The sequence below is a fragment of the Scyliorhinus torazame genome, chromosome 3, assembly GCF_047496885.1.
Source record: "Scyliorhinus torazame isolate Kashiwa2021f chromosome 3, sScyTor2.1, whole genome shotgun sequence".
NCBI lineage: Eukaryota > Metazoa > Chordata > Chondrichthyes > Carcharhiniformes > Scyliorhinidae > Scyliorhinus > Scyliorhinus torazame.
Window position 1 is genome coordinate 205,992,544 of NC_092709.1, and position 65,299 is coordinate 206,057,842.

The 65,299-nt window shown below is 44.0% G+C and overlaps 2 protein-coding genes across 2 annotated transcripts in view; both read left to right on the forward strand.

Moving 5' to 3' along the window:
- Positions 1 to 2,221, forward strand: part of srd5a3 (steroid 5 alpha-reductase 3) — a 26,845-nt gene extending 24,624 nt beyond the window's left edge. Inside the window, exon 5 of the mRNA XM_072496782.1 lies at positions 1,121 to 2,221. Coding sequence (XP_072352883.1) covers positions 1,121 to 1,380 — 260 coding nt within the window. The 3' untranslated portion in view covers positions 1,381 to 2,221. The remainder of the gene's footprint in view (positions 1 to 1,120) is intronic.
- Positions 2,222 to 9,800: 7,579 nt separating this feature from the next.
- tmem165 (transmembrane protein 165) lies at positions 9,801 to 59,413 on the forward strand. The gene is made up of 6 exons (XM_072496783.1): positions 9,801 to 10,055; positions 29,460 to 29,685; positions 41,173 to 41,348; positions 50,417 to 50,599; positions 51,973 to 52,078; positions 56,408 to 59,413. Exons 1-6 carry the CDS (start codon positions 9,927 to 9,929, stop codon positions 56,482 to 56,484), a joined length of 897 nt encoding a protein of 298 aa, XP_072352884.1. The 5' UTR covers positions 9,801 to 9,926; the 3' UTR covers positions 56,485 to 59,413.
- Positions 59,414 to 65,299: the final 5,886 nt, after the last annotated feature.

Consider the following 65,299-nt stretch of genomic DNA (forward strand, 5'->3'; position numbering starts at 1 on the left):
GATGAATACACTCCAATTTCCTTGACGGGTGCAGCTCCAACAGACCTCTGGAAGCTCAACATCATCCAGGACAAAGCAGCCCATTTCATTGGCACCCCTTCCAAAAGCATTCGCTCTCTGTCTCACCGACGCACAGTAACAGCAGTGTCATATGTTTCATCTACAAGATGCACTGCAAGAACTCACCAACACTCTTTACATTGCACTTTCCTAACCCACAACTGCTACCATCTAGAAGGACAAGCACGGCAGACACACCACTTGGAAGTCCACTTCCAAGCCACACACCATCCTGACTTGGAAATATGTCACTGTTCCTTCAGTGTTGCTTGGTCAAAATCCTGGAAATCCCTCCGAACAGCACTGTGGGTATATCTATACCAAATGGACTATAGTGGTCCAAGAAGGCAGCTCACCATTATCTTCTTGAGGGCAGTAAGGGGTGGGAAATAAATGGTGGCCTTGCCCGTGACGTCCACATCCCATAAATGAACAATAAAAAATTCTGTTATTTTTGATTGCCCCTCCTATCAATGCAAAAATCTCTAACTTTCACTGGGTCCTAATGATGTGGACAGGAGAAGAAATTCAATGCTCTGGGAACCACAAATAAAAAAACACATTCTATTACATGGAATGGAAGTTGAAGTACGAGCATGCTTGCTGCCCAGTTGCGGAAACTAACAGAAACAGCGTAGTCACAGGAAGAGATTCTGTGCAGTAATTAGAGAGTTAAATTCGGTCACTGAGATTTGCGTTTGATGTTTACAGATTGTATTTTCATCAGTTTTAACTGCATAGATGTAGATTTTCAGTAGAAATATACAATAGTAGTTTTGTAGGATGTAGCCAATCGGCTTTCCAAAAAGAAAAACCTCTTTACTGTCTCCAAATATCGTGGCACATATTCTATATTCAGACAATCAAAAATGTAACTATTAAATTTTTTACTCTGAATCTGTCAGATGATAATTTGCCTCAATGTATGTTTGTTTTCATTTCCCCTTTGATGACGCTAAAGTTATGAAGCAATTATCAAGGTGTATGGAATAATTTTTAAATTGAAATAATGAGCTGTACTAAAATTTGCTTGATGTATTTTTCTGTTGTTAATATACAGGTGAAGTGATAAACTTCCGGCATAGCATTCCCTATGGTGACTGGTTTGAAGTCGTTTCCTGCCCACATTACTTGGCTGAATTGCTGATCTACCTTGCTATAAGTATGACCTTTGAAGGACGACACCTTACTTGGTGGTTTCTTGTGCTATACGTGTTATTGAGTCATGCAATGATGGCCATTCTATGTCATGAATTCTATGTGAAAAAGTTTGATACATACCCCAAAAAACGGAAAGCATTCATACCTTTTATATTTTAATACTTTCATTCACAGTGCTATACTATATTTTGATGCTTCTCCTGTCATTGTACTGTATTTGATAGTATAAAATTCACTAAAGTCAACTGTAAAACATGTTGCATACTCTTTCTACCAGTTAATCCTTTAATGAAGTAAAGCTTTGTCATTGATCATTTTTTTTAATATGCCTGAATTTGTGTAATAATGCGCTTTGAGGAAAACATCTTGGGCAGGATTCTCTGGTGTCCCAGCCACGTGTTTCACAGCAGTGCGCCATTCACTGGTGGTGGGATTCTCAGCTCCTGCTGCTGTCAATGGGATTTCCCATTGAAGCCACCCCACGCTGCCAAGAATTTCGCAGGCGGGGGTGTGCTGTCAGGGGAACAGAGAATCCCAACAGCTGGAGAATTCTGGCTCTTGTTCCTATAATTGACAAGCTAAACTTTTACATGATGGAAATCTTCAAAAGGATCTGTTTTAAATTAGCTTATAATTACATTAATATTTTTTCAGTTGAGCTTTAGTGTTGGAACTCCAATAGCTCTCTTGCTTTTCTTAACTATGATGCTGTTACCAAGCAAAAATGTGGAATGAGAACAGACCATTCAGTCTATCATGAGCAATCCTCTCAGATCATACATTTATTATCTTCCAGATTATCAGTTTGCTGTAATTCTGTACCACGTATACTTTTATAACATTTATCATGATTACAACAATGCACAATTCACTCAGTATATTGTCCAAATGCTCCAAATAGTTTTTGTATGTGTATTTTGTACTATGATTGTCACTTAATGATGAAATGTTTGTGCATATTAATAACTGGTTTTCTATAAAATAAATGTATTACATATTTCCTGTAAGTGTCATACATATTTCTGGTGTAGTTTTCTGTAATTTTTGCCTCAGAGTCAAATGTAATTATACTTGTCACCCATTGAGAATTCCCAGCTCTTTAAAGGTCAGGGAATCATGGTAGTGTGCTCTCCTACACGTCTCTCATGAGCTCTATAATGCCTGATAATTCTCACCCGCTGCATTTGCTTCCTTTCTCCTAATTGTGTGGTCTCCTATCACTGCCGCTGTCTACCTCATTCATGCCTGTCTTTTCTGCTCCTAAAATGATCCTAAGAGGGATTTTATTTCTGCTCCCCCACTCCCTTTGTCTAAACTGACCACTAGTTTCCCTCTGCAAAAGACAAATGTGAAAAGCAATGTTCCGGCATGATCTGAACAATATCCTCTGGATCATAGGATTTAGGAGCAGAAGCATTACGCTGGTCAAGGAGACACAGACAGAGTGAGAATTTGGTAGTTTGGTGCAGTGAGGTAACCAGGAAAGGCAAGTGGTTAATCTAATTTTGCTGTTTTTCCGTTAAAAGTGCAGTGTAGATTAGTGTCTGATTGTCTGAAGCTGCCCCCACCCTAATTGCTGAGAGGCAGTTATCTGGCAGTCACCTGAGGCCTGTTAAGGGGCACAAAGGTACACATTGTTTTCTTCTCTTTGAAGTTTTAGTGTGAGTCATCCTAAAGTCAGTATAAAAGACAGACAGAAAGCGCACATTAGTAAGCATTGCGCTGGTCAAGGAGACACAGCCTGAGTGAGTGAGACACAGACAGAGTGAAAATTTGGTGCAGTGAGGTAATTCGGTGAAGAGTGGGAGAAGGTGCTTTTTCCCTACTGTTTTGTTCTCTCTCTTCGGGCCTAATTTCGGGAGCCGGTCGGAGGAGGAGGAGCAGTCTCTGTGAGTATAAAAACCTAACGGTAACTTCCTGTTTTCCAGTTTTTGTTCCAAAAGTAATGTCAGAGGGAAGCTGTGATCTGATTGGTTGATAGCAAATCTGCCCCAAATTTAAAAAAAAAAAAACACAGCTAAACTCAAACTTAAATTAAACTAATTAATTAATTAGTGATGGCTGGTCAGTGATGTGCTTGAGCTGCTTTATGTGGGAACTGGCAGATCCCATTGCGAGCTGCAGCGACCACATCTGCAGTAAGTGTTGACTGCTCGAAGTGCTCCGGCTCAGAGTTGATGAGCTGGAGTCTGAGCTTCAAACACTGAGGCACATCCGGGAGGGGGAGACTTAGCTGGACACTCTGTTTCAGGAGGCAGTCACACCTGTCAGAGTAAGTAGTTTAAATCCTGCCAGTGGCCAGGGACAGCAGGGTGTGACTGCAAGTCAGGCAGGTAAAGGGAACCAGCAGTCAGGAACTCAGGAGCTTCAGCCCTTGACTCTGTCCAACAGGTATGAGGCACTTGCTCCCTGTGTGGATGGTGAACAGGGCTGCAGGAAGGATGAGCTAGCTGACCAAGGCATCATGGTTCAGCAGGCCATTCAAGGGGAGGGAGTAAATAGGCAAGTTGTAGTTGTAGGGGATTCTATTATCAGGGGGATAGATAGTATCCTTTGTGAGCAGGATAAAGAGTCCCGCATGGTATGTTGCCTGCCCGGTGCTAGGGTGCGGGACATCTCTGACCGACTTGAAAGGATACTGGAGAGGGAGGGGGAGGATCCAGTTGTTGTGGTCCATGTCGGTACCAACAACATAGGCAAGTCTAGGAAAGAGGACCTGTTTAGAGATTATAAAGAGCTAGGATTCAAATTAAAAAAAAAACAGGTCCTCAAGGGTCATAATCTCCGGATTACTGCCCGAGCCACGTGCAAATTGGCATAGGGAGGCAAGAATAAGGGAAGTTAACACGTGGCTGAAAGAGTGGTGTGGGAAAGAGGGGTTCCTTTTCATGGGACACTGGCATCAGTTTTGGGACAGGGGGGACTTATACCGTTGGGATGGTCTCCACCTGAACCGAGCTGGGACCAGTGTTCTGGCGAAAAGAGTAAATACGGTGGTCAATAGGACTTTAAACTAAAGATTGGGGGGGAAGGGAAAGTCAGGGAACCAAGAGGTGAAGTAATCAGTGGGAAGCGTAGCTGCTTAGGAATACAAAAAAGCACGAAAAGACAGAACTCAGGAGAGGTTACGATAGTCCCCATCCCACAAAATATGACACAGTGTATGGAAAGGCTCAGTAAACCAAGGTCCACCACACTAAGAAAACAAAAAGGGACGGTCAATAGAGAATTAAAGGTGCTATATTTAAATGCGCGCAGTGTACGGAACAAGGTAGATGAGCTTGTGGCCCAGATTGTGACTGGCAGGTATGATGTGGTAGGCATCACAGAGACATGGTTGCAGGGGGTTCAGGACTGGCATTTAAACATCCAGCGATTCACAACCTATCGAAAAGACAGAGGGGGCGGGGTTGCCTTGTTAATTAGGAATGAAATTAAATCAATAGCACTAAACGACATAGGGTCAGATGATGTGGAGTCTGTGTGGGTAGAGTTGAGGAACCACAAAGGCAAAAAAACCATAATGGGAGTTATGTACAGGCCTCCTAACAGTGGTCAGGACCGGGGGCACAAAATGCACCACGAAATAGAAAGTACATGTCAGAAAGGCAAGGTCACAGTGATCATGGGGGACTTCAATATGCAGGTGGACTGGGTAAATGATGCTGCCAGTGGACCCAAGGAAAGGGAATTCATTGAATGTTTACAGGAGGGCTTTTTGGAACAGCTTGTGATGGAGCCCACGAGGGAACAGGCCATTCTGGACTTAGTGTTATGTAATGAGCCAGACTTGATTAAAGATCTTAAAGTAAGGGAGCACTTAGGCAGTGATCATAATATGGTAGAATTCAATCTCCAATTTGAAAGAAAGAAGGTAGAATCAGATGTAAAGGTGTTACAGTTAAATAAAGGTAACTACAGGGGCATGAGGGAGGAACTGACGAAAATCGACTGGGAGCAGAGCCTAGTGGGAAAGACAGTAGAATAGCAATGGCAGGAGTTTCTGGGAGTAATTGAGGACACAGTACAGAGGTTCATCCCAAAGAAAAGAAAGGTTATCAGAGGGGGGATTAGGCAGCCATGGCTGACAAAGGAAGTTAGGGAACGCATCAAAGCAAAAGAGAAAGCCTATAATGTGGCAAAGAGTAGTGGGAAGTCAGAAGATTGGGAAGGTTACAAAAACAAACTGAGGATAATAAAGAGAGAAATAAGGAAAGAGAGGATCAAATGTGAAGGTAGGCTAGCCAGTAACATTAGGAATGATAGTAAAAGTTTATTTAAATACATTAAAAACAAACGGGAGGCAAAAGTTGACATTGGGCCGCTCCAAAATGACGCTGGTAATTTTGTGATGGGAGACAAGGAAATAGCTGAGGAACTAAATAAGTACTTTGCGTCAGTCTTCACAGTAGAAGACATGAGTAATATCCCAACAATTCCGGAGAGTCAGGCGACAGAGTTGAATATGGTAGCCATCACAAAGGAGAAAGTGCTAGAGAAACTAAGAGGTCTAAAAATTGATAAATCTCCGGGCCCAGATGGGCTACATCCTAGAGTTCTAAAGGAGATAGCTGAAGAAATAGTGGAGGCGTTAGTTATGATCTTTCAAAAGTCACTGGAGTCGGGGAAAGTCCCAGAGGATTGGAAAATTGCTGTTGTAACCCCCCTGTTCAAGAATGGAACAAGGAAAAAGATGGAAAATTATAGGCCAATTAGCCTAACCTCGGTTGTTGGCAAGATTCTAGAATCCATTGTTAAGGATGAGATTTCTAAATTCTTGGAAATGCAGGGTCGGAATAGGACAAGTCAGCATGGATTTCGTAAGGGGAGGTCGTGCCTGACAAACCTGTTAGAGTTCTTTGAAGAGATAACAAATAGGTTAGACCAAGGAGAGCAAATGGATGTTATCTATCTTGACTTCCAAAAGGCCTTTGATAAGGTGCCTCACGGGAGACTGCTGAGTAAAATAAGGGTCCATGGTATTCGAGGCAAGGTACTAACATGGATTGACGATTGGTTGCCAGGCAGAAGGCAGAGAGTTGGGACAAAAGGTTATTTTTCGGAATGGCAACCAGTGACGAGTGGTGTCCCGCAGGGTTCAGTGTTGGGGCCACAGCTGTTCTCTTTATATATTAACGATCTAGATGACGGGACTGGGGGCATTCTGGCTAAGTTTGCCGATGATACAAAGATAGGTGGAGGGGCAGGTAGTATGGAGGAGGTGGGGAGGCTGCAGAAAGATTTAGACAGTTTAGGAGAGTGGTCCAAGAAATGGCTGATGAAATTCAACGTGGGCAAGTGCGAGGTCTTGCACTTTGGAAAAAAGAATAGAGGCATGGACTATTTTCTAAACGGTGACAAAATTCATAATGCTGAAGTGCAAAGGGACTTGGGAGTCCTAGTCCAGGATTCTCTAAAGGTAAACTTGCAGGTTGAGTCCGTAATTAAGAAAGCAAATGCAATGTTGTCATTTATCTCAAGAGGCTTGGAATATAAAAGCAGGGATGTACTTCTGAAGCTTTATAAAGCATTAGTTAGGCCCCATTTAGAATACTGTGAGCAATTTTGGGCCCCACACCTCAGGAAGGACATACTGGCACTGGAGCGGGTCCAGCGGAGATTCACACGGATGATCCCAGGAATGGTAGGCCTAACATACGATGAACGTCTGAGGATCCTGGGATTATATTCATTGGAGTTTAGGAGGTTGAGGGGAGATCTATTAGAAACTTACAAGATAATGAATGGCTTAGATAGGGTGGATGTAGGGAAGTTGTTTCCATTAGCAGGGGAGACTAGGACCCGGGGGCACAGTCTTAGAATAAAAGGGAGTCACTTTAGAACAGCGATGAGGAGAAATTTCTTCAGCCAGAGAGTGGTGGGTCTGTGGAATTCATTGCCACAGAGGGCGGTGGAGGCCGGGACGTTGAGTGTCTTTAAGACAGAAGTTGATAACTTCTTGATTTCTCAAGGAATTAAGGGCTATGGAGAGAGAGCGGTTAAATGGAGTTGAAATCAGCCATGATTGAATGGTGGAGTGGACCCGATGGGCCGAATGGCCTTACTTCCGCTCCTATGTCTTATGGTCAGTAGGCAATTCAGCCCTTCGATCCGCCATTCAATCAGATCACGGCTGATCTCTTTCTGGTCTCAAAGCCACCTCCTTACCTGATCCCCATAATGCCTTTAACTTGTTTTTTTATCAGAAATATATCTATCTCCCTCTTGAAACCATTGAATAGTTCGGACTCCACCGCACTATGGGGCAGCGAGTTCACAAATTCACCACCTTCTGCGAGAAGTAGTGCCTCCTCATCTTTACTGCATCTCAACCTATATCTGCAATCTCTTGTTCCAGACTGCCCCACAGGGGGGAATATTTGGTGTACATTTACTTTATCAATCCCTTTTAGTATTTTATATACCTTGATCAGATTACCTTTCCCTGCTTGCAGATCATTTTTATAGATTGTAAAGAGTTGAGGTCCGAGGACTGAATCCTACGGCACCCCAGTTACAGTTTGCCAGCCAGAGAAGGAACCATTTAACCCGAACCTCTGCTTTCTGTCAGACAGCCAATCCTTAATCCAATCTAGTATTGTACCGCTAACCCCCTGTAATCTCACCTTCTGGATCAATCTGTTATAATAATGTAATCTTTATTGTCACAAGTAGGCTTGCATTAACACTGCAATGAAGTTACTGTGAAAAGCCCCTAGTCACCACATCCCAGCGTTTGTTCAGGTAAATGGAGGGAGAATTCAGAATGTCCAAATTACCTAACAACAGTACAAAAATGATTTTTTTGAGGGATGGGTTTATTAATTGTGCCACTGCAAATCAGGATGCAAAGGTCATGTGTGTTATATGCACGAAAGTACTGGAAAATGAAAGATTAAAACCCTCAAAACTTCAGACATTTGAAGACTACGTGTGGCGAGAACGAGGCCAAACCTCTTGATTTTTTTCAATGTAGTGAAATCTTAAATTATCAGCTGAAGTCCTGAGCAGAAATGTAACATTGATTGACAAAGTGAGATCGTAACGACCAAGCAGGCTCATGTGTCACATGAAAGGTAACTGAAAATGGTGGATCATGAAGTTTGGGCAGTGTAGATCATAAAATGCCTGATAATTCTCACCCGCTGCATTTGCTTCCTTTCTCCTAATTGTGTGGTCTTCTCCTATCACTGCTGCTGTCTACCTCATGCCTGTCTTTTCTGCCCCTAAAATTATCCTAAGAGGGTTTTTATTTCTGCTCCCCACTCCCTTTGTCTAAACTGATCCCGTAGGATAGCCGGTTAGTAAAAATGGGTCCAGGGCAAAGTTTGAAAAACACTGCTCTAACCTATACAGTTTGACATGGGGAGTTAGGAGGCATTGGAGGTTTTGGCAGGTTTAAAAGTGACAAATCCCAGCTCCAAATGAGTTGCATCCCAGGCTGCTGTGGGAGGCAAGGGATCTCCCGTTCAAAATATACCACATTGGACTTGAAATATTAATCTGTTCTCTCCACAAATGCTCCAGCACTTTGTTTTACTTCATTATCTGAGAATGTAATTGAGGGGCTGTTTAGCACAGGGCTAAATCGCTGGCTTTTAGAGCAGGACAGCAGCACCGTTCAATTCCCGTACTAGCCTCCCTGAAGATGTGGCAGAATGTGGCGACTAGGGGTTTTTCACAGGAACTTCATTTGAAGTCTACTTGTGACAATATGCAATTTTAATTTTATTTCATTATCGTGACTTGGCCTAACATTGCCCTGAGAAATTACTCTATGTCTTGTGGCTGAGATAATTGGTCTCTAACAAACATTTTTCTTTGGGCTAGGTATGATCCCAAACGGAGTTTCCACCCTCCCCATCAGATTAATTTCACTTCAACTGGACTTCTTGATGCCACACTCGTTCCATTGTGTCTTGATTGCAAGGGCAATGACTCTCACCTCAGGTCTCCAAATCTTTTGTCCACGTTTGGACAAAGCCTGTAATGGGGGGTCTGGAGCCAAGTTGGCAGAAACCAAACAGCTGTGGTGAGCAGTAGAATCATGCTTATGCTACTGGATGGTGCAGTATCATAGAATCCCTACAGTACAGAAGGACGCCATTTAGCCCATCGTGTCTGCACTGACCCTCTGACAGCATTTTTGGACTGTAAACCGGGGACATGAGAAAGTGCAAACTCCACACAGAGCCCGGGGAACCGTGGTGGTTCAGAATCGAACCTGGATCCTTGGCGCTGTGAGGCAGCAGTGCTAACTACTGTGGCACCGTGCTGCCCCAATACTTTGCAGTTAAAGGTACAAGGCTCCGTCGGGAGAGCTGAGTCTAAGACTTCTCCAGATTTCCATCGGTAGGTAAACTTGCACAGCCAGAGAGCGGCTGCTCATGTGTGTCCGCCTGCAGACGGGCGCATGCGCAGTCCTGCCCATTCCTCCGCGCCGGTTGGAACGTCACAAGGGAATGTGCAACCAAACCTGGATTGGAAAAGTCCAATCAGCTGTGAGGAGGGAGAGGCAGGCGCCAATGGGAATGTGGGACGGGATGTGAAGTTTGTATGACCGTTGGTCACTTCCGGCATCGCCGCCACTGTCTGAGTGCTGGGCTGTGGGGATCGTGGTTCCGGCCTCCCGCTGCTGCCCGAGTGCTGGGCTGTGGGGATCGTGGCCCCGGCCTCCCGCTGCTGTTCCAGCTCCCCGCGCCGCCATGCCGGCACCGTACCGGGCGGCGGCAGCTGCCGCTGCACTTTTCTGGCTGAGTCTCTGCTACATGACGGCGACGGCAACCGGAGTGCAAGAAGAAGAGAAAGTGGCCAAAGCGGAGAGCGGGCAGCAGGTGAGGCTCCGGGGGTGGCCGGCTGGGGGGGAATCGCGGATCGCTCCTCCACCCACAGCTCGCTGAAGAACCGAGGGGAAGCTGCGCCGTTCCCCGGGCTCTCATTAACCGGGAAGGTTGTGGGTCAACACTGCTGCTGCTGTCCGGTGAATGCTGGGCTGTCACCAGCCAGAGGCTTTCAACCCAGCAATCCGGCTGAGTAAAATTCCGCATCACAGAATCCCCAGTGCAAAAGAGGCCATTCGGCCCATCGGGTCTGCACCGACCCTCTGAAAGAGCACCCTAACTAGGCCCACTCCCCCACTGTATCCCTGTAACCACACCTAACCATTGGACACTAAGGGGCAATTGATCATGGCCTGCCCACCTAACCTGCACATCTTTGGACTGTGGGAGGAAACCGGAGCACCCGGAGGAAACCCATGCAGACACGGGGAGAAAGTGCAAATTACATACAGACACCCGAGGCTGGAATGGAACCTGGTCCGGTGCTCTGAGGCAGCAGTGCTAACCACTATGCCACCAAGTTAAACCATTATAACCTTCGTATTCGTTTAAAAAAAACCAACTAAAATGTAGGCAATAAAATAGAATTCACTAAGTTCATATTTTAAAGGCTCTGAAGGTGCTGTTCAATCAAGAAGCTGGATTATTGGATTAGATTTGTTTATTGTCGCGTGTACAGAGGTACAGTGAAAAGTATTTTTCTGTGAGCAGCTCAACAGATCATTAAATACATGGGAAGAAAAGAAAATACATAATAGGGCAACACAACATATACAATGTAACTACAGTAGCACTGGCATCGGATGAAGCATACAGGGTGCAGTGTTAATGAGGTCAGTCCATAAGATGGTCATTTAGGCATCTGGTGACAGTGGGAAGAAGCTGTTTTTGAGTCTGTGCGTGTTCTCAGACTTCTGTATCTCCTGCCCGATGGAAGAAGTTGGAAGAGTGAGTAAGCTGGGTGGGAGGGATCTTTGATTATGCTGCCCGCTTTCCCCAGGCAGCGGGAGGTGTAGATGGAGTCAATGGATGGGAGGCAGGTTCGTGTGATGGACTGGGCGGTGTTCACGACTCTCTGAAGTTTCTTGCGGTCTTGGCATAGTTGCCATACCAGGCTGTGATGCAACCCGATAGGATGCTTTCTATGATGCATCTGTAAAAGTTGGTAAGGGTTAATGTGGACATGCCGAATTTCCTTAGTTTCCTGAGGAAGTATAGGCGCTGTTGTGCTTTCTTTAACTTTGCAAATGATTATCATTAACTTTGCAAATGTTCCCATTGGCAAAAGGGTCAGGAATCAGGATACTGAATTTTGGTGGAAGAGCGAGAGAACCGGAGTTGCTCATGCATAGAGCTGGCACGAATATGAATATTTCAATATTCTAGTCAAATACTTAAGAGAGAGAGTCAAACTAGCCTGGTGCTTGGAGTTCCTGCAATTTGAAGAATTGTCATTGCGTATTATCCTTTCAATGCAATAATAGTGGAACTAATTTCACTTTCTATGTAACCTTGCACGTGCAAACATTCTCCTATTTGCACCTGCAATTGCATTGCATTTGCAATTCAGAATTCATTATTTAATTGTGAAGCACTTGGGAATGTCTTAAGGATGTGAAAAGTGCTATGTGCACGCAAGTTTGCCACCTCTTTTGACCTGGGTTCGATCCTAACCTGGGGTCACTGTTTGTGTGGGGTTTGCACATTTCTCCCAGTGGGTCTCACCCCCGTAACCCAAAGATATGCAGGGTAGGTGGATTGGCCATGCCTAATTGTGCTTAATTGGAAAAATGTTTTTAAAAAAAAGTTTGCTCACATTTACAAAGGATTGCTGATTAAAGCTCTAAATATTCAAACAGATATTCTTAAAAATAAGACATGTAGATTTGGCATAAGAACTAGGAGTAGGCCTCTGGCTCCTCGAGCCTGCTCCGCCATTCAGATCATGGCTGATCTTTTGTGGACTCAGCTCCACTTTCCGGCCCGAACACCATAACCCTCAATCCCTTTATTCTTCAAAAAACTATCTATCTTTATCTTAAAAACATTTAATGAAGGAGTCTCTACTGCTTCACTGGGCAAGGAATTCCACAGATTCACAGCCCTTTGGGTGAAGAAGTTCCTCCTAAACTCAATCCTAAATCTACTTCCCCTTATTTTGAGGCTATTCTGCTTTCACCCGCCAGTGGACACGACCTGCCCGCATCTATCCTATCTATCCCCTTCATAGTCCCTTCATAAGGGAAGTAAGAGACTGCTGTGTGCTCGGTTTCACAGAGACATGGCTCACCCCTGCCTCACCGGACTGTGCCATACAACCTGAAGGCTTCTCAATTCACCTGGCGGACTGCACGGCATCATCAGGCAAAGCAAAGGGTGGAGGGGTTTGCCTCCTCATCAACTCCTCCTGGTGCTTGGATGTGGCGACCTACTGCTCCCAGACCTGGAATACCTGACCGTGAAGTGCTGCCCATATTATCTTCCACGTGAGTTCACTTCAGCCATTATCACAGCGGTCTACATCCCACCCCAAGCAGTAGTGAGGAAGGCGCTGGACGAACTACGCACAGTAATAACCAACTACGAAACAGAACACCCGGAGACCTTGTTCATCGTGGCCGGAGACTTCAACAAGGCCAACCTCGAGTGTACCGCCAAAATTCCACCAGCACATCTCCTGTCCCACCAGAGGCGACAACACTCTTGACCACTGCTACTCAAAAATCAAGGGCGCCTACCGTTCCAGCCCCCGACCGCACTTTGGGAAATCAGCACGGTAGCCTTGTGGATAGCACAATTGCTTCACAGCTCCAGGATCCCAGGTTCAATTCCAGCTTGGGTCACTGTCTGTGCGGAGTCTGCACATCCTCCCCGTGTGTGCGTGGGTTTCCTCCGGGTACTCCGGTTTCCTCCCACAGTCCAAAGATGTGCAGGTTAGGTGGATTGGCCATGATAAATTGCCCTTAGTGTCCAAAATTGCCCTTAGTGTTGGGTGGGGTTACTGGGTTATGGGGTTACTGGGTTATGGGGATAGGGTGGCGGTGTTGACCTTGGGTAGGGTGCTCTTTCTAAGAGCCGGTGCAGACTCGATGGGCCGAATGGCCTCCTTCTGCACTGTAAATTCTATGAAAGCCTACGGTGCTCCTTCTCCCGGCATACAAGCAGAAACTCAAGCGGGAGAATCCAGCTAAGAAGGTTGTGCAGTGCTGGTCCGAGGAGACAGAAGAGCTCTTACGTGACTGCTTAGAGACAGTGGACTGGTCCATATTTAAGAACTCAGCGACCAACTTAAATGAGTATGCCACCACCGTCACAGACTTCATCAGCAAATGTGTGGACGACTGTGTGCCAAAGAAAGCAGTACATGCGTTCCCCAACCGGAAACCATGGCTCAATCGCGAGATTGGCTCCCTACTGAAGGACAGATCTGAGACGTTCAAGGCAGACGACCCTGACCTATACAAGAAATCCAGGTATGACCTCCGCAAAGCCATCCGGAATGCCAAGAGAGAATATCAAACCAAGCTAGAGTCACAGACAGACTCTCGGCGGTTGTGGCAAGGACTAAACAACATAACGGGCTACAAAGTGAAGCCGAACAGTAACTCTGGCAGCACCCCTCCCCGATGAACTCAATGCATTCTATGCTCGGTTCGAGCAGGTAACCAACAATCCGCTGGCGAGTGCCCCAGCAGCCCATAATTCACCCATACCCACCATCACAGCTTCCGAAGTCAGATTGGCCTTCCTGAAAGTGAACCCTCGGAAGGCGACGGGCCCAGACGGGATCCCTGGTCGTGCACTCAGAGCCTGCGCGGACCAGCTGGCAGAGGTATTCACGGACACCTTTAACCTGTCCCTACTCCACTCCGAGGTCCCTACCTGCTTCAAGAAGACCACCATCATACCGGTACCAAAGAAGAACCAGGCAACGTGCCTCAATGACTACCGACCAATGGCCCTGACTTCAGTCGTAATGAAGTGCTTCGAGAGGTTGATCATGAAGCGCATCACCTCCATACTCCCAGAATGCCTTGATCCACTGCAATTCGCACACCGCTGCAACCGGTCAACATCAGACACCATTTCCCTGGCCGTCCCTACACTCATCCCTAGAGCATCTTGAAAACAAGGACTCCTACATTAGACTCCTATTTATTGACTACAGCTCCGCCTTCAACACCATAATCCCAGCCAAGCTCATATCAAAGCTCCAAAATCTAGGACTTGGCTCCCCACTCTGCAACTGGATCCTCGATTTTCTGACCAACAGACCACAATCAGTAAGAATGAACAACAACACCTCCTCCACAATAGTCCTCAACACCGGCACCCTGCAAGGCTGCGTACTTAGCCCCCTACTCTACTCCCTATACACACACGACTGCGTGGCAAAACTTGGTTCCAACTCCATCTACAAGTTTGCTGACGATACGACCCTAGTGGGCCGGATCTCAAATAATGATGAGTCCGAATACAGGAGGGAGATAGAGAACCTAGTGGAGTGGTGTAGCGACAACAATCTCTCCCTCAATGCCAGCAAAACTAAAGGTAATTGACTTCAGGAAGCAAAGTACTGTACACACCCCTGTCAGCATCAACGGGGCCGAGGTGGAGATGGTTAGCAGTTTCAAATTCGCACATCTCCAAAAATCTGTCCTGGTCCACCCACATCGACGCTATCACCAAGAACGCACAACAGCGCCTATACTTCCTCAGGAAACTAAGGAAATTCGGCATGTCCACATTGACTCTTACCAACTTTTACAGATGCATCATAGAAAGCATCCTATCGGGCTGCATCATAGCTTGGTATGGCAACTGCTCAGCCCAGGACCGCAAGAAACTTCAGAGAGTCGTGAACACCGCCCAGTCCATCACACGAACCTGCCTCCCATCCATTGACTCCATCTACACCTCCCGCTGCCTGGGGAAAGCGGGCAGTATAATCAAAGATCCCTCCCACCCGGCTTACTCACTCTTCCAACTTCTTCCATCAGGCAGGAGATACCGAAGTCTGAGAACACGCACGAACAGACTCAAAAACAGCTTCTTCCCCACTGTCACCAGACTCCTAAATGACCCTCTTATGGACTGACTTCATTAACACTGCACCCTGTATTCTTCATCCGATGCCAGTGCTTATGTAGTTACATTGTATATGTTGTGTTGCCCTATTATGTATTTTCTTTTATTCCCTTTTCTTCTCATGTACTTAATGATCTGTTGAGCTGCTCGCAGAAAAATACTTTTCACTGTACCTCGGTACACGTGACAATAAACAAATCCAATCCAATTTTATATGTTTCTATAAGATCCCCCCCTCATCCTTCTAAATTCCAACGAGTACAGTCCCAGTCTACTCAACCTCTCGTAATCCAACCCCTTCAGCTCTGGGATTAACCTAGTGAATCTCCTCTGCACACCCACCAGTGCCAGTACGTCCTTTCTCAAGTAAGGAGACCAAAACTGAACACAATACTCCAGGTGTGGCCTCACTAACACCTTATACAATTGCAGCATAACCTCCTTAGTCTTAAACTCCATCCCTCTAGCAATGACGGACAAAATTCCATTTGCCTTCTTAATCACCTGTGCACCTATAAACCAACTTTTTGCGACTCATGCACTAGCTCACCCAGGTCTCTCTGCACAGCAGCGTGTTTTAATATTTTATCATTTAAATAATAATCTCTTTTGCTGTTATTCCTACCAAAATGGATAACCTCACATTTGTCAACATTGTATTCCATCTGCCAGACCCTAGCCCATTCACTTAGCCTATCCAAATCCCTCTGCAGACTTCCAGTAATCCTCTGCACTTTTTGCTTTACCACTCATCTTAGTGTCGTCTGCAAACTTGGACACATTGCCCTTGGTCCCCAACTCCAAATCATCCGTGTAAATTGTGAACAATTGTGGGCCCAACACTGATCCCTGAGGGACACCACTAGCTACTGATTGCCAACCAGAGAAACACCCATTAATCCCCACTCTTTGCTTTCTATTAATTAACCAACCCTCTCTCCATGCTACTACTTTACCCTTAATGCCATGCATCTTTATCTTATGCAGCAACCTTTTGTGTGGCACCTTGTCAAAATCAAGTAATTAGGAAAGCTATAGATTTTTATTGCAAGGAGAATTGAATATAAAAGCAGGGGGGGGGGCTAAACTTTAGCTGGAATTGCATCACAATGATTTCCAACCACAATGATGGCATAGATTTTCTGATGAAATTAGAAATGAAATACAAGGACGTAATAATGTACAAATAGCCAGGGCTTGTTCCTAGAGTCTAAAAGCTGTGATTTATTTTTTTTAGGTTACAAGGTTGCAGTGACTCTGGTGATCAAAACATTCTCCCATCAGTTTAAAGATTTGGAATAAAAAGAGATTTTATTTTGGTTAAATTGCTGCCCCCTTGCTTAACAAGAAACTTCTCAGCACAGTAGCACAAGTGGATAGCACTGTGGCTTCACAGCCCAGGGATCCCAGGTTCGATTCCCCGCTGGGTCACTGTCTGTGTCCGGAGTCTGCACGTTCTCCCCGTGTCTGCGTGGGTTTCCTCCGGGTGCTCCAGTTTCCTCCCACAGTCCAAAGACGTGCAGGTTCAGTGGATTGGCCATGCTAAATTGCCCTTATTGACCAAAAAGGTTAGGGGGGTTATTCGGTTACGGGGATCAGGTGGAAGTGAGGGCTTAAGTGGGTCGGTGCAAACTCGATGGGCCGAATGGCCTGCTTCTGCACTGTATGTTCTATGTTCTAAATGTCCTGTTAATATGATTTATCCAAGTAAGCTTCTGGTTGTTCGTGACTTCCAAGAAGTAAGTAAGATGTGACTTCATTGAAACATCCAAGATTCTGGGGAGGTTTGACATGAATGCTAAAAGGATGTTTCCTCTTGAGGGAGTCTTTTGAATGTTTTCAAGGCAGAGATAGATTCTTGATAAACAAGGGGATGGAAGGTTACTGAGGAGTTACAGTCCGATCAGCCATGATCTTATCAAATGGTGAGCAGTCAGGTCTGCGTGACCTACTCCTCTTAGTTTGGATGTTTGCGGTTTTTAGTCCTCTAGATATGAAACAAAGCGGTTGTACTGGTCCAACCTGCTTAAAAAAGGAATGAGATAATAAACTGCAATGAACAAATACATCACTTTGCTGTATTTGGCTGATGGTGAAAGATAAAATTAGTTTTCAGGATTGAAACAAGCTGCTGTTGAACAGCTGTGACAATATGCAAACAGCCAGATAATGCTTTATGGACAATTTTATCTATAAAAATGAAGCTGTTGGCTTGGATTCTGAGAAACTACAGAAGCAAAACATTGCAGATATTGGAAATCTGAACTAATAATACTAGAAATACCTAAGCAGTCAGTAACTCTGCAGAGAGAAATTTTGTCAGCATCCTCCCATTTAATCAGGGCTCCTTCATCTTTACTGAGTTAATATTGTGGAGTTGTTTGCCTGAAAGCAATGTAGGTATACCATTACCACAAGGACTGCAATAGTTTAAGAAGGTTCACTGATCACTGCAAGTGGATTGGCAAAATAAGCAACCTTTCCAATGCAATGAAGATTTTTCTTTTGTTCAAAGGCATTCTGTGCCAATTGAAGAAATGATGTCCTATTAATATAATTTGCCCAAGTAAGCTTCAGGTTGTTCGGGACTTCCAAAAAGTTAATAATAAGAGATACTCTTGATAAGTTTGGGGTGAAGTGGTGGATTTCTTGTTGGTGATGGACATTGCTTACCAGTTATTGGTCTAACCACCAATGGCAGATGGTGAAGAGGTGCAGATCAGGAGGTGAGCCACACAAAACAGGAGCAGGACATTCAGTCCCTCGAATCTTAACCGTTCAATAAGATTGTGGCTATTTTGATTGTAATCTGACCCCCCCCCCCCCCCCCCAAGTAATCCTTGATTCCATTGTCAATCAAAGACCTGTGTAACGTAGCCTTGAGTAAATTCAGTGAGCTATGCTCACTGTTTGTTCGGGAAGAGAATTCCAAATACTGTTGCTAGATCAAGATCCTGGAACTACTTTAACAGCACTATGGATGTTTCTGCAACAAAGTTCAAGAAGGCAGCTCGCCACCACATCCTCAAGGGCAATTGGGGATGGCCAATAAATACTGACCTGGCCGGCAACACCCACATCCCGTGGACAAATAAAAAAAATTAATCACCAGAGAAGAAATTCTTGATCTCCGTCTTAAATGTGGTGTTCACTTATTCTTAGGATGTGTGACGTGTTTCTAGATTCTCCGTGAGAGAAAACATTCTGTCAGTATCGACCGTGTCAAGTCCCCTCTACTATTCAATGAGATCACTTCTCATCCTAATTCAAAGTAGGCTACGGCCAACCTGCTTGACCTTGCCGCATAAGACAGCTCCTCACCCCAGAAATCAACCTAGTGAACCTTCTCTGAATAGCTTCCAATACAAGTATTCCCTCGAGTTTCGTGACCAAAACTGTACACGGTGCTCTGTGTGGTCCCAACAATGTCCTTTACAGTTGTAGCAAGACTTCCCTACTTTTAGGCTCCATTCCCTTTGCAATAAAGGCCAGCATTCTGATTTTGTCTTCCTAATTACTTTCTGTATCTGCACACTGACCTTTTGTTATTCATGTAGATCACCTACAGCAGCATTCTGCAGTCTCTCTCTATTTAAATAGTATTCTGCTTTTCCAATCTTCCTGCCAAAGTGGACAATCTCATATGTTCCCACATTATATTCCATCTATCAAATGTTTGCCCACTCACAACCATCTTATAGACCTTTTTGTATCATCACAACTTGCTTTCCTATCTATTTTTGTATTGTCAGGGTAATGTGGTTACAATACAGTTAGTCCCTTCATCCAAGTCATTAACGTAGGTCAGAAAGGGCTGAGACCCCGGTCCTGATCTCTGTGACACTCCCACTAGTTGCAGTTTGCCATCCTGAAAATGATCCATTTATCCTGACTCTTGCCCTGTTAGCTCGACGTCTATTCATGCTAATGCATCACCTCAAACCTATGATCTTTTATCTTGTGCGGTAACCTTTTATGTGGCACTTTATTAAGTAACTTTTGGAAATCCAAATATATCTTGTCGAATAACTGCCTGTTCCCTGCCCTGCAGTTTGTAGGTCATTAATGTTGATAGCTGTTGCAGTTAGGTTCCTGGTCATTGGTGGTTTCCAGAAGGTTAATGGTGGGGGTCTCTAAAATTAGGGGGAAACGGTTGGACTTTTTTTCTTGTTGCTGACCATTAAAGTCGCCATAGTCCCAGATGACCAAAGGTTGCTTTCGCCTTTGAGGGGGAGAGCTGACTGATGGTGATTTAATCTGAGGATCACCACACCTCAGACAAGGTGCAAAGTTGAGAATAACCTCAGCTGCTACAGGAATTGAACCACGTTGCTGGCCTTGCTCTGCATCACAAACTAGCTGTCTAGCCAAGTGAGCTAAACTTGCCCCATTGCCTGGCAGCTAAGTGGTACAAATGATTATCCAGTACACTGGCATGTGTATGTCAATTATGATTCTATGCAAGTAGATGGCCCGAATGATGTTTCATTTCCGCACCTCTAAAGAGACATTGAAACTGTGTGCTTTGAGTCAGATGGTGTATGTTTGTATGTTTCAGTCTATAAATAAATGTGTGACTGAGTAAAGATTAGGTCCAGTTACTGTCTTTCACCCACTGGCTTCCTGGAGTAAAACATGGTAGGAGAGAATGGTGGCTTTGAGGTAAAGGTTGGAATATAAATAAAAGACATAGCTACAATCCCAGTAACCATTGCGAGAAATCACAGAAATAAAGTTTTTATTTGTTCAAGGAATGTGCATTTTGGTTAGTCTAGCTTTGCAATGGTTACTGACACATTGTTAAGTTCAAACAACTGATTTGTTTTGTACAATTATCCCTGACTAGGTATTGCACTGAAAGAATGAACATGCTCCCTCTCCTCGTCTTGTTCTCTTGCATCACCATTGAGAGGTGCTATTTACACAGTCCCACACATTAATCTTTACAGACACTAATACTACTGGATACTGGGTAGGTCTGTATTTATTGTCTGTAATTACTCTTGGGAATGTGATGGTGAGCCACCTTGAATTGCTGCACATGTGGTGTAGGTACACCTATAGTGTTGCCAGGGAGGGAGTTCTACAATTTGGCCCAGCAACAAGGAAGGAATAGCAATATTGTTCTAAGTCGGGATGATTTGTTGCTTGGAGGGGAATATGCAGATTTTGGGTGCTTCCATGCATCTCCTGCCTTTGTCCGGGGAATATGCAGATTTGGGGTGCTTCCATGCATCTCCTGCCTTTGTCCTTCTCGGCGATTAAGAGGTTAAGGGTTTGAAAGGTGCTGTCGAAGGAGCCTTTGTGAGTTGATGCAGTGCATCCTCTAAATGGTACACTGCTGCCAGTGACATTGGTTGATGAAGTGAATGCGTAAGGTGGTTTTTGGGGTGCCAATCAAGTGGGCTGCTTTTTCCTGGATGGTGTCAGGCTTCTTGGCTGTTGTTGGAGCTGAACTCATTCAAGCAAGTAGAAAATATTCCATTGCACTCCTGACTTGTGCCTTGTAGATGGTGGACAGGTTTTGGAGAGTCGGGTAGCCACAGTATTTATATGGCTGGTCCAGTTCAGTTTCTGGTCAATGGTACCCCCACCCCCCACAGGATGTTGATAGTGGGGAATTTGGCGATGGTAATGTAGTTGAATGTCATGGGGCAATGGTTAGAATCGCTCTTGTTGGAAAGGCTCCAGGCAATGTTACTTGCCACTTATAAGCCCAAGCCTGAATGTTGTCCAAGGTTTGCTACATGTGGACACAGGCAAATGGTGTTGAGCATTTTACAATCATCGGTGAACATCCCCACTTCTGACATGATGGAGGAAAGGTCATTGATGAAGCAGCTGAAGATGGTTGGGTCTCGAACACTCCCTGAAGGATACCTGCAGTGATGTCCTGGAACTGAGATGAGTGATCTCCAACAACCATAACTATCTTCCTTTGATTTGGGAATGGCTCCAATCAGCCGAGAGTTTCCCCCGATTCCCATTGACTAGCTTTGCTAGGCTCCCTTGATGCCATACTGTTTTGATATCAACGACAATACGATTTTGATATCAAATGCTGTTTTGATATCAACGACAAACACTCTTGTTTCATCTCAAGTTCAGCTCTTTTTGTTGTAACAGATCTGACCATGACAGCAGAAGACAAAATTGGGATTGCAGTAAGATGCAAACAAACCCCAGGAATGCCAGGAACAGTTAATAAGGTGTTTCTGCTAAGTATCATTGTGATAAACTGCAGAAAGTGGAGAGGCAAAATTACGTGGAATTGAGGCAGAATATGGTTCCAGAGCGTCCTGTGATGAATGTGGTAGTTATGCACTTGTAGTACAATACTGTGCTGTGTTGTGATTGATAATGCTCGCAGTGGAACTGATTGGGTATGTTATTAGCTTTTGATCTGGTGATAGCACATTATGGTCATTTGAGTCATAATTCCCTGTAAAATAGGTGGAGAAAGCCCCTTTATTAGTACTGATTGTATTCTCCAGTGAAAACTAGGCTGCCGAGTAAGCCTATGACAAGGGCACAAATGAAGCATGATAAGGCAGTCAGTAGGTCTATGGGTCTACAACAGGACATTATTGTAACTGCATATCAACACCATGGAGAACACCATGACTAGAAACTGAACCTGACTAACCATATAAATGTGCCCACAAGAGCAGGTCACAGACTAAGAATTCTGCAGTGAGTCATTCACATCCTGACTCCCCAAAGCCTGTCCACCACCTACAAGGCACCAGTCAGGACTGTGAGGGAATACTCTCCACTTGCCTGGATCAGTGCAGCTGCAACAGCACTCCAAGCTCAACACAAACCAAGGCCAAGTGACAAGCTCGATTGGTACCCCATCCACCAGTTTAAACATTCACTCCCTCCACCACTAAAGCACTGGCAGCAGTGTGCCTTATACAAGATGCACTGCTGCAACACTGTATCTGGGTCAAAATCCGAAAACCGGTGCTGGTTTTAGGACCACTGCTCATTTTTGATCTAGATTAATGATTGAGACTTGCATATGATTTCAGAGTTTGCAGATGATAGAAAACTCAATGTGGTTAACCATGAAAAGGCCAGTAGCAGACTTCAGAAAAAATTGGCAGACTGCTGCAATGGGCAGATAAGTGGCAGTTCAATTTTAACACCAGTGTGAAAAAATGCATTTGTGTAGGAAGATTGGGTAGAAAGAATGAAGTAAGCCATTATAAATAAATTATACAAATTTAATGGACGCAGGAACAGAGGCATCATGGGTGATGAACACAAATCTTTGAAGAAAAGTTTTGAAGTTTTTTAAAACCAAGGGTCTCGTATGCTTTTATCGGTATTGGCATAGAATACAAAAACAAGGATGTTGTGCTAAATCTATCATAATATTCTGCTGGAGAATTATGTTCAATTCTGGAGACGGCACTTCAGGAATGGATTTTCAGGAAAATACAAAAGTGATGGTGCCAGAAATGTGGGATGACTGGAGACGCTGGGATTCTCCTTTAATGCAAAGAAGGCTAAGATTGTAGTTTGCTGATGGTGTCTGCTGGTCTCCCTTTGAGTCATTTGACTTGCCTCGGTTGCCATCTTGGGTGGATCTTTTTGTTCTATTTTAGTTGTGTCCCTTGTTTAATATCTCTCTTGGGAATAGTTGACTTCAGTTTGAAGGGTGGTAGGGACCTCCAATCCATCGGGTTACCTGGAACGTTAGGGACTTGAAAGACCCTGTAAAGTTGTCAAGAGCATTTGCTCATCTTAATAGCCTAACTCTGATTTGTCTTTTTGCGGTAAACCTACTTCCGTATCAAGGATCAGACCAGGTTACGTGAGAGTTGGGCTGGGCAGGTTTTTCATTCCAGTTTTAATAGCAGGGCCAGGGGTATGGTAATTTTAATTGATAAGAGTCCAGTTCTCCTCTTCTCACATTATAGCTGACCCCAGCGATTGATTGTGTTATTGTCTGTGGTTCCCTGTCGAACACTCCAGTAGTTCTGGTCAACGTTTATGGCCCTAACTCAGGTGACACAAATTTCATTAACTCTCTGTTAGCTTCCCTCCTCAACCTCTCCTCGGCAGCTTATTTTAAAGGGCAACCTGAAATGTGTTTTAGACCCTAAATTACATTGATCTAAACCTAACTCTCTTGTCCTATTAGGGATAGCCAAAGCTGTGTGTGTGTGTGTGTAGGGTGGAGGGGGAGGGGTGGGGGAGTAGATCCCTGGTGCTTTTTCCACCCGAATGACAGGGATTTTTCCCCTCTTCTCCTCATGTCGACCATCATATTCCCACATTGATTTATTTTTTTCAGTTGGATAGTGCTCTATACCCTTTGGTAGTGGCGGCTGAGTACTCAGCAATTATAATTTCTGGCCAAGCCCCACATTTTGTGGATCTGTTGTTGGATTCCAGCCCCAACCACCGCCCACCCTGGAGACTGGATAGCATGCTGGCCAATTTTTAAAAGAAAATTGCAAGCACCTGTCTACCTCTGTTGGGGACTACAGCAAATTAAATAGGTCCGTCTCGGTCCTCCCCCTCCATGTTGTGAGAGTCTCTCAAGGCCATCCTTGGGGGGGGGGGGGATCATATCTTTTGATAGAGCAAAACGTTCGACCCCAAGAAGGCCACCGAGCCAAGTCAAATGATTCGACAAAGGGAGACCAGCAGACACCGTCAGCAAACTAAACCTAACCCCAACCACCCCAAATTACGGTCGAGTATAACCACACCCAAAAGCAAATGAAACAGTGGCAAACAATAATTTACCCTAAAGCCCACAATTACCAAACACAAATTCTAAGCTTACATTGTTGTGCAAACGTGCTGAGGATGAAGATTTTGGAGCAGCAGAAGCTGGTGGACTCCATTTTAGAGGTGGATCACCAGTATTCGCTACAGCCTACTCCATTTGCAAGCAGAAAAAGGCTGCAGACAGTTTGAACTACAATCTACTAATAAGGCTGTACGACAGTTGCAGCGCTCTAGGAGTACTTCTTGCGAATATGGGGGAAGAGGCCAGTCGTCTGCTGGCTCACCAATTTAAATGCCAAGCGGCCTCCTGTGAGATCCCCCAGATATGCAATTCAGGAGGCAGCCTCATTACTGCCCCTCTTGGGGTCAGTGCTTTTTTTATGCCCTAATAGACTTATACAGATCCTATTGCAAAGACCTGTATAAGTCGGAGCCTCCTTGGAAAAGTCGGTCATGTCTGATTTTCTGGACAGTTTGCCCCATCCCAGCTGTTTTGGCGGATAAGAGCTATGAGCTTGGACTCTCAATTATGCCCCAACGGGTTTTTGAAAGGTACTGTGGTTGATGTAGACTGGCAAGGCCCCTGGCCTAGACCGCTTTCCAATCAAATTTTATAAGAGGTTCTCGGAACAGCTTGCATCTTTGTCATTAGATATGTTTAATGACTCTCTATCCAGAGGTTCATTGCCTCTGACCTTTACCCGGGCCTCTATTCCTTGCTCATTAAGAAGGATAAGGACCTGATTGAGTATGGTTCATACTGACCCAGCTCTCTTTTAAACGGTGATGTTAAGCTCCTCGCTAAGGTCCTGCTGCTCGGGTTGGAGCCTTGTCTTCCCAATATAATTTCAGAGGATCAAAGGGGCTTTGTAAAAAGCCGGTAATGATCTGCCAATATATGTCATGCTTTAAATGTCATTCTGTCCTCCCCTGCACCTGGACCTGAGGTGATAGTTTCTCTTGATGCATTGAGAAAGCAATTGGCAGCATGAAGTGGGAATATTTATTTGAGATTTGGTTTTGACCATAAATTTGCCTCTTGGATCCGTTTGTTATATACTGCCCCCATGGCCAGCGTTCACACAAGCACGTTTTACTTCCCCCTTGAATAGGGACATCAGGCAGGGTTGCTTACTTACTCCAGTCTTATTCACCCTAACAATAGAACCGTTCTCTATAGCCTTGAGGGCCTTTAATCAATCAAGTGATGGCGATGGAACATCTGATATCTCTATGCAGATGATCTACTTTTATATGTTACAGACCCAATTCCCTCCATCGACAGCAAAGTGAAGGAATTTAATACGGGGCTCTTTTTCTGGCTATAAATTAAACCTAGGCAAGAGTGAATGTCTTCCGGCCAACCCCCCTGGAAGGCAATTTGGACTCCTTTGCCCATCTTCACTGGCCCCTATCTTTAATAATCACCTTTTCGCACCCTCTGGATTACAGCCAACATTTAAATCGTGGAAAATGAAGGAAATTGGACATTTTAGTGGCCTGTTGTAGAGGGGAGGTTTGCAAATTTTTGAGAGTTGGTGGACAAATTTCAGCCACCCAACTGTAGACATTTTCATTGTTTTCAAATGCGCTATTTCTCTTATGGCTTTTCCTTCCTTTCCTCTGGCTCCACTTTCCGTTTTGCTGAAAAGTATGTTATCCTTGGCCTGGCAAGGGGTCTGTCTGACGTACATGGCAATATTCTTTCATCTGATCCCTCCTCACTAAGCGAAGGGTGAAATGGGTGAGTGAGCTGGGCCCTGAATCTATTAGTAAGTGTTGGAGGGAGGCCCTTTACAGGGCCAACTTCACGTCCTCATGTGCCCGGTTGAGCCTAATTCAGTTCACGGTGCTGCATAGGACGCACTTGACAAAAGTGAGGATGAGTGGGTTTTCTCCAAAAATTGAGGACTGATGTGTTTGCCACTCACTTGCCCCGGCTGACCATATGCATATATTTTGGTCCTGCCCCAAACCCACCAGCTTCTGGGTTTCCTTTTTTAACACATGTCGGAGATGCTCTTGAGTTGGTCCCATGTCCGTTGGTAGCCATATTTGGAGTTTCGGATTCACCAGCAGTCCACCCTGGGGTCGAGGCAGACGTTGTTGCCTTTGCTTCACTTATAGCCCGGAGGTGGATATTACTAGGTTGTAGGTCTCCCATTCTGTTCAGTGCCTCTGGCTGGGTGGGAGACTTGATTTTCTCCAAATTCACCATCAGGGGTTCTGTGGAGAGGTTCTACCTGAGATGACAATCATTTATTTCCTTTTTTGTAGATTTAGACACCCCATCAGCTGTTAGGGTTTTTTTTAGGTATAATATTTAAGTTAATTAGTTTTCTTTTTTTTTTGGTGGTTGTTTGTAATTTTTGTGTTTTAGTTTGTTATTTTGTAAAACTTGGAGAAAATTTTTTTTATAAACATGAAAAAAATTGGATTATGATCCAGTGCTTCTTTACTCCCCCTTAGTTTAACAATTACACGCAGGTTTTAAGATTAACATGGATTACAAGTACGTCTTAATCTACAAATGTCTCATTAACACACATCCCTTTTAAGCACACAAGGTGACTATGGGAAAATGCACTCTGAACCCCAAGTGAATGTTTGTGGATGTCTCTTCAGAATCCCCCCCCACCCCAGATACTGTTTCGTGAGAGTAACACACTTTTTACAAACCTATTTCATCAGTCTGCTTTCCCTTCGCTTTTTACATTCCAAAATCCAGATCAGGTTTTCCAAATGACACTTAAACAAAGCTTCTGCTCCACTTTTAATAGTGAATCTAGTCCAGGATTTTGCACCACCCCCTTTTAGGTTTCCTTTGTCTTAACTGATTTTATATAAACTACGAGATCCAGCCATCGATTATATATTTATTTCCATAAATACATCTTATTTCAACTCCTGTTCCACAGTTGTAGTGTGATCTTACAAACCTGAAAATCAAAATCATTTTGGAATCTTTCTGGCATCTTCGCTTTCCTCTCAGCTCGGTATGTCTTTACTGAACAGTTCTCTATTCTAATTCCTTTTAACTTCTTGGAAACTTCTCTTAATTTCTCTACTTTTCTTAACTAGTTGCTCTTCAGGTCTTTGCACTTGTTTTCTTAACTATTACTCCATGTTATGACTTTTTTTCTAGCAAAGCTGAGAGAGATGTTCCCTCTCCAGCCTTCTAAACCAACTGCTTCTCAGCAGAGCTAGGAGAGTTACCTTCTCTCTCACTGCCTATCTCCAACTGCAATCAAATTAGCTAAACTAAAACTTAAACACTTCTCTACCTTACTGATGCACTATCAATTACCACAAGGACGAGAGTAGTGAAATAATCGAGGCTTTATTGAGCAAAGATTTGTGCCTCCTGTAGCTGGAACCAGAATGACTGCAGCACCGGCGAGCGCACACATTTATACGCCGCCTACTGGGCGGAGCCAGCAGGCATGGATTTACCCATGTACCTCTATTATATGTGCCTTACCGTAATACATATAATACAGCTAGTGGTGACTACCTCACTTACTAAGCCCCAGCTGCTAAGCAACCACTGCTGATTTATTTATTCTTCACAACGTAGCCCTCTCTAAGTACAATAGAAATGCAGTTGGAATTTAACCAACCCCCAGACATACAAACACTTTTGTCCGGCTGAATTTAACTATAGGTTTAACTATACCCTTCCAGGCACCGAAATAGTAAATGAAATCAACTTAAAACTATACCTTATTTCTAATGTTTACAGTACAAATCTAAATTCCTTAAACCAACCTTTGCTTTCCTAAAACTTGGATTTCCAAAAGGTGTTTGATAAGGTATCGCACAAAAGGCTACTTAATAACGTTAAGAGCCCATGCCATGGTGTTGGGGGTAGTATATTAGCATCATTAGAGAGAGGATTGGATAACTAATAGAAGACACAGTTAAAAGGGGCGTTTTTAGCTATTGCCAAGTTGATGCAAAAATATGAGAAGGCAAGTGGTGATGATGCCACAAAGTCTACAGAGGGATGTAGACAGGTTAGGTGAATGGACAAAAATTTGTCAGATGGAATATAATGTTGGAAAATGTAAGATATGCATTTTGGTAGGAAGAATAAAGGAGTGACTATTATTTAAATAAAGCAAGACTGCAGTAAGCTGCAGCTCCGAAGAAATTAGCATGCAATTTCAGCAGGTAATGGAGAGGCAAGTGGAATGTTGACTTTTATTTCAAAGGGAATGGAGTATAAAAATGGGGAAGTCTTTCTAAAACTATGCAAGCCACTAGTTGATCACACCTGGAATATTGTGAATTGTCCCCTTATCTAAGGAAATATATACAGGCTTGGAGGCAGTCCAGAGAAGGTTCACGAGGTTGATCCTGGGTATGGAGGGAGTTTTTTTATGAGGAGCAGTTAAGTGGATTGGGCCTTTACCCATTGAGTTTAGAAGAATGAGAGGCAACCTTATTGAGACATAAAGGATTCTCGGGGAGCTTGACAGGGTAGATGCTGAAAGGTTGTTTTCCCCTTGTTGGAGAATCTAGGACCAGAGGACATAATCTCAAAGTAAGGGGTTATGTATTTAAGACTGAGATGAGGAATTTCTTCTTAGAGTAGTGAATCTGTGGAATTCTTTACTGCAAAGGGCTACAGGGGCTGGGTCATTAAGTATGTTCAACGCTGAGATAGACAGATTTTTAATCAGTAAGGAATTCAAGGGTGATGTGGATAAAGCGGGAAAGTGGAGTTGAGGATTATCAGATCAGTCATGATCTCATTGAATGGTGGTGCTGACTCGATGGGCGGAATGGCCTGCTTCTGCTCTTGCATCTAGCGGTCTAAAAGAAACTGCAAAATACGAAGGTGTTTCGTGTGCACTAGCTAGTAGTTTAATTAAACCTGACCATAATCCAACCATCACAGTTGACCATGGCAAAGCTATTGAGAAGAGCAAGCCGTTAGCTAAGCAGCTAATTGTTGAACGTTTCACCACCATGAGCACTTCAGTTTTAATGTGTAACAAATGTGTGTACGGAAACCTATGGTGAGGGTAGTATCCTGTCTCAAGAATCATTGCCAAAACATGTCTGGTACTAAACTTTGACCATACTTGAGCAGATGAGAAAACCTTGTTCTTTTAAGTTAATGCTGGACAAAACCTATATAGCGGAACAAAGACCAAATACTGTTTAAATTCTCATCGCTGCTCGTGTAACAAGGGGCTAGAGCCCCTTGTTTTAGGAAAATCATAAAATCAAAAATTGCTGGGGGAAAAATTGGAAACATCTGCTAAGGAGGCCAATGCCAAAGTCTGGATGATATCTGATTAGAGAAGATGGATCCAGAAACGTCATCAAAAGAGACCATCCTTGCTCAGAAAATAGTGACTGTATTAAAACGGCAAATGTTTTGATTTAGTATGGTTTGCCATGAAAATTCCCTAGTCAACATAACATTTCAAAAACCAATTTGGGGGAATGCAGGTGAATAAACAATTAAGGACAATGAATAATTCAAATTTTCAAAACTTCTAATTTATTTTGTATGACATTAATGCTCAGCACTGTTTCTTTCTTATGCAGAAAATAACTTCTCCACATCCGATGGCTAATGCTGTGAGCGATGAATCTGTAACCAAAACAAACCTGGGCTTTATACATGCCTTTGTTGCTTCCATATCGGTTATTATAGTCTCTGAACTGGGTGACAAGACATTCTTCATAGCAGCTATTATGGCCATGCGCTACAATCGCCTCATCGTGCTCATGGGAGCTATGCTGGCTTTGGGATTGATGACCTGCTTATCTGGTTGGTGATTTTAAATTTATAAAAATATATGTTGCTTGTATTTCTTTGCCAGAAATGTACAAATTAAAGATTAAGCCAACAAGTGCGATGATGGTTACTGTTCTGTAATTCGGCTTGCTCACAAATTTAAACTGTACGCCCAATCTGGAAACAAGATTATTGTTTGGGAGAATGAGGGAGCAAGTGTCTATCTTGCTGCGATTGTCTATGCTGCCTGTCTTACACTCTAGCTCTTGGTCCCTTCTACTTTTATATTCCTATTCTTTTGTATTTCCTGTGCTTCTCTAACACTTGTCCTTAGCTCTGTCCAGTCTAAGCTTTGCCTTTGTGCAATGCTTTAGTCCCACTCTCTGCTCTTTTTCTCTCTCTATGTCCTTCCTGTGTCCTTCAAGCATAACCATGCATGTTCCTTTGCTCTTTTAGTCTATGATTTCTTCTTTCTGCCCCATTACTCTTGCATATATGTCTCACTCTCCAATTTCTTTCTTGGGAACATGGGAAATTCAACATTCTAAAAACAAAGCAAAATACCGCAGAAGTGATTCCCCCCCACCCCCACAAACACACACACACACACACCTGCCCCTCTGATTTCAAAGTTATGACTTCTCTGTGCCAGCCTGAAACTCTAAAATAATCTGCCAACCTCAGAAATATTGTATGAAAAGAACCTCAGATTCTCTGACCTGATCTGAGGCAAAAGCATCTCTGATCCATGGTTTTATCTTATTAGTCTCTTCTGTTACCTTCTGCCTTCTTTACTGTTTACTTGGTGCAATATTTCAACTGTGGCCTACTAAATAATTTGCATACGTTTAGCATTACTGTTTATTTTATACTTTTTTTTTTCATGTGTAAAACCTATAACCTCCTGTTTTATTAATTATATAGATATCTCCTTTTCCCCTCAATTTATTGTCTAATAAACTTTTTTTCTCAATTTTTAAATCTATGCTGTTTATAATCCACCTGAAGTCACTGTGGTGCTCTCTATATTTATGATAGAATCATAGAATTCCTGTAGTGCAGAAGAAGGCCATTCAGCCCATCATGTCTGCACTGACCCACTGAAAGAGCACCCTATCTAGGTTCAGTTCCTCCACATTATCCCCGTAACCCCACCTACTCTGTGCATCTTTGGACTGTGGGAGGAAACCAGAGCTCCCGGAGGCAACCCACGCAGACACGAGGAGAACGTATAAATTGTACGCAATTGCCCAAGGCCAGAGTTGAACCCGGGTCCCTGGTACAACTGTAAAATCAGGGCAAAGTTCCATCTGAGCTCTGATCTAAATATTCCCTCCCTCTAGCCCCGTCTCTAATTTTGTATCATCCAATGATAATGGTTTGTTTTGGACTGTGTAGGCGCTAGTACCAGCACCAACTCCTGGGGATCACTTCTGTTACATCTCAACATTAGTCACTCTTGTTTTCTGTCTTTTTGTGCAGCTGGCTGCCATGTTTTATTTAATACCGTGTTCCTAAGGCCATTAACAAAGCTGTTGTATGGTACTTTCTGAAAATCCCCATACATAACTTCTACCTCTCAGTACATTCTTTTTAGTTACTTAAGAATTCTTAAATTCATCAGACCTGGTGGCTTCTAGAAGATGATCCTTACTGGAAGGCTAGTTTATAGTTATCTGTATTTTCCCATTCTGCTTTCTTGAACAAATGTTCATTGGAAATCCTTAAGCCCCAGGCAATTTCCCTACCCAAGGATATTAATTCCTGTGCCTTTTTGAAGATTTCTAGACTGCTTGTGATGTGGGCCTGATAACTTTCCATTTTAAGTTCCACCTTTCAGTACTAATCTGCAATGAAAATAGAAATACTCAGCAGTTCTGGCAGCATCTGTGGAGAAATAAACAATTAACATTTCAGGACTGTGACTGTTCATCAGAACTAGGGTAGAAAAGTAATGGTTTTTGAGCACATGAAAGGGGAAAATCTCTCCATGCTGGAAGAGGAAGAAGTATTTGGTAGTGGCATCAGGAGATGATAGAAAATGCGGAGGATCATCCATTGACCATAAAAGATGGTGAGATGGAAGATCAGGGTGGGAGCACTATCATGCTTCTGGGAGTGAGGAGTGAGAGTAGAACTCTGTGAAATAAAACTGGCATGGTCAAAGACCCTGTCCTTCGCAGTAGGAAGGGCGTCTTCCATTAAGGAATAAGTACGACATATCAGAAGCACTAGTATGGAAGGTTGCATTGTCCAATGGATAAGTTGGTGAAACTGGGAGAACGGACTATTCGTCCTCTCAGGAAGTGGGATGTGAGGAAGTATAATCAAGGAAGCAGCAAGAGTCTGTAGGCTTATGGTGAATACAGGCTGATGGCCTAACCCCAAAAATTGAGAAAGAGAAGTTGAAGAAGGAAGGAGCTGGATATGGGTCATGTGAAGGCAAAAGTAAGGTGGAAATTGGAAGCAAAGTTGATTACATTTTCTAGTTCTGGTTGAGCACAGGGAATGGTACTGATACAAAAAGGGGAATGTTTCACATAAAACGGTTGGCATAGATAGAACCTCTGCAGATACCCATAGCAACATCTTTTATTTGAGGATGAGTCGATTTCAAGGAAAAGTAGTGCGAGAACAAGTTCAAACATGCAGAGTCGGGTAGTGATGGATGGGGACTGGATGCCGCTCCATTCAAGGAAGAAGTTTAGAGTTCTCAGATAGTCTTGATGGAAGATCAAGGTTACAGGGATTGGGTGGCAATGGTGAAACCTGTCTTGTAGCTATGTTATCTAATAATTCCATACTCTTGTGTACTCTTATTCCGTCTATCACGTCTGTCCTCTGAACATGAAAGGAAAATGTTCTTCATATCTATTATTTCTTCATTGTACATGGAACCTCCCCTTTGGCCCTCATTAGTTCTATCCTTTTTGCTAACTGTTTTACGTTAGCAGATATATTGTTAACTCTCACTTTATGTTGTGTACTCTTGACAATGTTTATGTATGCCTCAAATTTGCCATGTGGTGCTTCAACGCATTGAAGCAAGTTCAACTTTTTTTGTACCCCAATAATCACCTGTTTGAAAATTATCCATTGTTTACCTGCTTTTGTATCTTCCGATATCTCTGGACTAGCTCGTTTCCCTTTCCAATCTTGGGCCTTATCTTGTGAGAGTTATTTTCAATTGTTACATTGAACCAAAATTATTTTGATGGTTAAGTTCTTTACCACTGCATTCCAGTGTAAATGTACTGATCAAGGAAATAGTCCTAGATTGGACGGGGCCTGAGCTCGGGGGGTAGCACTCACGTGGAAGCTCTCTACTACTATCAAAAATACCTTTTAAGTGCAACAATTGAAATATTTCGGAAAGTTCAGAACTTGGCATAAGAAGGCACTTACCAGAATACTGGGGGGGGGGGGGGGAAAGAGGACTATTGGGTGAGCGACTAAAGAATTGTAAGAGAAGACACAGTACCAGAGGCCCAGCGGGCCGACTTTGCGAGTGGAGGGGGTCTTGGAGTAACGGCATCGTGGGTGGCTCCTGCACTCGTGCCGGCAGTACGGGTTGATTGAAGGAGAACCCTGTCTTTTTGGAGGTGTTTTTTTTTCTCTTGTTGTTTCCTCTCGTGGGTCTTTATTTCTCTGTCTCTCGTTGGGTCTTTTTCTTTTCCTTTTTCCTTTTTTTTTTTTGCCTCGTGGGTCTATATCTCAGGGTTTGTTTTGCCTTGCCCTCTATCTTGGTGGTTGTGGTGAGTGACGACTGCATCGTGGGTGGTGTTCCACGCAGGTGGCGGCACATCGGGCTTATCAGCATGATCGAAGCAGAATTCAGTTTTTGTTTTTCTCCTCGTGGTTTTTTTTTTAAACACGTGGATGAATTTTTTTTAGTGGAGATTTTGTTTTCTCGGTTCTCTTCTTTTTGTTTTTTTTTCTGGGGGGGGGAATTCTCTTTTCTTTCCCCTTATTTTTCCCTCTCCCTGTGGGGGGGGGTCCTTTTTTCTCTCTCTTCTCGCTCTCCTCCCACAGAACCGTGAAACGATCAGCCGTGTTTTTTTTAAATACTCGCCAAAACTCCCACCGATCTGTTCCCCGAACATGAAGAACACGAGATGAAAGAAGGATAAATAAAATCATGGGAAAAGGTCAGGCCAGGGGCCGCACAGGGACCAGTTGTGGAAAGGGTCTGCAGCAGAGGCAATTGGACGAGCGGACCAGCGCACGAGGCAGCGGAGCGCAAGTCTCGCCGGAGCGAAAGGGCGGAACAGCCAAGTACAAAACCTTCCCTCACTGGGAGGAAACTGGACGGTGGCATCCCTCTCGGAGGCAATGAAAGAGCACCGTCAAGAAATCAAAACGGACATACAGGGCTGCGATGAAAGATGCGTCTGCTGAAACTCTGGTGCAAATACAGATTGCTCTGAGCAGGGCCGAAAAGAAACTGGAGGCCCAGGAAGCCACCACCAAAGACCTTGAAAGCGCCACAACCGACCAAAGTGACCGGATCATGGCACTGGAAAGGAGGTGGAGAGACTGGTCGCGATGCAGGGTAACCTGAGGGGAAGGTCGAGGACCAGGAAAATTGGTCAAAGATGCAGAACCTGCGGATCGTGTGCCTAAATGAAGGGACTGAAGGCAGAGACCCCACGATCTACGTGGCCCAAATGCTGAGCAACCTGGTGGGAAGGGTGACCTTCCCTAACCCACCAGAAATAGACGGGGTTCACCGGCCGCTGTGACCGAAACCCAAGGCCAGGGAACAACCAATGGCCATCATAGCCAAATTACACCGGTTCCAGGACCAGGAAAGATTCCTGCGCTGGGCCAGGCAGTCCAGAAACTGCAATTGGGAAGGACACAGACTCCAAATTTTCTTTTTTATATAAATTTAGAGTACCCATTTTTTTCCATTTAAGGGGCAATTTAGCGTGGCCTACCCTGCATATCCTTGGGTTGTGGGGGTGAAACCCATACAGACGCGGAGAATGTGCAAACTCCACACGGACAGTTACCCAGGGCCGGAATTCGAACCTGGGTCCATGGTGCCAGAGGCAGTAATGCTAACCAGTGTGCCACTGTGCTGCCCTACAGACTCCGAATTTATCAGGACATTGGGGGACCTGACCAAACGCAGGACAGAATTTAACAGGGCGAAAGCAGCGGTGTACAAAAGCGGCATACGCTTCGGAATATTTTACCCAGCCAAACTCTGGGTCACATAGCAGGGGAAAGAACCTTTTTCCACGTCCCCGGCTGAAGTAAAAGCAGATAAGTTTATTGCGAGTGCGGCTGGGACAGCAACAACAGGGGAGGCGGGGAAGGGCCCAGGCAATGAACGGCAGCGTGGAAGAGAAAGAAAATAACCTCTTTTCCCACCCCCGCTCCCCGCCACAACCCAACTGACGGAACTATGAGCCGCCACCCGAGTGACCGCTGCAGCCGGAAGAGGGTGGCCCTGTACGTACAGACGAGGAGTAACAGCACAGGGAAGGCGGAGGGGGAAGATGGGGAAAGAATATACCAAAACCAGAGAGAATGGGTGGGAGGACAGTAGCTCCCGGGGCGAGGGTCATCTAGCGGGAGAGCTAGTGCCGGGAGCATGCAGCAGATAGAGACCGCGGCGGTCCCCCAACTGGGGGGACGGGGGGGGGGGGGGGGGGGGGGGACGGGGGGACAAGCAGTGGGGACAGAAGCAAGGCGGGAACAGAGGTGGGGGATGGCAAATAAGAGGGGGGGGGCATGGGGAAAGGGACAGGGAGCGAAACGGATAATATGGCTACATAGGGCCGCAACTAAGGGCCTGGAACAAAGAAGCACTGCAGACAACCACTCAGTACGGTCTCTGGGGGAAGGGAGATCCTGGAGTACAGGGGCCTACCTACCTGGCGGATGCACTGTTGGCAGCTGTGTTGGGTGCCCTCTGGACAAAGCGAAACCCCAGAGTGCAGGGGCATATCCACATGGCGGACGCACAGTTAATGGACATGTTGGGTGACCCTGGTCAAAGGGAAACTCCGGAGCGCAGGGACACGACCGCATGGGGAAAGCAGTGACTGCGTTCATCTTGGACGGCCCCCTAACAAAGGGAAACCCCGGAGTGTAGGCGCACGTCCACCAGGTAAGTATGGTTAATCCCACAGGAGCGGGGGGACAAAACAAAACCCACCAGGATAGTCACCTAGAATGTCTGGGGACTTAAAGCCCAGTGAAAAAATCCAGAGTCTTCACCCACCTCATGAGAGCCGACATAATCTTTCTCCAAGTGACACACCTGAGAGAGCAGGACTGACAGCGGTTAAGGAAGGGCTGGGTGGGACAGACTTACCATTCTTGTTACAGGACGAATGTCGGGTGGGTAACGATTTCTGTTAAATGAGAGGACAATGTTTAAGGTGGCGAAGATGGTAACAGACCCAGAGGGATGGTACATCATGGTCAGTGGTGCCCTGGACGGGGCACCAGTAGTATTTGTCAACGTGTACTCTCCCAACTGGGACGACGCAAAATTCTTGAAGAAGACCACTGATCACGGAGGGGGACTTTAACTGTGTACAGGACCCACAGACAGACAGGTTGAACTCCAGAATGGGGAAGACCTCTAACGTGGCGAAAGAACTCGGTCACTTCGTGAGGCTGATGGGGACGGTGGACCCATGGGGGTTCACCTACCCAGTAGAGAAGGAGTTCTCCTCCTTCTCCCCAGTACACAACGTATAGTTGAGGATTGACTTATTTGTGGTCGGAAAATCGGTGCTCCCAGGGCTGGTCAAGGATGAGTACTCCGCAATTGTAATCTCTGACCACGCTCCACATTATATGGATGTGAGGTTGGAGACGGGCAGCACCCAACGCTCCACTATTTGCCGACAAGGCTTTCAGCGAAAGGGTGTCACAGGCCATAGCGGAATATACGACAAACAACCAAAACAGGAAGGTCTCACCCTCTGCTTCCAGGGTGGCGCTAAAGGCTGTGATTAGAGGAGAAATTATTGCCTTTAAAGCGCAAAGGGATAGAGTGGAGAGAGTACCTAGGCAGCAGCTGGTCAACTCCATACTAGAGATAGACCGTAAATACTCAGAAGCCCCGACTGTAGAGCTCTTGGCGGAGAGGAAAAAGCTACAAATGGACTTTGACCTGCTCTCCACAAACAAAGCAGTGCAGCACCTCCATCAGGCATGGTGGACCCTATACAATCACGGGGACAAAGCCAGCTGCCTGCTGGCACACCAGCTGAGAAATCAGGCAGCCACCTGAGAAATCACGCAAATTAGGGACAACCGAGGCACGTTAGAAACAGACCCAGACATGGTTAACAAAACCTTCAAAGACTTTTACCAGGGACTGTACATCTCGGAGCATTCCACCAGGACACTCTGGGATGAAACAGTTCCTCGATGGACTGGACATGCCAGTCGTGGGGAGGACAGAAAACGGGGCCTGGGAGCACCGCTGGAACTGGGAGAGATCATGGAGAGTATAAGCCCCATGCAGGCGAGGAAGGCGCCAGGATCAGACGGGTTACCGGAGGACTTCTACAAAACAGTTGCGACAGCACTGGCTCCGCACCTGCGGGAGATGTTCACAGACTCGCTGGCAAGGAGCACACTGCCACCTACGCTAGCACGAGCTTCAATCTCGCTAATACCTAAGAAAGACAAAGACCCGACTGAATGTGGTTCATACAGACCCACCTCACTACTAAATGTAGATGCCAAAATATTGGCCAACATCCTCTAGCCAAAAGGCTAGAAGACTGTGTACCAGAGGTGGTCGCAGAGGATCTAATGGGCTTTGTCAAAGGTAGCCAGCTAACATCGAATATCAGCCACCTGCTGAACATGAACATGGCCCCATCCAGGGAACGGGGACCTGAGGTGATCATCTCGCTGGACACAGAAAAGGCCTTCGACAGAGTAGAGGTGCTGGAGCGGTTCGGGCTCGGAAAAGGATTCACCTCATTGGTGAAGCTCCAGTACAATGCAAGCCTACGGACAAACAACACCAGCTCCCAGTAATTCCAGCTGCATTGGGGCACCAGGCAGGGATGCCCGTTGTCCCCACTGCTGTTCGCCCTCGCGATCGAACCATTAGCAATCGTGCAAAGAACTGGAGGTGGATCCAAAGAGGAGGCAGAGAACATAGAGTCTCACTCTATGCGGATGACCTGCCCCTCTACATATTGGACCCACAAAGCAGCATGAAAGGAATTAGCGCCTGAAAGAGTTTGGTGCCTTCTCGGGCTACAAATTCAACATGAGCAAAAGTGAGATTTTCCCGGTGAACCTGCAAGGGGGAGGGGCAGCACTGGTGGTACTGTCGTTTAAACGTGCCCGACACACATTCCACTACCTGGGGATCCAAATCGCTCATGGCTGGATGGGGATCCACAAATGGAACCTGACCAGTCTGACCGAGGAAGTCAAAAAGGTCCTGCACAGGTGGAACACACTCCCTGGCAGGGAGAGTCCAGGCGATCAAAATGAACATACTGCCCAGGTACCTCCTTCCTACTTGGATCCATCCTCATCGATATCCCCAAGGCTTTTTTCAACGCACTGGGCAAATTAACCATGCGTTTGTATGGGGGGGAAAGAATGCCAGGATCACAAAGAAGGTCTTACAAAAAACAAAATCCAGGGGAGGGCTAGCCCTCCCAAACTTACAATTCTACCACTGGGCAGGGACAGCGGAAAGAGTGATGGGATGGATAAAGAAGCCAGAAGCCGAGTGGGTACGCGCGGAGGAGGCCTCCTGTAAGGGGACCTCTCTCCGGGCCCTCGCCACGGTGGCACTCCCACCCCCACCCAAGAAACACTCCAGCAAGCTCAGTGGTGATAGCCACCCTCCAGACGTGGAACCAACTAGGGCAGCAATTCGGACTGACCGGAATGTCCGATAAAGCCCCCATCTGCAATAACCACAGGTTCACATCAGCACTCGCCGATGCCACCTTCAAAAGGTGGAGACAGGATGGGGGGACATTGACACTCCGGGATCTATACACTGACGATCACCACACTGGGCGAACTAATGCAGAGATTCCAACGAGCTAAAGGCAACAAACTCAGATACCTGCAGCTTAAAAACTTCCTACAGGAGACAAGAACATACCCGCGGTCACCATGACAGACACTATTAGAAGAGCTACTGGATGCAGACATCCTCGGCAGAGGGAACTGTAGTGACATGTACGAACGACTGCTGGAGAGGGCCAACACCGAACTGGACACGACAAGGAGGAAATGGGAGGAAGACTTGGGGTTTGAAATAGGGTGGGGACTCTGGAGCGAAGCATTGCACAGGGTCAACTCTACTCCACATGCGCAAAGCTCAACCTAACGCAACTAAAAGTGATACATAGAGCCCACTTGACCAGAAACCGAATGAGCAAGTTGTTCGCGGAGATGGAGGACAGATGTGAACGGTGCCAAGGAGTTCCGACCAAGACCGCCTTCTTCGAGGCAGACCGCCTTCTTCGAGACGAGGCAATGTCCAAAGTGGTGGGGATGAGGGTGGAGCCATGCCTGAACGTGGAGGTTTTTGGGCTATCAGACCAGCCAGATCTCTTCATGGGGAGGAGGGCGGGCGCCCTTGCCTTTGCCTCCCTGATCGCCCGCCATAGAATCCTGCTCGGCTGGTGATCAGCAGCACCACCTAAAGCTGCAGACTTGCTGTCCGACCTATCGTAATTTCTCCAAATGGAGAAAATCAAATTCGCCATTCGTAGATCGAAAGAGGGCTTCCACAAAACATGGGAGCCATTCACCCGACTGTTCCGAGACCTGTTTGTGGCCAACACATAAATAGCCAGTAGCCAGGGTGAAATAGCCAGGACAAGACAGAAAGAGGGAAGTGAGAGAGGACCCGTGGGGGGGAGCAAGGTGAGGGAGTAAAACCCAGCAAGAAAGAATGGGGGGCAGCAGTGAAGAGGGGGAGAAGGGGGGGGGGGAGAGAACAAAATCAGGGAGCCAGAAGGGGGAACAGATAAGAAAACAAAAACAGAAGGGGGAGAGCACAGGGGAAGACAACACAACAATGGCAGCAACCACAACACGGTGAGGGAACGTGAAGAAAAACAGGAAGGGGAAACGTGCAATGGCCCAGTTAGATAATCGGTAAAAAGGAAGCAATAGAAGAGAGGGGAGGAAAGAGCCCTCCTATCCAGGTATATTTCCTAGAGCCCATGTGTTTTCCTTTGCAAGGAAACTTGCACAAAACTGTATTTTAAAACAGTTCTATAAAAAAAAAGGGAGGACATTGGGGGGGGGTGCGGGGGTCAGGGAGAAGCGAGCTGGGGGTTAGGGACGATTGCACGCTGAGCCAGACGGCGACAGACTGTAAATAGACAAACCTAAGAAGCCTTTTTGTACTACACAATAAATTAAAACAAATGGCAATGTATATAATTTTGAAAATGCCAATAAAAATTTATTTCTACTGTTTCACAATTTTCTCTATCTGTGAAGGCTAGAGCTGTAACGGCCCTTTTTTTTTTTTTTTTTTTTTTTTTGTTGAAAAATCAGCCCAACAATGTTCTCTTGTGTGTTAGCCATGGCTGAATCGGTAGGACGGCTGCCTCTGAGTCACAAGGTCCAAATTTAAGCCCTACTTGGGGTTTAAGCGCAAAAATCAAGGCTGATATCTGTGCAGTATTGAGGGAGTGCTGCACTGTTGCAAGTGCTGTCTGCTTGAGTGGATGTAAAAGTTCCCCTGGCACTATTTACTAAGAAGAACAAGAGAGTTGTCCTGGCCAATATTATCCCTCAATCACTATCGCACAAAAATAATTTACTTGTGTTGCAGTGTATTTGTTAGGATATTGCAATAGTGATTACACCTCAAAGGTACTTCATTGACTAAAGCTCAGAACCTCGGTGGTTATGAAAATGCATGTTTTCTACATAAATGCAAGTCTTTTTTCTCTCCTGTACCACTTATGTTGCTTGAAACCAAATTGTGGCATACTTAATGTCAACTGACTGTTGGACTCTGCTCCTCCTGACCTGATATGAGAGTTGTGTGGTAAACCGCTCTGCTCAAAAATAAGATCAGCAGATTCTGGGCACGAAGGCAATCGATGGATCTTCATATAGGGTGGGAATGTCAACTTGGGAAAATTGGCCATGAACCAGGGGAGGGACAGTATAGCATCCTTCTGCTTTTGTTATTTGCAGGATTTCAGCCAGACCTTTGGTTGTTACACCTGAATTGATTTGTGCATTTGGGGATCGGATGTGCATCAGATCCTCCTGTTTAGCAGAAAACATGTTTTTATTTTTGCAAAGTGATCGCTGACAGGAAATATGAGATAGAGAGATAGAAACGTGAAAGTATATTTTTGAAATAGCCCTGAAGAATTATTTATTTTAAAGATTTATATTATCTGTTCTGTTTGTGAATGTGAACCAAATGAACTTCGCGCTCTTAAATTGCGGGGAGGGAGAAGAGAAGGACTGAATTAAAACATCAGTGGTTTGCAATAGGGCTGCAGTCTTATATTTCATTCTTTATTGCAGTTCTTTTTGGCTATGCTACTACAATAATCCCCCGGAAGTATACGTATTATGTATCAACTGCTCTGTTTGCAATATTTGGCTTCCGGATGCTTTGGGAAGGCTTGAAGATGAGTCCTGATGAAGGTCAGGAAGAGCTGGAAGAAGTGCAAGCAGAAATCAAAAAGAAAGATGAAGCGGTATGTATGATGACCTCTCATTCTCTCTCACTCACACACACACACACACACACACACACACACACACTCGTTTCAGTGCAATACGCCTGTTTCAATCCGATTTGGGTCTCAACGGGTATCCCGGCTAAGATTTTACAAAGCAAAATGCTGTGAATGCTGGAAATCTGAAGTAAAATTAAAATGTTGGAAATACTCTTCTGTGCCGCGAATAGTTGTTCTGACAAATGATCATTGACCTCCAGTATTAACTCTGCCTCACTCTCCATAAATGAATGTTGCTGGATCTGCTGAAAAATGTACCCTCTAATTGTATTTAATTTGCCGTTGTTTATGTGCACAGATCCCTTAATGTTTATATGCTGCAGCTGCTCATGTAACCTAGAGGGGCCACGTTGTGCGTGGAAAGTCTGGGGTTGCTGCTTGGTGGCACAGTTTACAGAGTAAATTGCTGCTGATTTCCAGCATTTTATGCTTATGTTTGGAAGATTTTATTTGGGGTTGGGTGAAGGTGTAAGGGAAAGAAGTGTATTTGGTATTTTTTTTGCATGATTGAGCTTAAATGCGATCGTTTAAGGTTCAAAGACCCGAGTACTGTTGTTCTTGAATAGTTTGTTCCAAATCCTTTAATTTATTTGAAAACACCTCTGATCACAGCTTCATTCAAAGGCTCTCTCAATTTTAGTGTAATGCTAGCAATGAAAAGTCAGCTGAGCACAAGAATAAGTCTTGCTACAATATGTAGGGCATTTATGAGACAACATCTGGAGTACTGTGTGCAGATGTACTTGCCTTGGAAGTGGAAGAGTGAGGGCTCATTAGATTGGCTCCTGGGACAAAAATTTGTTTTAAAACTCTTCCCTTCCCATCTCCTCTGCATCTTCACATATGTTCCCTTCTTATCATAGTATCATATAATTTACAGTGCAGAAGGAGGCCATTCGGCCCATCGAGTCCACACCACCCCTTGGAAAGCGCACCCCACCCAAGCCCACACCCCATCCCCGCAATCCCACCCAACCCAACCCAATCTTTTTTGGACACTAAGGGCAATTTACCATGGCCAATCCACCTAACCTGCACATTTGTGGACTGTGGGAGGAAACCCGAGCCCCCGGAGGAAACCCATGCAGCCACACGGAGAAAGTGCAAACTCCATACAGACAGTGACCCAAGCCGGGAATCGAACCTGGGACCCTGGAGCTGTGAAGCAACTGTGCTAACCACTATGCTACCCTGCCCCCTATAGGTCCCACTTTTTCCTCAACTATCCTTTTGCTCTTTGTATACCGGTAAAACATCTTGGATTTTCTTAATCTTGCTTGCAAATATTTTTCATGCCCTCTCTTTGATTTCCTTATTTCTTTTTTTTCTTGATCCCTGTACTTTCTATACTCCTCCTAGGCTATTAGTGTTGATTTTTTTTTTGTGACCATCATAAGCTTTCTTTTTACCTTCCCCTGTGTTTTTCCAGATAACCATGGAGATTAGATTTGGCAATACCATTCTTATTTTTGTTGGGGACATGTCTGCTTTGTACCTTCAGGATCTCACTTCTTAATGCTTCCCACTGGTTTACCAATGATTTATCCTTTAGCAGTCTTGCCCAGTCCACCTCAGCCAAATCACTTCTCAATTTTGTAAAATTTGCCTTCTCCCCTCAGTTTAAAACTTTTACTCCCTATTTATCTCTGTCCTTTTCTATAATAACAATAAATCTAACTGAATTGTGGTCACTATCCCCAATGCCCACTGTCACTTCACCCACTTGCCCATCTTCATTTCCCAAGACTAAATCTAGAATTGTCTCTTCTTGTTGGGCTTGTCATACAAAGAACAAACAAAGAACAAAGAAATGTACAGCACAGGAACAGGCCCTTCGGCCCTCCAAGCCCGTGCCGACCATACTGCCCGACTAAACTACAATCTTCTACACTTCCTGGGTCCGTATCCTTCTATTCCCATCCTATTCATATATTTGTCAAGATGCCCCTTAAATGTCCCTATCGTCCCTGCTTCCACTACCTCCTCCGGTAGCGAGTTCCAAGTACCCACTACCCTCTGCGTAAAAAACTTGCCTCGTACATCTACTCTAAACCTTGCCCCTCTCACCTTAAACCTATGCCCCCTAGTAATTGACCCCTCTACCCTGGGGAAAAGCCTCTGACTATCCACTCTGTCTATGCCCCTCATAATTTTGTATACCTCTATCAGGTCGCCCCTCAACCTCCTTCGTTCCAGTGAGAACAAACCAAGTTTATTCAATCGCTCCTCATAGCTTATGCCCTCCATACCAGGCAACATTCTGGTAAATCTCTTCTGCACCCTCTCTAAAGCCTCCACATCCTTCTGGTAGTGTGGCGACCAGAATTGAACACTATACTCCAAGTGTGGCCTAACTAAGGTTCTATACAGCTGCAACATGACTTGCCAATTCTTATACTCAATGCCCCGGCCAATGAAGGCAAGCATGCCGTATGCCTTCTTGACTACCTTCTCCACCTGTGTTGCCCCTTTCAATGACCTGTGGACCTGTACTCCTAGATCTCTTTGACTTTCAATACTCTTGAGGGTTCTACCATTCACTGTATATTCCCTACCTGCATTAGACCTTCCAAAATGCATTACCTCACATTTGTCCGGATTAAACTCCATCTGCCATCTCTCCGCCCAAGTCTCCAGACAATCTAAATCCTGCTGTATCCTCAGACAGTCCTCATCGCTATCCGCAATTCCACCAACCTTTGTGTCGTCTGCAAACTTATTAATCAGACCAGTTACATTTTCCTCCAAATCATTTATATATACTACAAAGAGCAAAGGTCCCAGCACTGATCCCTGTGGAACACCACTGGTCACAGCCCTCCAATTAGAAAAGCATCCCTCCATTGCTACCCTCTGCCTTCTATGGCCTAGCCAGTTCTGTATCCACCTTGCCAGTTCACCCCTGATCCCGTGTGACTTCACCTTTTGTACTAGTCTACCATGAGGGACCTTGTCAAAGGCCTTACTGAAGTCCATATAGACAACATCTACTGCCCTACCTGCATCAATCATCTTAGTGACCTCCTCGAAAAACTCTATCAAGTTAGTGAGACACGACCTCCCCTTCACAAAACCGTGCTGCCTCTCACTAATACGTCCATTTGCTTCCAAATGGGAGTAGATCCTGTCTCTAAGAATTCTCTCCAGTAATTTCCCTACCACTGACGTAAGGCTCACCGGCCTGTAGTTCCCGGGATTATCCTTGCTACCCTTCTTAAACAGAGGAACAACATTGGCTATTCTCCAGTCCTCCGGGACATCCCCTGAAGACAGTGAGGATCCAAAGATTTCTGTCAAGGCCTCAGCAATTTCCTCTCCAGCCTCCTTCAGTATTCTGGGGTAGATCCCATCAGGCCCTGGGGACTTATCTACCTTAATATTTTTTAAGACACCCAACACCTCGTCTTTTTGGATCACAATGTGACCCAGGCTATCTACACCCCCTTCTCCAGACTCAACATCTACCAATTCCTTCTCTTTGGTGAATACTGATGCAAAGTATTCATTTAGTACCTCGCCCATTTCCTCTGGCTCCACACATAGATTCCCTTGCCTATCCTTCAGTGGGCCAACCCTTTCCCTGGCTACCCTCTTGCTTTTTATGTACGTGTAAAAAGCCTTGGGATTTTCCTTAACCCTATTTGCTAATGACTTTTCGTGACCCCTTCTAGCCCTCCTGACTCCTTGCTTAAGTTCCTTCCTACTTTCCTTATATGCCACACAGGCTTCGTCTGTTCCCAGCCTTTTAGCCCTGACAAATGCCTCCTTTTTCTTTTTGACGAGGCCTACAATATCACTCGTCATCCAAGGTTCCCGAAAATTGCCGTATTTATCTTTCTTCCTCACAGGAACATGCCGGTCCTGTATTCCTTTCAACTGACACTTGAAAGCCTCCCACATGTCAGATGTTGATTTGCCCTCAAACATCCGCCCCCAATCTATGTTCTTCAGTTCCCGCCTAATATTGTTATAATTAGCCTTCCCCCAATTTAGCACATTCGTCCTCGGACCACTCTTATCCTTGTCCACCAGTACTTTAAAACTTACTGAATTGTGGTCACTGTTACCGAAATGCTCCCCTACTGAAACATCTACCACCTGGCCGGGCTCATTCCCCAATACCAGGTCCAGTACCGCCCCTTCCCTAGTTGGACTGTTTACATATTGTTTTAAGAAGCCCTCCTGGATGCTTACAAACTCCGCCCCGTCTAAGCCCCTGGCACTAAGTGAGTCCCAGTCAATATTGGGGAAGTTGAAGTCTCCCATCACCACAACCCTGTTGTTTTTACTCTTTTCCAAAATCTGTCTACCTATCTGCTCCTCTATCTCCCGCTGGCTGTTGGGAGGCCTGTAGTATACCCCCAACATTGTGACTGCACCCTTCTTATTCCTGATCTCTACCCATATAGCCTCACTGCCCTCTGAGGTGTCCTCTCGCAGTATAGCTGTGATATTCTCCCGAACAAGTAGCGCAACTCCACCTCCCCTTTTACATCCCCCTCTATCCCGCCTGAAACATCTAAATCCTGGAACGTTTAGCTGCCAATCCTGCACTTCCCTCAACCAGGTCTCTGTAATGGCAACAACATCATAGTTCCAAGTAGTAATCCAAGCTCTAAGTTCATCTGCCTTACCCGTAATGCTCCTTGCATTAAAACATATGCACTTCAGGCCACCAGACCCGCTGTGTTCAGCAACTTCTCCCCGTCTGCTCTGCCTCAGAGCCACACTGTCCCTATTCCCTAGTTCTCCCTCAATGCTCTCACCTTCTGACCTATTGCTCCCGTGCCCACCCCCCTGCCATACTAGTTTAAACCCTCCCGTGTGACACTAGCAAACCTCGCGGCCAGGATATTTATGCCTCTCCGGTTTAGATGCAACCCGTCCTTCTTATACAGGTCACACCTGCCCCGGAAGAGCTCCCAGTGGTCCAGATAATGGAAACCCTCCCTCCTACACCAGCTGTTTAGCCACGTGTTTATCTGCTCTTTCTTCCTATTTCTAGCCTCACTGGCACGTGGCACAGGGAGTAATCCCGAGATTACAACCCTCAAGGTCCTGTCTTTTAACTTTCTGCCTAGCTCCCTGAACTCCTGCTGCAGGACCTCATGCCCCTTCCTGCCTATGTCGTTAGTACCAATATGTACAACGACCTCTGCCTGTTTGCCCTCCCCCTTGAGGATTCCCTCTACCCGTTCGGAGACATCCTGGACCCTGGCACCAGGGAGGCAACATACCATCCTGGAGTCTCTTTCACGTCCACAGAAGCGCCTATCTGTGCCCCTGACTATAGAGTCCCCTATTACTATTACTCTTCTGCGCTTTGACCCTCCTTTCTGAACATCAGAGCCAGCCGTGGTGCCACTGCTCTGGCTGCTGCTGTATGGTTTTTTTTAAATTCTGGACACAATACATTAATTTTTCAACGTCCATGCCCCTTGTATTGTTTGAAATCCAGTTACTAGTAGTATGACTGCCCCTTTCTTATTCCTAAGCTCAACCCATAAAGCCTCATTTGTTAATCGGTTTAGTGTATCATCCCTTCTCACAACTGTAATTGATTCTTTAGCCCTTTTTGTCACCCACTCTATCCTGCCTGAAAACTCTATATCCAGGGATATTGAGCTGCCAATTTTGCCCCTCCTTTAGCCAGATTTCTATTATAGCAAGGACATCCTGCTGCCATGTGTCTATCTGTGCCTTTAGTTCATCTGCCTTGTTTGTAATATTCTTTGCTTTGGAGTGTAAACAGTTCAATCACGTAAATTTCATTTGCTGGATTATTTTTAAACCCTAGTTTCTTTTGTCTTTCTGACTTGCTGGCTACATCACTTAACGGCCTACCTCCTGTTTCCTGATCTGAATCTGACCCATCTAAGCCCACCCTTGGGTTTCCACCCCACTGCCATACTAGTTTAAAACCTCCCCAACTGCATGAGCAAAAGCTGCTCCAAGGATATTGGTTCCCGTTCTGCCCGAGTGCAACCCATCGAGCTTGCAAAGGTCCCTCCTTCCCCAGAATTGGTCCTAATGCCTCGAGAATCTAACTCCCTTCCTGATACATCATTTCTCTAGCCATGCATTTATCTGGTCCAAGCTCTTCTTCCTGCTCTCACTAGCAGATGACACAGGGAGTAATCCTGAGAATATCACATTTGTGGTCTTGCATTTTAATTTACCTCCTAAATGCAACTTGCAGATTCTCATGCCTTTGTTTACCTAATTGATCATGATCACTGGCTGTTCACCCTCCCTCTCCAGAATGTCCTGCAGCCTCTTGTGATATCCCTGGCACCAGGGAAGCATCCTGGATTCATGTCTGCAACCACAGTAGCACCTGTCTGTACCTGAGTCCCCTATCACTACAGCTCGTTTTTTCCCCCGTCTGTACAGCAGAGCCACCTATGGTCCCATGAAGTTGGCTGTTGTTGCTTTTCCCTGACATTCCCAAAATGTCCAAAGCAGGTATATCTGTTTGACAGGGAATGTCCGAGTTGATGGTGGAGGCAGAGATAAGACCCTAAACTCTCTTTTTTAAGTAATTGCACTTTTAGTGCTGTAAACTGCAGGGCTATGGGCTGTGTGCAGGAAGATGGGATTAGAAAGGACACCTGGGTGTCTTTGTGCCGGCATGGACAAGATTAGCTGAATGGGCCCTTCTCTACTGTATTATTTCTACAGTAACCTGGAAGGTGAATTCAATGTATTCGGGCCAATTTCTTAGCACAGTACGTTCTAGTGCCAAACAAGGGAGCAGGCTTTTCTAGATCTGGTAATGTGCATAGTAAAGGATCCTCAAGGTGACAGCGTAGAATTTCATGCTCAGTTTGAAGGTGAGATTGGAGAAGTGTAGAACTGAGACTAGTATTTTAGTCCTAAATAAAGATATTACAAAGTTTTGAAGCCAGAGTTGGTTAAAAAGTAAACTTAGAGATGCAGTGGCAGAAAATAAATTTAATTTATTATCTCATGGGATGTGGATGTTGCTGGCAAGGCCAATATTTGTTAGCCATCCCTAATTTCCCTTGAATTGATCGGCTTACTAGGCCATTTCAGAGGGCAGTTGAGTCAACCACATTGTTGTGGGCCAGGTGTCAGAAAGGCCAGACCAGGTTTACAGATTTCTTCCCTATAGGACTTTAATAATTCAGATGGCTTTTATGACAATAGACAGTTTCACGGTCGCTATTACTGAGACTGGCATTGAATTCCAAATTTATGCCTTGTTGAAATTTGAACCTGTGCCTGTGTCCCCAGAGCATTATCGGGGGCCTGGGGTTACTTGTGCAGTGACATTGCCACTACACCACCATCTCTCAGCAAAGATTTATCTCCTTGAGAAAGAAAGATTCTCTGAGAATGGGGAGGAGGAATCATCCATGACTAAATAAGGACATTGAGGATAATACCAAATTGAAAGAAGCAATGTACAATCTTGCAAAGAATAGTGGCCAGATGATTGGACAAATTTGAAGAACCAGTCGAAGTATGACCAAAAAAAAAAACAATTGAGGGAAAAATCAGTACAAGAGTAAGCTAGAATTAGAAAAACAGTAAGTGTTCTACAAATATTTAGAAAGGAAAAGAATAATTAAAGCAAGTGTGTCTCCTCTGGGGAGTTAATTATATAAAACCAGGAAATGATGGAAGTGGTGAAACAGGTATTTTGTGCTTGATCTGTTTTCACTTTAGCAGACTTGGGAAACTTTCCAGAGATGCTTGAAAATCGAGAGGTAAAAGGGAGGCATTTAAAACGGTCAGCATCACCAGGGAAATGGTATTGGCAAAACTATTAGAACTGGCTGACTGACGAGCCCCCAGATGGCCTGTCCTAGGTTCTTAAAGAGGTGGCTGCAGAGCTAATGAATACATTGGTTATGATTTTCCAAAAGATCTTGGATTATTGCTTAAAAATACATTTTGTTGAAACTTTTCATCTTGCTTCAACAACTGTCTATGCCAGCAATTTTTTTTTAAATGTTGAATACCCAATTATTTTTTTCCAATTAAGGGGCAATTTAGCGTGGTCAATCCACCTACCTGCACATCTTTGGGTTGTGGGGGTGAAACCCACGTAGACACTTGGAGAATGTGCAAACTCCACAGGGACAGAGACCCAGAGCTGGGATTGAACCTGGGACCTCGGCGCCATAGGCAGCAGTGCTAACCACTGCACCGCCGTGACGACCTATCTATGTACAGCAATGTTCAAATTCTGTTCTACCAAATGACTTTCTTAGATTCTGTAAGGGTTCCAATGGATTGGAAAATAGCAAATATAACTACTCTTCAAGAAAGGAGGGAGACACGAGCACAAAACTATATGTTGGTTAGCCTAGCATCTATATCTATCAGGGGGGAATTGCTGGAATCCATTATTAAGAAGGTTATAACAGGATACTTGGAAAATCAGATTGGGAACAGGTGAAACTAACATAGTTTTGACTAATTTATTTGAAGAAGTAACAAGCAATGTGGATAATGGAGAATCTGTAGTGTGGTGTACTTGGATTTCCAAAAGGATTTTGATATCAAAGATTACAGATTACAGCTCATGTTGTGGGGAAATATATTAGCATGGAAAAGGGCTGGTTAGGTAATGGGGAGGAGGGATGAATGAATCATTTTTTGGGTTGGCATGGTGTAACTGGTGGAGTGCCGTATGGTTCCAAATGGTATCGTATTGGGTTGATTTCTGAATGGACTATTGAAGCAGTGTGTTATGGTGTTTCTCTCAATGTGGTGCTACAAATAAACTAAACTAAAACATGGAAGAATTTGTGTTTGATATCAATGGTCTGTTTTATCCTGTTCAATTCCACCACTAACATGGTAGTTAAAATAGCAAATAAAATGTATCTGCATGTTGTATTCATCAAAAGCAGCTCAAAATACATTGTATCCTTTTAGTTGATACTTCCTAGTTTCAGACTTGGTTAATTAGATTCAGGTTGAAACCCTAAAAATACGATATCCATATTTTCTTAATTGTTTTTTAAAAAAAGTTTTCTCTCTCTATATTTAAGCTTCAGCGATCAAAAACTGTAAATGGCCCACAGGATATTGAGTCGGGATCGTCAACGCATCAGTCACAAAAGAGGCGGCTGCCCTGTATTTCTCCAATTTTCATTCAGGCTTTTACCCTCACCTTTTTAGCAGAATGGGGAGATCGATCACAACTAACTACCATTGTATTAGCTGCTAGGGAGGTGAGTTCTTTGAGTTTTAATTTTTGCTTAGAAAATTGATTAATCCGGATTTTGGTGTATTTTTCATTTCAGAGGAGGAGAAATGAGTTGGCTTAATTTTGCCTTTCATGATGAGGGCTGACATGATTGTGGACTTGCGTCACTTTCTTGAGCCATTCAGTCTGCCTTGAAAGAAAAGTCTAAAAATTTGACTTGTTGACTTTTATTCATTCATCGAATGTTCCTGGGAGGAGCAGCTTTTATTAACCTTGTGAACGTCCTGGTGAACCACTGTCTTGAACTGTTGCAGTCTTCCTGGTGACGTTACTCTCCGTGTTAGGGAGCTGCAAGATAAAGGAAAAACAGCATTTATATTTTCAACTCTGCGGATTTCCTATTCATTGACTTTGGGAAGTGTGTTAGGGTGCTGCAGTGCATCTAATAGATGGTACAAACAACTTTTTTAATGATTTCCTTGATTTCAAATGCACTGCAATTTAATAAAGCAAACAAAATGACTTAATTGTATCTTTTCATAAATTTATACTTGGAAGTATCCCACATATCTTGCCAAAACAATAGACCCTATTTTGACATGGACCTAATCTTTCTTTGCATATAACTTGTTAAAACTTTTCTACCAGTTTCTCTCTCTTCCCCCACCTATTTTAATTTGAACATTGCTTGCTGGGTATGATATGAGGGGCTGTTTAGCACAGGGCTAAATCGCTGGCTTTGAAAGCAGACCAAGGCAGGCCAGCAGCACGGTTCAATTCCCGTACCAGCCTCCCCGAACAGGCGCCGGAATGTGGTGACTAGGGGCTTTTCACAGTAACTTCATTTGAAGCCTACTTGTGACAATAAGTGATTTTCATTTCATTTTTTTTCATTATTAATGTGTGCTGATCTGATTGTTCCCACTAGTCCCTTAGCTTGTTATGAATGATATTGAATGTGAGTGTCTAGATTGAAGAGAGTATCTCAGCTGAATTTAGCACTGTGTACTTCCAACAGAGGTTACTGGATAACAATTAGTAATAACAACCCAGGTTAGGGTTTCTCCTGGCCCAGGGACACTGGTACCATTGGCGTACCCCTAAGCAATTCCCTTTGCAGTAGCCAGCTGAACAGTCAAATTATTTCACAACTTTTTTGAAGTATGCAAGTTGATTAATGGGTTCCAATAGAAATGTTTAGTATGTGTATATAACAGGAATTCAGTGATATTATATATTGTCATTCTAATAGGTGTGAATTGGAAGAGCGATGGCCTGCAGGGTGACTGCCCAAATGCAGGAAGGTGGAATTGGACTAGGTGGCTTTGTCGAATGGCCTCCATCTGTATTGTAAATTTTCCAGGATTCTGTGATACTATTGTGCACTCTTTCCTGCAGGATCCCTTTGGTGTTGCTGTAGGTGGAACATTAGGGCACTGCCTTTGTACTGGATTGGCAGTTATTGGAGGAAGGATGGTTGCTCAAAAAATCTCTGTTAGAACCGGTAAGAATTGAGACTAGCTTTATTTCTGAAAAAGAAATTACAGATTAAATTGTCAAATGAATACATTAGACTGGATTGAATTCCTCTCCTCCTTTCCCATTGTGAGGATGGTAGGAACAAAATGCTGAGTGTTAATTGGTTAAATGGGATATGACTGCTATAGACAAAATAAGAGTCACGTATAAATTCTGGACATGTGGTGAAGTCCAAATCAGTGCTGCTGTTGTGAAATAAATATGAAGGCACAACAGCATTTGCCAGGAGGCATAAGAGCGCATGATGGTATGTGGTCTAGCACTATTAGTTGCTGGTACTTATACACTTGTACATTTCTATCAGATGTATAGAAAAGTGCATTGTTGTTCATGAGTTGAAACCAAATGTTTAATGTACTTGAATATGGATCAGCTCTTCTTTAAATCAGTAAATTAGAGAACATTTTAGGTTTTATGAGTGGGACACAAATACAAGAGCAAAGAAGTATGATCTAACGGTACCAAACATTGATTCGGCCACACTTGGACTGCGTGCAATTTTAGTTCCACATTGTAGAAAGAACATTAAAACCATAGAGCGCATTCCATGTAGATTAATTTGGAATGGAGAATGTTTTGGGGAAATATTGCCACTAGTTCTAGAGGTTACAGAGTGAATTGATATTTTTAAAAGTTGGTGGCTTTTGATGGGTTCAATCAAAATTTCTCCGGTTGATGTGTCTAATGTGGGGTCATTAATTAAATTGGTCACTGCGCATCAGTGGAGATTCGGAGACATTTCTTTACAAAGTGTTGAAGCTGAGGGAATGGTGAATAAGCATTTGAGCAGAATAAGTTACAAGCTTGTAAAAGAGCAAGGCAGCGTGATTAGTTTTCGATTAGCAAAGAACCAGCGCAGACATGATGGCCTCTTTTTATGCTGTAAACATTTGTGTTGATGAAATGTCAACTGTTCGTTGGGATGTCCATCTGAACAGCAGATGCTATTATACATTGAAACAGAATGAAAAATTGCTCATATTTTTTAATGAATGAAGCAATGTAGATCAAAGTGTAGACAAAATGGAAAGTGCTGGAAATACCCTGCAAGTCAACCAACATCTGTGGAGAGCGAGTGAGAGAGAAAGTTAACTTTTCAGGTCTGACTTTCACCAGAGCTGATAAGTTAAACATTTAAAATATATATACATTTTTATTCAGGTTTTCCATTTTTACAAATTTTTCAACAAAACCCATATTCCTCACAGTAGATGATGCACAAAACCAATATAACAAAAACCTGCCATCTCCAAATCTTTCATCGACCCCATGACAATGCACTTTCTCCATAAAGGAATTCCATTAAGTCCCCCAGCCATACCGAGGCATTGGGCAGAGAAGAGGACCTCCACCCTAGCAGAATGTTCCTCTGGGCAATCAGCGAGGTGAAGGCAAGGACATCTGCCTTCACTCCCATCTGCAGCCCTGGCAAGTCCGACACCCGAAACGTCGACACCAAAGGACGAGGTTCCAGCTCGACATTCAGAATCGTGGGCATGATGTTGAAGAAGGAGATCCAAAAGCTTACCATTTTGAGACAAGACCAGAACATGTGTGTGTGATTGGCCAGTTCCCTGGAATACCGCTTGCACCTGTCCTATACCTTTAAAACCCTCATCCTAATTTTGGTCAGGTGCGCCCTGTGTACCACCTTAAACTGGATCAGACCAAGCTGCACACATGAAAACATGGAGTTCACCCTACCAAGGCTTTCACAACACATCTCATCTATTATAAGCCCCGTTTCCCTTTCCCACTTCACCTTCTGGCAAACCTGAGTCATCAGACACAATTCACCCATAAATACCAGATGTGCTACCCTCTTTGGACCCCGCCAGCGAAAGTATCCTTTCCAACAGAGACGTCCGCGATGCCTCAGGAAATGTTGGGAAGGCCACCCGCTCAAAATTCCTGACCTGGAGGCACCTAAATGAATTTCTTTCACCCCCTAGCTCAAACTTCATCGTCAATTCCTCCACGCTGGTAAACCGTCCCTCAAACAGATCCCGGAATCTCTCCAGCCCCTTCCCACACTCAACATTGCAATATCGATGGCTCATACAAATGATTGGCACAGATAGGGGCCAGCTTTAACACGGCTCCAAGCTTAAAATGCTGCCTGAATTATCTCCATATCTGCGTAGATACGACCCCCGGGTTCGAAGAGTACTTAACAGGAGTAAACTGAAGCAAAGCCATCACCAACACACCCAGGCTAGACCGCCTGCACAACCTCCCCTCTATCTTATGGGCGGCACGGTAGCACAGTGGTTAGCATTGTTGCTTTAATAATCTTTATTATTGTCACAAGTAGATTTACGTTAACACTGCAATGAAGTTACTGTGAAAAGCCCCTAGTCGCCACATTCCGGCGCCTGTTCAGGTACACAGAGGGAGAAGTCAGAATATCCAAAACAGCACGTCTTTCGGGACTTGTGGGAGGAAACCGGAGCACCTGGAAAAACCCACACAGACACTGGGAGAACGTGCAGACTCCATACAGACAAGTGACCCAAGCTGGGAATCGAATCTGGGACCCCGGAGCTATGAAGCAACATTGCTACCCACTGTGCTACCGTGCTGCCCCATTCTGAATTCCCATAGTCGCCATCAGAAAACTACTCCTCTCCTCCCTCCCGTCCCTCCCCGAACCAAACCCCACCCTAACATCCATATTGATCATATTCCAGAGAACCATAATCCCTTCTAACCAACCCCCATTCCCCAACCAGACAAAAACACTTAAATCATGGAACCACTAAAGCAGTTCCAACAGACCTCATTCCTGTTTGTTAGCTAAACACTATAATTCTAGTGAGGTAGTCCTTCCCAGGGCCGAAAGTGCCCCTACCCAACCTGGTTACCGAAGTAGAGTACAAAATTCAACACCCCTTCCAAATGTATCTTCCCGCCGGGAGCCATATATTTCCAAATATGAGAAATGTTGCCTTAAACAATATTCCACGAAACAACCCTATACCAACCCAAAAAACAATGAAATAACAGATATATGCAAAATACCCTAAAACCCCTTCCCATTAACCATAACAAGTTCGCACAGAGTCTGTTTAACTTGGCCCCAGTCCATGCTCTGTAACAAATGCTTCTGCCTCCTCTGAAGTATCACAATAATGGTCCTTTGACCTGAAGGTAACACACCGCCTCGCAGGGTACACCACTCCAAACCTCACTCCACTCTTGTATAATGTCGTTTTGGCCTTATTAAGACCGCCTGCTTCCTCCCCAACTCCGCACTGAGATGCTGATATATTCTAATATGGCTTCCTTCTCATCTCCGGTCAGGATTCTCCTTGGCCCACTTCAGGACCCACTCCTTCTCCTGGAACCTGGCTGTCACTGCTCGTGGTGGCTCGTTCATCCAAGGCTTCTGCTGGAGTGTCCGGGCCCTACCCAACCCGGGGGGGGGGGGGCATCTTAACAAACATATGCGAAAAGTACTTGGATTCAGGCCGTCCACACACCCCCAGCACCCTGGCGACCCTGAGGTTTTGTTTCCTCGACTGGTTCTCCAGAGGTCATCTACCTCTGCACTCAGATTCTTGTTCTTTTCCACTACCACTGCAATCCCAGTCTCCAGCGAAGCAATTTGGTCACTGTGCCTCAACAAAGCCACTTTCACCCCTTTTAACACCTCGCCATGCACCTTTACAGCCTCCAAAGTCCTCTCCAACTTCTCCCTAATAGGACCCATTGACGCCTTAATTGACTTGCGCAGAGTTTCAAACATCATTCAGCATTGCCCCTCAAATGATTCTCTAACCGTTTTTCGAACTCTATGGCCAGTACCCCTGTTGGCATAACTGTCGTGATTGTGGCGGCCCTGACTGCCTGGCCCGCCATCGCTGAGGCTCGATGCGAAGCTTCCGAGTCAGTTAAAGAATTTCCAGCCACAGATTTCTTAGTTGTGTCCTTTTGTGACATACTTCTCCTCTCTGACCCCGAGGAAAAGATTTTCTGTCAAAAAAAACAAAGTACCCTACAGGAGCTACCTAGTGCACAACCTCCTCCTACGTGCCACCACTGGAAGTCAAGAAAAGTTAGAAATGTTATCGATTTTTGAGCGAGTGCAAAGGGCAGGGTGGGATGAGGAAAAAAGGGAACCTGCATGATAGAGCGATAGACCAAAGTACAACAGCACCTGCGTTGACCTACTTTCATAGATTACAAAAAAACTGATTTGTGAGTTTAGTAGATTGTATAATGGAAACAAAATCTAGATTTTTAAATGTTATAAAATTAACATTTGGTTTAATTATTCTCTTTTTGTTTTTAGTGACCATCATTGGTGGAATAGTCTTCCTGGCATTTGCACTCTCCGCCTTGTTCATCAGCCCAGATGGCGGGTTTTAGCAAGAATGATGACCACATCATCCATTTCCAACTCTTAATTTCGATGTTTATAAATGTACAGTGTAACTTCATACTGCAGAGGACTTGATGGAGACCCATGCCTCCTGTACAGTTTACATGTATTTTGGGTTCTGAGGGCACGTAGTGAGGTTATCAACCCAAACAACCTTGCTGCATGTTACATTTTCTGTATGAATATTTCACTAAGTAGGTGCCACATCCGAATGCTGTAAGCATAAACATTGGTGATTGGAGGTAGCTTTCAACAGAGCTCCAGCATTAAATGGGAAGCTAAATTTTAACAATGAAGTAAACCTTACGGTCCTCAAACGTTAAAGAAAATGTTTCTCCGCTGTTCTGTTTAGAGCACTCCTGTATTGCATTCTGCCCATTCTTGTAAAAGATTATTTGAAAATGTTCCTTGCGGAGCCCCCCACCCACAAATAAAATTGGGCCTCCATTGTATTAATTGAAGGATCTTTATCATCAAGTCATGCAAATTTGTTAATATTAGAATATATTTTGGGAATCTTGTACAACTGGTAATGCCTCGCCAAATAAGCAGATAATATTGAGTCTGGTTTAAAAGAGCAACTCTTTAGCAGCATTAGCCCATAATTATCTGGGCTGTGTTTTATAATTCTAATAACCAGGTTTGTGAAGTGGCCGTTATGTGATCAACTTTTATGTTAATTGTGTAAGCTGGTGCTCTTCTATTGACTGAGCTGCAGTTTTGTAACTGCTCTGGTGCTCTCCATTTTTCTGGTTATTTTTGATTAGATCGGTTTATGTCAGTTACAAAGTGAGGGATTGATCAGGAAAACAAGTTGTGATTGTTTCTGCTGGTATTAGAATTACAAATTAATGTCTGTTAAAGTTCACTCTAGCAGTTGCAGCAAATGCTGTTTTATCACTGGTCTTGCTGCAACTTTTAATATTTATTATAGCTATTTAAATTCATATTTGTAGGACTTTGGAATGGAGTCTTTCTTGTTTCTCAGTTATGTCCGTAAAGCAGAGAAGACTCTGAGGTGGAATAGGAGAAATGTATGTTTTGATGCACATCCACTTCCTAAAATTGTTCTGTGATTAATTATTCAAATTCTGGTAATTACTAAAAACTTGCCATCTCCTAATCTGCCTTGAAAATGGGAATGTACAATTAATGAATAGAAGTGGCATCAGGATTTACCGCATAGTGACTACCTGATTTTAATCAAAACGTTATAACATTATCTTTTTAAGAATACACTATCCTTTTTTTTCAAGATGTAAGTACTAAATTATGTGAATGCAACAGTGCATACTTTTAACATGCATATACTGGACCAACAGAAGTCCAGTTTATACCTCTCACTATTTTTAAGTTAGTTTGTTTTGCTTTGACGTGTTTCACAAATGTAAATATTGTGTGCTGTTGCATTTAATGCAGTATGCTCTTTACTGGAAAGACATTTTTGAGATTGTGACTGAAAACTAGGATTACTTATCTGTTAGACATAGCATCACTTGCCTGTGGCAATATTTTGCTGGTAACTGAGACAGTTTTATACAGAGGAATTAATTATTTCCATAATATAAAAATATTCAGTTTTGCATATTGAAATCGCCTTAATACACAGGAATTGGAAATTTAGAAGACCATTTGATTTCTTGAATGCATCCAATAATTTTTACGACTAAAGGATTATTTGTAAAAGTGCTCCTTGTTTGCACTGTTGGTCCACAGGGAAAAATGCAGGAATCCTAATTTGGCTGCTCATGCTGTGGTTCAATGAGGGAATCGATTCATCGGCGATTGAGAAGGGAGAATCTTAACACCAGCATATATAATAAATTTCAGTTTCAAAGCAAGCACATGTCAGAGGAGTGGTGCTGCAATATTGTAGCTGCACTCAGAGTTGGGTTCTGTGTTGAGCGCACAACTTTACCCCTTGTATGGTCATTGTGAACTATTTTTATCTACAGTACCTTTTTTAAAAAACTTCTCGACTCTGCTGAATGTCTGATGAATTATGGAATTTGAATTTCCTGATCTGTTATGCAGCTAATGCAGTGTATAGCAAATGGTGCTTTTGGCAAGCAGTTTTACATTCAGTTCTCAGCGCACACAGGACTCCTTATCAAGTTTATCTTTATCCATATAGAGTATTTCTTTGCCCTTTTGCAGTAAATGAAAATTGTGGCTTTTGTGTTAAGAAATTAGAATTCTTAAGTTTTGTGGTCTTCCATCCACATTGCTCGGCCACTTAGCTGAGTGCCATCGGACTCTTCCTAAAAATTGCTTGATGAAGATTTTGTATAAAAATTGATCTAATCATGTATCTTATTGATTTCTGTTCCAAGTGGTGGTGTAGCATACCTATAACTGCAGGTGCAGTGCTGTCTCACTATTGTACTCAAAGTCTTAACTCTTGAACTCCCAACATGCATCTCAATTAGCTGATATACAGGAGTCAAAGTAAATGCTTAATTTGCACTGTTGAAGTAGACCGAAATAGCTTTGTGAATATTGGTTTGCAAGACTGCAGAACATTTTCATGTTACAATACAGAATTATAAGAAACTGAGACTTCATTGTACAGATTAGATTTTTACATATTGCTATGACCAGTGGATGTACTTTTATTTAGTATAAAAGGCAATATCTTCAGATCTGAAATTTTATTTCCAAAAGTTGTTAAAATACTGCTTAAGTTGTTTTCACAATTTAGAGGAATTAGTGTAAAACTATCTTCAGTTCATAATATTTTTCTCAATGATTTCCAGGTTCTGTTCTTCCCCCTCAGTCTTTCTTCCAGAATTTGTATTTTGGAGATTCCGGGTTATTTGGTGTATTGTAATAATGTATTTGCAATTTGGGTGCAGATTTAACTCTCATCTTTTGAGCACCATATGATTAAATCTGGCAAGCAAAAGTACGGAAAAATGAGTTTGCATGTTGTTCATTTCATAAAGTTTGTTTTATATATTTAACTTGGTTTTCACTAAGCTTTATGGAATTTTTCTTGTATTAAAGGCATGGACTGTGGTGCTGATGAAATTCCTTTTGGGTTAACTCCATTTAAATGATCACCATTTGACACTGCAGCAAAATCTTAATTTTTAAATCTCCAATACACAAGAGAAGAACCAAAATTGTGTAAATAATGAATTGTAACAAAGATTTTTGGCATTTAATTTTGGGCTCACATTAAAATGTTCGCATTAAGTGTAGCTTAATAGTTTAAAAAGCTCATCAAAATATCAACATCTTATTTCATGTCAACTTGCAACTTTTTGAGAGTTTGGCAACAATCTTTGTTTAAATAAAAAAGACATTTTCATTTAAAAATACCTTTTCACAACAGAATTTCCCAAAACACCGTACAGCCAGGGAAACTATTTAGAAGGGTTGTTACTGTTATAATGTAGAAAATCAATGCAGTCAATTGCACTCAACAATATGGAAATAGTCAGATAATTTGATTTGGTGATATTGGTTGGCGGATAAATTTTGACCAGAAAACAGGGGAATGCCTCCTACTGTTCAAAGTGTTAGATCTTTGATAATAAAAGGAATTGCCACCTTTCCTGAGTTAATAGATGATAACAGTGATCTCATACTGTTGCCTTCATACTGCAATGAATTGTTAAGTCTTGAGAGTGGAACTAAAGCTCACAATCTTCTGACTCGGGTGCCATCAGAACTGGGCCTGGCAGCAAATGAAGACTTGATTCGCTACCACTATTTTCTTAATCGGGAACTTGATAGTAATGACAAAGTTAGGCTATCACGTCCTAGTTCGTTAGATGCCCATCTGCCTACAAATAAAAATACGGAGTATTTTATGAAAAAGCTTTTTTAAATTTTCACCAGATATGGGCTTCGTTGGCTATGCCAGCATTACTGTCCATTCCTAATTGCCATTGCGAACGTGGTGTGAGCTGTTGTCTTCAACCTCTGCCGTACATGTGGTGCACCTAAAATGTGGACTCTCATTGCTTCTCCAAGAATCAGTCATAACTGCAAAGGAGGCCATTTAAGAGTAATCGGTTCCTCAGTCCCCAAATTTTCTGAGACTGGCAAACGTCTCCAGCATGTTTGCCACACAATTAGTGGCCTACGCACCTTCAATGCCCTCTGGCGTCCCCACGATCCAGAGATTTTGCCTCCTGCAATGGTTCTCCAACTTCTCTGCCTTTTTTTTTTACTGCTTGTCACCATCCCCATTTCCGCATCCAGCGAGGCCAATTGATTTCTGTGGCCCCCACCCCCTCTTCCAGGTCCTGCCTCTGCTCCGTATGCTCAATCATCACCCTAAGCAGATAGCCAAGCCCTCGGCCTCCTTGCTTTGCTGCTGGAACTTGTTGAGGAATTCCAGCAGCTACACCGTTGAACACTGGGTTAGCAACGCCGCCCCCTACTCTCCACCATCTTCTCCTTTGCCACAGCACTATTACTCTCTCGCTCCAGATGCTGCCTCTTTCTTGTTGCACGCCTCATCCGATGAGCCATAAACTAGTCCCACCAGAGTAGTATTACATTTCCTTAGTCCTCATGCACGTTCTGCCATCAAACACTACACATTTAATAATAATCTTTTATTCTCACAAGTATGAAGTTACTGTAAAAAGCCCCTAGTCGCCACGTTCCGGCGCCTGTTCGGGTAAGCTGGTACGGGAATTAATTGAACCCGTGCTGCTGGCCTTGTTCTGCATTACTAACCAGCTGTCTAGCCCACTGAGCTAAACCAGCCCTTGTGTTTGGGTGGGGAAGGGCTAAATAGAATCCACCTTGAGCGGGAGCCTCAAATGTGCAACCATTTACTCCATGCCCGCCACTGCAAGTTGACAAACAATAGTTTATTCACTAGCTGAGCAGCATTTACATGCTTGTACTCTGGCTACACTGGGGAGAACACCCCTGATACTTTCACGTGACCTTTTAGTAATCAAGTCATATGGTTACTCGGTCTACAGGAAGCATGGTTCTATTAAGTGTGGTTTAAAAAATGTGCATTGTAATATCATAATCAATTTTTGTGTCCACAAGATCTGGTGGATAAAAAAAACTGGACTGCAAGACTTAACTCTGCTGCTGTGTGAACTTGTCCTGATTATCTAGTTTAGGTACAGTGTCTCAAATCGACTATCCAAAAGCCAGCAATGTCTGAAAAATCAGAATTTTAAAAAGTTGCCATGCATGAATTATATAGATGAGCAAAGTAATGTAGCAGTTTGTTGAACTAAGTGCTGCATTGATGCACCAACTAGCTATCGGCTTTGCATGCCTGTTCTCTTCCTACATTCCAAGTGGCTGGAGTGCCCCTTGATCCGACCTAAACTACCCAACCTGAACTGAAAACTGGCAAGTTCCAAAATCTGGAAGTGTCGGCAGTTTAACCTATCATCCAGGAATGTCATAGTTTGTTTAATTATGGCGTAGAACTGGGCTTTGTCAAAAGGCATATTTTCAGAATATTGACACAATTCTTTAACTATCTCACTGTAGATTCCCTCCCTCTCAGCATAATAATGCTCTGGAAATATAGGTGGGGAAAATTGTTTACTGATTTTTTATGTTTTAATTCTAAGTCTAAATTAGTGAGGCAGCACTTTAGTCCTGCTGCCTCATGGCGCTGAGGTCCCAGGTTCAATCCAGGCTCTGGGTCACTGTCCGTGTGGTGTTTGCACATTCTCCCCGTGTTTGCGTGGGTTTCGCCACCACAACCCAAAGATGTGCAGGCTAGGTGAATTGGCCACACTAAATTGCCCCTTGGAAAAAAATAATTGGGTACTGCAAATTTTTTTTTAAAGTTTAATTTAGGAAATATACAAGTATTAATACTAATTGAAAATATTGAATCAATGACAACACTAAAATGACTCAAGATCAAGTTTTAAAAATGCAATTGGCTGGCTAACCTAAGCAAAGAGATCTGAATTAGAATACTGCATATTAAATGTTCATATCAGTTTATGCAGAGAAATGATACGTTATACAGTTGACAACACTTTGTTCAGTTACAATTAAAGTTGAATGAAAAGGCAAACAAGGTCATCAGATTTTAGGTGTGTTGCGTTGGTAAATCGAATAGATAATTTTAAACCATTTTATTGGACATCTCAATGATCTTTTTGATTGATGATTAATTTGAACATGACAAATTAAGCCAATTTTTCCCACAATGCAACTGACACATTAGCAGTTGAAAATAATGTCAATATGCAGATGTGTGCTTGAGTGAATGATAGAGTAAAGGACAAAATATCCTCTTTATCTGTAAAGAATAATAGTTAACACATTTAAACCCACAGACAAATTACACTTCATGCATTGTATAACACTTTTTGCGCCATTTCCATGTTATTTACACAATAAATAAAATTTGCACAATAAAGAGCATATTCATGAAACTGTCTGAAAATATAATCTGAAACTCAAAGCTTTCACCATAACAGTTGAAACAAACTGCAGAGAGCAGCCAAACAGCTACCATACCCTGATACAAGTTACAGACGCAGCTTATGTTGTCATTGCAAAAACAACTACATTAGTACTTTTGTTTTATTGAAGTTGATATTGTTTGCGTTGGCAGTGCATTTTTACAGAATGAAGCATATAATAAAACTACTGATCGTATATCAAGTATTAAGGAGCTCCTGGTCCTCCAATCGAAAACCAGTACACTTTATACTTTTCAATTGAATCAACTTACAATAATAGTTCAGCTCTTTAAGCACCTTATGGGGACTATGGGCTGGGATTCTCTGAAATCCCGGCCAAGTATTGACGCCGGCGTCAAAACCGGCGCGCGTGATGCCGGCATCAATGGGCCTCCAGGCCTAGGCATTCACCCCTTCCTAGGGGGCTAGAACGGTGCCGGAGTGTTGTCCGCTGCTCCGGCGCCGAAAGCTGACATGTCATGGCTGGTGAGGGTCCGCCCGTGCGCGTGCCACGGCCGATGCGTGTTTATGCATGTGCGTGGGTTGCCATCTCCGCGCCGGCCCCGGGCAACATGGCGGAGCCCTATAGGGGCCAGAGGAACATAGGCCCCCCGCGGAATGAGCCCACCCGCCAATTGGTAGGCCCCAGTCACCGTGGAAGCCCTTTCCAGAGTCGGATCCCGGGGGGGGGGGGGAAGAGGGCGGCCCGCCGATCGGTGAGCCCCGATCGCAGGCCAGACCCCATCAGAGGCCCCCCCGATGAAGGAGCGCTTTTCCCCGCCCCACGGGCCGCCCCCCGACCTTTCGCGCTGAGTCCCCGCCAGCAGCGACCAGGGGTGAACGGCGCTGGCAGGACTCTGCCGTTTCCGCGCGGCCACTCGGCCCATCCGGGCCGGAGGCGCCGCGGACAGCGACCAGCGCCGTGCCGGCACCTCGGAGAATCGCGTGGCGCGGTTGCGGCGATTCTCCGGGGCGGGGCTCGGAGAATCACGCCCGACACCTCTTTAAAGTGGTGGAATATCTGTAAAAATGGAGAACACATTAGATTTGAGTCAGTAAATTGGTAATCCTTGAATGGTATTTTATAAGTGAATAACTTTAGAATATGTTTGGATCAAAAACTTCTGTAACCATAATTTCTGATTGTTTTCTTTGGAAATCTTCTTTGTGTCCTTGTTTCAAACAGAGTTGAATTACATATGTTTATTTAGGAGATAGAAAGACTATTCTACTAACAAGATCACCTTAAAGTCATCATACCTGTAGGAAAAAACTCAGCAGGTTCGGGAGAGAGATACAGAGTTAACATTTCAAGTCATCTTGTGAGAGAGCGAAAAAGATAGTATTAAATACGCATCATATGTTTTCAAGGCTTAAATAGAAGACAAACATGACAATTTATGTATTTTTCTTCTCCCCTCCTTTGTTGCATTGTGGCTGGGTTATGGTTTCAGATACCATTTGCTATCCTGAATTTTGTCCAAGTTTCCATATTCATTTGTGACACTGAATGACAGTTGACTATGGAACTGCAGTGCGCATCACAACTAAACCCATATATACAGTTCTGGCAGGGTGCCACTACCAGAAGTGAAGACTGGGCACACGGGTGATTTTTTTTCCCATCCATATCTCAAGAGGTACTGAGAATAAGAATCTTGGCCTTCATCACAATTGAGTTGGGTTAAATTTGTGTAGATGTAGACAGAGGATTAAGCCTAGGACCTTCCTGGATAAACCTGTTGGGTTGTCAGGATGGGGCAATATAATTTTGCAAATAATTTATTCTATAAACCAGTCAGGGCTTTCAAATTATTTTCTCATTTTTACTATCAAATATAAAATAAAACATTTATTTATATATATATTTTTATATAAGAATAAAAATCAAACCATGTTTTGTGACCTTGACGACAGGAATATTGAAGACTCCAAACAATTAAATGTAAATGAGATGGCATTTTAAAAATGTATATCTTTTCTTAAACTCTTTCCAGTACCTCCCAAAAGAATGATATAATGTATGAGCTATTTTTAAAAAATAAATACTATTGATGATTTGGGTAAAATTTCTAGTTTAATTTTAAGCTGGTCAGCTGTTTTCTAGAACATCCACACATTTAGAATGGTTGAGGGGTGAAGGTAGATTATATGCGCAAAGACTTCATATAACATCTTTGCACTTACCGCAGTGGTCTATCCTGAGTGAATGAGGCAACTGCATGGCTTTGATTGGAATCTTGGAAGAAAGTTGCCCAACATTTGCTGTTTTGGGCTGGGAAATCATCATAGTGTTATCGAGGGAGGCTGTGAGGGCATCCGGACTGGAAATTGAGGTCTGTTGTCTGGTTAGTTTGCAACGGCTGCTGAACCTGCTGTATTAAGA

Bases quoted from the DNA above. Each gene is read 5' to 3' on its own strand.
- tmem165 (XM_072496783.1), top strand. From the start codon at position 9,927: ATGCCGGCACCGTACCGGGCGGCGGCAGCTGCCGCTGCACTTTTCTGG. The intron at 10,056-29,459 runs GTGAGGCTCCGG...TTTCTTATGCAG, and splicing joins AAGCGGAGAGCGGGCAGCAG to AAAATAACTTCTCCACATCC. The intron at 41,349-50,416 runs GTATGTATGATG...TCTATATTTAAG, and splicing joins TCAAAAAGAAAGATGAAGCG to CTTCAGCGATCAAAAACTGT.